Source organism: Hippopotamus amphibius, chromosome 4 (genome assembly GCF_030028045.1).
Source record: "Hippopotamus amphibius kiboko isolate mHipAmp2 chromosome 4, mHipAmp2.hap2, whole genome shotgun sequence".
Classification (NCBI taxonomy): domain Eukaryota; kingdom Metazoa; phylum Chordata; class Mammalia; order Artiodactyla; family Hippopotamidae; genus Hippopotamus; species Hippopotamus amphibius.
This window is the reverse complement of record NC_080189.1, coordinates 186,827,688-186,895,161: the sequence shown is the minus strand read 5'-3', so window position 1 is coordinate 186,895,161 and position 67,474 is coordinate 186,827,688. Positions and strand designations below refer to the sequence as shown.

Genomic DNA, 67,474 nt, shown 5'->3' with positions numbered 1-67,474 from the left:
GCACCAGGGACCAGTTTCGTGGAAGACAATTTTTCCATGGATGGGGCGAGGGGTAGATGGTTCAGGCAGTAATGTGAGTGATGGGGAGTGATGGGGAGTGATGGGGAGGATGGGGAGCGATGGGGAGTGATGGGGTGTGATGGGGAGGATGGGGAGCGATGGGGAGTGATGGGGAGTGATGGGGGGAGATGGGGAGTGATGGGGAGCGATGGGGAGTGATGGGGAGGATGGGGAGTGATGGGGAGGATGGGGAGTGATGGGGAGCAATGGGGGGAGATGGGGAGTGATGGGGTGTGGCAGATGAAGCTTCACTTGCTCACCTGCCCACTGCTCGCTCCTGCTGTGCAGCCAGGTTCCTAACAGGCCATGGGCCAGTACTCCCTGGGAATTGGGGACCCCTGCTGTACACAGATTACCTAATTTAATCCTCATGGCCATGCTATGGGTCAGGTGTTGCTATTCACATTTCACAGGTGAGGATGGAGGTGCAAAAACATTAGCACATTGTGACATTCAAATAGGTATTGACTACAAAAAATGTTAACAATCTGAAACTAAAATTCCATGTGGGATCAACAGGGGAGGCTTGGGGGAGATGTGAGGCATGGAGAGAAGTAAAATTATGCTCTGGGCCTTGTCTTGCTCCAAGGGTCTCTAGACCAAGACCACTGTCAGGAAAATGTAAGCTTAAATCTATATGCAATCATGAGAATATTGGAAATACGATGTAAATTTTTCAAAGCCAGTTGAGGAAAAAATGGAATAAGAGAAACCTTTTCTCTAAAATAAGGTGAGACAGGGAAAAACAAACAAATAAAATAGAAAATATAAAGTAAGATTTTATTTTATGACAAATCACAATAAATGTCAGTGGGTTAAACGAACGTGTTAAAAAATAGAGACTCTCAGATGGAGTAGAAACAACAAAAAAGGCTGAAAAAAACTATAAAAAATGCCAACAAAAGGTAAGTAATTCTAGCAGTATTTACATCATACAAAATAAAATTCAGGGCAAAATATTTAAGAGGGACAAATGAGGGTATTTCTAATTGGCAAATAGAAAAACTCATAAAGAATACATGAGAGCTGTAACCTGCGTGTAATGAAGCACATACAGAGCAGAAAGGGATTTATAAACCCAAAGTCCTGGTGGGAGGTCCTGCCCCTCGGGCTGTGTGTCCTCCCCCTGCCTCCCTGCTGCCCGACCCCCACCCCCAGGCCAGAGGTGGTGGTGGTGTCTCATGGGGGTGTTCCTTCCGGAGTCTTCCATTTACAATCCTCCTGTTTTGAGGAGCTCTCAGGTGTGCCTTGACCCTCTATGTATTTCTTGACTCCCCCACCCGGGCCCCACCCAGCTCTCCTGGATCCTTCTGAGCCCAGTCGGATCAGCCTCTTCCTCTGGCCCAGCATGGCCTATTGTTCGAGTACCTACAGTACCTACGCCTTATTTAGGTAGAAGCCTGTCCCCTATCTTCTGGGTCTGGGGCCCCTGGCAGGGGACCAGTGCTTGGCTCAGGGCCAGTAATGGAGCAGGTGCCCGGGAACGGTCCATGGAGGGGGATGGAGGGACCCTGTGTCGATGTTGCCCTGAGAACAGCTCTGGGTAGTGGCCCTGCCCCCCCCCCCCCACACCTGGCCCCGGGGTTGGGAGAGATTATCTCAATTGGCAGATGAAGAAACAAAGGCTCAGGGTGGTAAGGTTTCCAGCCAGTTGGCTGCAGGCCTGGGATGAGGCCGGAATGAGGCTGGGCTTTCCTCCTGCCCTCCATTCTCAGGACCAGATGCAGTGGACGGGCTCTGCCCTGAGGACACTGGTGGGAGCTACTGGCTGGCCGGTTGTCAGGCCCTGAAAGCAGCCACTGCAATTAACTCCACGGTGACTGCCTTGAACTTCCATAGTATTCCTTTAGACCCCAGCAGCATGAGATACCTGTGGGCCAAAGCAGGACAGGTGGACGTAGACAGGCAGCCAGTGGTCTCTGGGCTCCCTAAGAGGACAGCGGGCTGGCTTCAGCCTCCCCCTCCGGCACCCAACTCACTCATGTATCAAACACACAGCCAGACTTTTTATGTACAAGATGCACGACACTGTACACATTATTTTGCAATTTGCTTTTGAAATGTAACTCTGTGATGGCTAAGCCCTGACTCCTTCTGTCTCATGGTATGTAGTTTCGCATCCCAAGAAGGCACTGGAATGTATTCAGCCTCTCCCTGGTTTGTAAACATTCTGCTTGTTTCCGTGTTTGGCCGGCTCGGAGCGTTGTAATACACATTCATGGCCATATGTCCTTGCAAGAGGAAAAGCCCGAGGGGGGGGCAGTGAGAGGACGGCTCAGGAGGTGGCTTCTCAGCTTTGCCCCCGGGAGACCCAGCAGTTCCCCCTCCCCAGCCAGACCCCCGCCCCCTGGCTTGGACAAGCTAGGATCCCTGCCCTCCAACAAGACGACTTTTGTTTTGATTTGCATCTCCTTACTACTGGAGAGCGCGGGCATCTTTTTATATCCACGCTTACGTTTGCGTTTCTGTGAACCCTCCATTTAGCCTTCATCTCTTCAACTTGCGGGAGCTCTTTGTACAGGTGGGGAATTAAACCATCTGTTTACATGGGCTGCACGTGTTTTCTGTTGCAGCTGGAAAGACAGCTGTGCAAGTTATAGGTCCTGGCATTTGTCTTTTGATTCAATATTAATATATTTTTAATACACTGATACAATATTTTTATATTAAATATGTAATATACTAATGTAATATTTTAAAAAATAAGAATATATTTTATTTGGCCATAGAGGAGTTAACATTTGTATAGGGTTGAATCTTTCTGTCTTCTCTTTTTTTGTTTCTGGACTTCCTGTCTTGCTTGGAAGTGTCACCCTCACCTGAAATTATGCAAATAGAGTCTTATATCTTTTTGTCTTAGATGTTTTTTTGTTTGCTTTGCATTCTGGTCCTTTAAAATACACTGCGTTTATTTTCGTATCCGTGTGAGGTAAGGATTGAGTGCACTTTCCTTCCTATGCCTGGTTGGCTGTGCCACAATTACTGTGAGGGGACCACCCCCCACCCCCCCGAAAATGGACAGGTAGACGGGGCACGTTTCCTCCACCGGGTTCCCATGTACTTGAATTGGTTTCTGGTCCCTGTTGTCTGTTACCCCGGTTATATCCTACCAGCCCCTGTCTGCCTATAGGTTAGCAGAGCGTCATGAAACCTTAACATCCTGCAGAAAGTTCTGGCAATCACTGCCTATTCATTCTTTTTTTTTAAAAATAAATTTATTCATTTATTTATTATTTTATTGGCTGTGTTGGGTCTTTTTTTGCTGTGTGCGGGCTTTCTTTATAGTTGCGGTGAGCGGGGGCTACTCTTCGTTGCGGTGCGCGGGCTCCTCATTGCCGTGGCTTCTCTTGTTGTGGAGCACGGGCTCTAGGCACGTGGGCTTCAGTAGTTGTAGCACGTGGACTCAATAGCTGTGGCTCACGGGCTCTAAAGTGCAGGCTCAATAGTTGTGGCACACGGGCTTAGTTGTTCCGCGGCATGTGGGATCTTCCTGGAGCAGGGCTCGAACCCGTGCCCCTGCATCGGCAGGCGGATTCTCAACCACTGTGCCACCTAGGAAGACCCACTGCCTATTCATTCTTTATGACTACACTTCAACGTAAAAAATAGGAGTTGGGTTGAAGTGACGATACCTCTGCAGGTTTCTCTGGGAAGGATCAGCCTTCAGTGGCGGAAAGATGGCTCATCCGGAAGCTGGGTGCTTCCCCCCATGCCTCCAGCCTCAGTTTCTGTCCTTCAGCGGCACGGACGGCCCTTCGTCTAGACCGTGAGCCCCTTCCGTCCAGTCTTCTCTAGGTCAGGGATTTCTCAGCTGGTGTCAGCGGGTCGCTGGCTCCTGGGATGCTGGGATGAGCCGCACCGAGGTCCTGCGGGACCTCCGTGCCTGCGCCCTCACCTGCCGGTGGCCAGCAGCTGCCTCCCCCTTGGCCAGTTTGAGGGCAGCCGAAGATGGGGGCCACCTCCTCTGAGATTTCAGCGCCTCCTGGGATGGAGCCCATGTCCAGCGACTGGCCCGTTAGGAGGTCTGAAGGTCCAGCCCCGGCTCCAAGTTGGGACACCTCTGGAGGGCCACCGCTGTGGGGTTGGCTGGTTCCCTGTTGCCTCTGTGTCACTGAGCAGCTTCTCCAGGCCCAGTCCCGCTGCTCCTGGCCACTCACAGGCGTTTCCCCAAGAGGCCCTTCCCCTACCCCCCACACCCTGCTGACCATCACGGGAAGTAACTCCCCTGGACGGAGGTGACCTCCTCACCAGGGCAGGGAGACGGCGGCGCTCACGGCAGCGGGCAGAGTCCGAGCTTCTGAAGCAGCTCACCAGAGAACCAGGACACCGCGGGGCAGACCTGCCCAGGTCGAGAACCCCGTCTCCTCAAGTCAAGTCCTGGGCCTGGTCCCCCACTGTTTCTGCCCTCCGGTCACGGGCTTTCACACCTGGCCTTCAACTGGAGCTCAGTCACCCTCGGCCGTCCAGCCTTTCTCCGGCGCCAGCACCTGACCCTGCGGTGCTGCCATGACCTCGTTGCCGCCACCTGTCAAGCCCCAGGCCCTCGGCCCTCAGGGTCAGCCGAGCCCACACGGAGACTGTGCTTGGCCCCTTGGCCCCGTTTCCTCCAGTCCTAAGCTTTTCCACGGCTGGTCACGGAGCCCTTCCCAAACCCCCGTGCGCTGGCCTCCGCCTCAGAGTCTGCCTCCCAGGGGGCCTCCTGGGACAATGCCCTCAGGAACCCTGCTCGCCCGGTTCTCACGACCCCCCGGGCCCGCGGAGGTGGCCACCCCCCACCCTGCTAACGGCAGGTATACCCCCTGCGGATCAGTGTCCCAGCCTGAAGCAAAGCCCCGCAGACCCGGCAGCTTCAACATCAGACGTTTATTCTCTCTCAGTCTCGCAGTTCTGGAGGCTGGGAGCCCGAGGTCAAGGTGCCGGCAGGGCTGGTCCTTCTCAGGCTGTGTGGGAGAATTCACTCAGGGCCTCTCTCCTAGTCCTGGGGTGGCCACCGCCGCTGGCCTTTTTGGCTCGTAGAAGCATCACCTTGACCTCTGCCTCTGTCTTCACACAGTCTCTCCCTGTGCGTGCGTCTGTCTCCAAATTTCCCTTTTAATAAGGACACCATCCTAGTGGATTAGGGCCCACCTGGTGACTTCATTTTAACTTCATCACCTCTGTAAAGTTCCCTTCTCCAGAAAAGGTCGCATTCTGAGGCCCTGGGGCGGTTAGGACCCCGACGTATCTTTTGAGGGGCTCGACCTCCAGCACCTTGCTTGACGATGCAGTGGTCTCTGCCTTGCAGGAGAAGCCATGGCCCCTCGGGAGGTATCTGCCACCCCCCCACCCCAGCCCAGGCTGCCCGTGGGACAATGACACGTGAAGTCACAGTGCTAGCTGCTGCTGGGGGAAGTGAGCCCACCCCAGACGACCTGCAGGATCTAAGAACATGCCTCTGCGAGAGGCGGGGAGTGTACGCAGGGCCACGCCAGGGGCGCTGGGGGAGGCCGGGGGAGCAGAGCGTGAAGCTGGATAAGAAGGAGCTTGTAGAAAAAGGGGGGCGCTCCTGGAAAACAGGATTTAACTCTGGGACGTGTGCTAACTTGTTCCTAGGATGGCGTGAGAGGTCAGATAGTGCCGCGAAGGTGTCTGTGCCGAGTCCCTGCCCCCCATGAGTGGGCGCCCTTCCGTGGAAGGAGCTCTCTGGGTGACTAAGGTGAAGGACCTGGAGATGGTGACACGATCCCGGGTTATCCAGGTGGCCCTGTGCCATCGCTGAGAACCTTTCCTGGCCGCAGAGCACCGGAGAGGTGGCAGGACTCAATTACCTTTGCTGGATTTGAGGATTGAGGTGGGAGACCGTGGACCAAGGACTGAGGGAAACTTCCAGAAGCCTGAAAAGGCAAGGAAAGGGCTTGAGTGGATATGCTCCACGAGGCCGGAATGACCACCAGAGGCCCGTGTTCTAGGGGGCCGCTGCACCGGTGCCTCTGCTTACCAGCGCAGCAAGGCCAGGCTGGGAAGGAGCCCCAGCGTCACTGAGAAGCTCAGGGGCGCCACTCTGTAGGCCCAGATGGCAGTGGCAGCTGCTGTCACAGGACAGCCTCTCTGATGGCAGTGGGGCGGACAGGGTCCCCAGGTAAGACAGACCAGGGGGCGGCACCTGCTTGTCGGAGGCAAGGTGGGCTCAGGTACATAACCAGCAGCAAAGTCACAGTGGGAGCAGGACATCCTGACGGCAGAGAGCAAGGGGAATGGTGGTCCCCTCGGGGTCCCCTCTACACTCCAGACCATTGTAAAGAGTGACTAGGGGACGGTCCTGAAGGCAGCCCCTCCCACAGGAGATGCCACGACCCCTTGCCTGGTTTCCAGACCTGAGCTGGGTTTCAGCGCCAGCAGCCCCAGGTGGAGGACAGGCTGCGGGCAGAAGGGAGGACCAGCCACATCGAGACTCGTGTTTGAGGTGCTGCCCCGTCCCTCTTGGGGAGGTCTCAGCCAGTTATTCAGGCAACTTAAGTGGAGGGGAGGAGGTACCCCCATATTTCGAGGCACAGGGTCCGAGCTGAGATTAATATGCAGGGTGTGGGGGACAGAGCAGTCCTGGCCTTCCTGCTAGAGCAGAGGCCTGCTAACAAGTGGGGTTTGGGCTCACAATGGGATCTCCAATAGGTAAAAGGTTGGAAATGTATAAATGTAGTTGAAAGAATCCACTCTTTTGTTCCTTGGAGGGAAAGGCAAGTCAGAGCCTCTGGAAATAACCCCCTACCCGCCGTGGACCAACCTCAGATTCTGGGAGGAACGGCAGAGATGAGAACCACCCTTGAAGACCTAAAGGATGTGGGGTGGGCGTCCCCATCATTCCCATGGAATTCAACCCACCCCCCATAAGCCGGCAGGTTCTGGAGGATGACAGCGGACTTCCACAGACACAGCCACGTAGAAATCTGAACCACAGCCCCATCTGGATGCGGCGTCTCTGCCAGAGCAGTGTAACGTGCCCCCCGGTACCAGGCATCCGGCCACTGATCTGGTGAATACGTCCCTTTCCATCCCCACCGGAGACAGTTTGCATTCACGTGGGAGGAACAGCAGCGTTCATTATGGTCTTGCCCCAGGGCTGCATTAACTCTCCGGTCTCCTATCATCACGGTAGCCGAAGGGCCTGAACCATCTGGACAAACTTCACACTCTCACGAGATCCACTGTGTCAGTGATCACGTCATCTGTTGGAAGGAGCAGGCAGTGGCTAGTGTGGTGGAGGCCTGGGGCAGACACCTGAGCTCTGCAGGACCTGGGGCCCACTGCCTCAGTACCTTTCCAGGGGTTCCGTGGTCTACAGCATGCTGGAGCATCCTTTGTGAAGCAAAGAACAGACCATTGCATCCGGCACATGCCACCACTGAGAAGGAGGAAAGACAGCGCTCGGAGGCCTCTTTGGGTCTGGAGCTCACATATTCCACCTGTGGGGGCCCTGCTCTGACTCATATACTGAGTCCCACGGAAGGTTGGCAGCTTTGATTGGGTCCTGGAGCAGGAAAGACCCTGTAGAAATTCTGAGCTGGGATACAAACAGTGCTGTGCTGGGGCTGTGCCTGTGGTATGAGAGGTATTTATGGGGGAAAGGATGCTCTGTGGAGTTGATCAGCTCCAGTAGCATCGTCAATGTAGACCCCAAGGTTCTGGAGCAAGGGCCTGTCGTACACGCGGGAGAGTTGAATACCATTCATGCAACAGCTCCTGGCTTGCCACTGGCCCTGGGGAGACAGAGGGCCTAACCAGGGGGCATCAGTTGCCCACACAGCCAGGACTGACCAGCATGAGCTGGATTCTCTCTGACTCAGTATATCACAAGCGGAAGTCCACCAGAACATGGAAACTGGTGTATTTCAATCAGTCACGGTGAAAGTCACAGGTGGGCTGCACGGGCGGGATTCTGTTGGCATTTACCTGGGAACTCACAGAGGAAGGTTTGTGGGACAAACTCTAGCTCTACCTCTGAGTCTGGCCCTGCAGGAGAGGTGAGGGGAAACCTTCAGGTGAGAAGAGCTTAGAGAAGCTCGGGATCTGTACGAAGCGCGTGGGTCTGGGCTGCTCAGGGTGCGGACTGTGGTGGATGCTGCGGGCAGGGGCTCACACCTGCTTCAGGACAGACAGACCTGCCAACAGACCACAGCCATGACTCTCTCTAGAAATCGCCCTCTGCCACGGGAAGCTGCCTCACCCAAGACAACGCGTCCCCGCCGGGGTCGCATCCCTCGACTTGTCTCCATGGCTCCGCTTGGGAGATGTCCACCCGGGCTCAGAACCTGGCGTGGGATTTGCTGAGGCCTCCGTCGCAGCGGCATCACAGGCAGATGGCCCCCTCCGCCCAGTTCAGCTGCCTTGCTTCTTCACCTGTGTTGCTGCATGTCAATTTCGGTCTCAGCGTCTGTTTCCCAGGAAACCTGGCCTAAGATACTAGTTTAGAGAATGACTATTGAGTTTTGTGTGTTTGTCTTGTGTCCAATCATCCTACAAAATTCCCTTGTAAGTTCTAGTATTTTTTTAATAGAGTATCTTGAGCGTTCTGGGTATACAATCATATTATCAACCAATAAATGTAATTTTGCCTCTTTGTTTCCATAGATATACTGCTTAGTTTATTCTCTTGACTTGTTTCATGAGGCAGAATTACCAAACACATTGTCATAATAGTTGTGAGAATGAGAATTTTCATCTTGTGTCTGATTTGAATGGGTGCAGATTTTTGATGTTGCTTTAAGGTAGTTTTTAAAAATCATATTCAGGTACCTTTCTTCTTGTTCTACATTGACTTAAAAGAATGGATATTCAGTTGCGTGAATGATGTTCAGGTCTCCCTTGACGAAAAATTTTGCAGTTTGCTTCTTTATCTGTTGATGTAATAAATTATTGATAAATTTCCTAAAGCTAAGCTGTTCTGTTTTTAATATATTCTGCTTGTTCATATTTTCTTATTTTCTTAACATAGTGGGTTGTATTCAGTATGCCAATATTTTCTTTGAAAACTTTTATGTCAATATTTGTAAATGAAGTTCCTTGTTACTTACTTTCCTTGGCTATTCTAACAGGGTTTTAGCGTTAGTGTAATGCTGACTTTTACAACATGAATTTGGGCATTTTCCCTATTTTCTATAGATTGAAATTATTTTAATAACAAGGGAATTCCATGACTTTCGAAGGTTAAATAGAACTCATCTCTAAAGCTGCTGGGGTCTTGGGAATTCCTTTGTGGTCCAGGAGTTAGGACTCCTCCCTTTCACTGCCAAGGGCCCGGGGTTCAATCCCTGGTTAGGGAACTAAGATCCCGTAACCTGCGTGGTGCAGCCAAAAAAATGCTGAAGCCTTGTGCCTTTTAAAATGGTAGATATTTAATAATCTTTCCAATTTATTCTGTAGTTCTCCCTTTGGGTGACTTACCTCTCAATTGTCATGGTCTCCTTTGTTTCGGCCAAACCCTTAACGTGTAAGACCCCCCAGATGTGTTCAAATCAGTCAGTCCACTGGATAACGAATGGATGGATGGGATCTCAACACTTGTCCAAGTTGGGTGGGTGGACTGAATTTCCTGAGCGGGCTCCCTTTGGTTGAATTGGGGAACTAACAGTAGTGGAAACCTAGTGTGTATTCTCCAAGGGAAGGGCTGCTGTCCCAGACCCATGGCTGGTCTTCAGCGTGTGCTTTAAAGTGACTGCAAAGGGAATGGACAATTCACAGAAGACAAACTACAAATGGCACCAGCGTAAGAAAAGATGCTCAACCTCGTGTCAACAAGGGAGATCTGAGTTTACACATCAGTGAGATCGTTTTCCCATGCAAGATGGATAGAATTTTAAAACAACGGATTTCCTCAATTTTAGGTAGGGCGTCTGAAATATGGATGTGAAGGTCAATTGGTACAACATTTTAAGAGACTAGTTTGGCGATTTCTGCCAACCCTTAAACTGTGCATACCCCATGACCCAGCAATGCCTCTTCTAAGAATTTCTCTTCTAGGAAATACGTGTACCAGGGCATAAGCATATGGGTACAAGGAAGCTCACTCCACAGTATTTGAAACAGCAGAAATGGAAGACATTAATCAGCCCCCCAAAGAGGGACAGTTATGCAAATTGTGGGATCATTATGATTATGGGCTGTTACACAGTTATTAAGAAGAATGAAGTAGATCTCTACGTGTGGGCAGGGAGTAACGTCCGTGACATATTGCTGAATGGAAGAATCGACCCGCAGAATGGTGGACGTAGGCAGAGGCACGTGTGTAAATGGTGGGTGTGTGTGCTTCTGTGCTTCGCAAAATGTCTAGAAGAGTAGAAGCCAGACTGCGGAGAGTGGTCACCCTGGTAGTGTGGCAGGGCGGGGGAGGGGAGGACAAGAAGGAGACACCGTCTTTTTATTTTATACATATCTATATGGCTTGACTTTTAAAATGAGCATATGTTACTTTGGCAATAAAACAAAGAGATTTTTTTAGTGCTTGCCACAAAAATGCTGACGTAATTTTAAACCGCTAGGCAGTTTCTTTTAGAAGGAGGCATCCTCACTCTGGGAATTGGATTAAACGTGACTTCACCTTAAAGGGAATGAGAAAAGGCATTAACTCTATTAATTAATGCACAAGCAGACCCCATCTCGGGAAGGCTGTCTTAATGAGGTGTCTGGGGCATCCATTATTTATCTTACAAATACCAGCTCAGGGCTCTGCTTGTGTCAGGCAGAGTGAGAGATGTCCCTTCTGAGGGTGCTGTGCTGGAGGAGGCCGCTCGCAGACCCACTCCCGCCTCCCGGCGCTCACCTCTCCGTGGATGGCCCCACTTCCTCCCCTCTGTCCCATTTCCCCTACACTTGGTGCACTCCAGGACCCCCGAGGAAGAGGCATTCCGTAGTGCGGGGTGGGAGTGAGGTTTGCAGCCCGGGCTGAACACCTCTCTCCTAGCCTCCTTTCCTTAACGCCAGCGGGGGAACTGGGGACCCGGGAACCGTCCTATGTGAGGCCCACACGAGTAGCCCCTGGAGCCAGAGCTGGGTCTCCATAAGCCAGCATAGCAATCCTGCCGTTCCCTCTCCTGGTTTCCGTCCCGCTTCTGCATCGGTGCCCCTGTTCTCCCGCGTGGCCCGCACACCCACGCGTGGTCCCGCTCCGCCCCTCTCCGGCGCCCCGGTAGCTGTCCGTGGTGCTGACCGCAGGCGCGGCCCGCGCTCGGCCGCTGCGCACGCGTCCCGGGCGGGGCGCGCAGGACCCGCGGCGCCGCCACTGCGCAGCCTCCCGCGCGGCTCCCGCCCGGCCTGCGTGCGGCGTGGGGAGGCTCCCGCGGCCCCGGCGCCCGACCCGCGCGCTCGCCCCTCGCCCCGCGGCCTCCCCAGGCCGCTCCCCCGGCCCGCCTGGCCCCGCCATGGCACTCAACAATTTCCTCTTCGCGCAGTGCGCCTGCTACTTCCTGGCCTTTCTGTTCAGCTTCGTGGTGGTGGTGCCGCTGTCCGAGAACGGCCACGACTTCCGCGGCCGCTGCCTGCTCTTCACCGAGGGCATGTGGCTGAGCGCCAACCTGACGGTGCAGGAGCGCGAGCGCTTCACCGTGCAGGAGTGGGGCCCGCCGGCCGCCTGCCGCTTCAGCCTGCTCGCCAGCCTCCTCTCGCTGCTGCTGGCCGCGGCGCACGCCTGGCGCACGCTCTTCTTCCTCTGCAAGGGACACGAGGGGTAAGTGGGGGCTTCGCGGCTGCCCTGCACCGACAGACGCGGCCCTCACCCCTGGCACGGCGCCGCCCCCGTGCCCACAGCGCCCCAGGCTCTCCGCCCCCAGGGAGGAGCGTGAGTCCCTCCGTCTTCCCGCGGTCTCAAAAATATCAACCGTCGGCCCTCACCACTTCCACGGAGACTGCCCTTTGTCTGCACGCAGATCGCAGGGACCATGGGCGCTCTCCATACAAGGCCAGCGCTTCCCTCTCCAAGTGCGCGTCGCCATCCACGCCCCCGGGTGCCAATGTTGCATCGTCATCTCGCCGCGGACTTGGGCCTCCCTCGCCGGCTGGGCCGGGCTCACACCCGTCAGCACCGCGGACAGCTCCGGGCGGACGGGGAGGGGCCCGGCAGACAGGGGGCCGACCGGGCTGACGGGATCCTCTTCTGGTCCCCATCATCCTGGGAGGGGTGACGGAGGAGGAACGCCGGGGGGAAGCCCCTCGAGGCCCCCCCTTGGCGGGGGGCTGTGGGAGAGGGAGCAGCAGATGTGGGAGGCCCCGCTCGCCTCCATTTTCCTCCTCACTTTTTCCTGTCCTGGCTCTATTTTGTGAGAGAGTGGGAGGTGGTTCCCTGGGGTGGGGTCCTCAGCCAGTGACACCCCCTGGGCCTCCACCCTGGTGGGACCCGCTGTGGCCCCACCCACGCCCAGGCTGTGGGTCCCTGTGCCCTGGAGCGCCCAGAATCCTTCAGAGGTCCCGGGAGGCCGCTCCTGCCCGTTGCCTGCCCTCACACCCACGTGGGAAGTCCAGGCCTTCTCCCAAACTCTGCCCACACCCTCACTCCCATCCGTCATCTGTTGGCAGTTTTTAGTGCTTTTTCACTTATTCTGGGGAGCTGGGGGATAAACCTGGGCTCTGAGGGTGTGCGTAGGCAGGGACTCCTGAGAGCTCTCAGCTTGGCTTTGGCATGGAGAGAGGGGCTGGAGAGGGGAGGAGGGCTGCAGCCTGAAGAGGAAAGGGATAGCTGAGGCTGGGGGGTGGGGGGTGTGACCAGGACACCTGGGGGAGGGGTGACATCCCAGCAACTCACGTGTATGAGTTTCCCAGGGCTGCTGTAAGAAAGCACCACAAACTGGGGGCTTAAAACAATTTATTCTCTCACAGTTCTGGAGGCCAGGAGCTCAAAATTAAGGTGTCGGCAGGGTGGGTTCCCTCTGCGGGGAGAACCCTTCCCAGGCCTCTTCCTAGATCCTGGTGGCCGCTGCAAACCTTGATGTTGCTTCGTTTGGGCCTTCATCACTCCAGTCTCTGCCTCCCTCTCCTCGTGGCCTCTTCTCTCTTTCCTTCTTCTTAGAAGGACACTAGTCATTGGATTTAGAGCTCCCCCCTAAATCCAGGATGACCTCATCCTGAGATCTTTAGCCTGATGACACCCACAAAGACCCTATTTCCAAATAAGGTCACATTCACAGGTACTGGGGGTGCGGATGTGGGCGTATGTTGTCAGGGGATGCAGCTCAACCCAGTGCACTGAGGTTCTGGATCTGGGGTCTGCAGAAACCATGTGTCAGCCTGGGGAGCCCTCCGGGTGCCGTGTGTGGGGTGGGAGCTCTGCTCAGGGGGAGCCCAGGCCAGTCCCGGGGCGGGGGGTGCCTGCTCTGCTCCTCCTTCCCTCCACCCGCTCGATGGCCGGTGTCCCGAGGAGATGCCCACCATCTGCACCTGCGGTGCCAAGCCTGGGTGTCACCCCGTCAGAGTCTGCAGCGCAGGTCAGGGCTGGAGAAGCACCTCTGATTATGAGACAGGGTCTGAGGAAGGGGACGGGTGGTCTGCAGGTGGGGTAGGTTGAGGTCCCCTCAGTTTGGGAAGCTGAGGGCAGTGGGCACAGGCCAGGTGGGGACCACGACTTGGCCATCAGCTCATGCCCATGGTTCCAGCGTGTTGCTGCAAGACAAGTGGCCTCAAGGCGTCCAGGGTCTACCTGTTGAGGACACGTGAGCGGCTCTCTAAGTGGGGCTCAGCCCCTGTGGTGCTGAGTGATGCGGGATTTCAGAGGAGCCAGGAGAGGCTGGGAGCAGAGCAGGGGGACCTAAGAGCCCAGAGCCTGCGAGAAAGGAATCCTGATCACGCAGTGCTGCCCTTTTCACACAAGTTGGGCAGCAAATGGGATAGCTTCTGTCCTCTGTCAGCTCATAGAAGGTGTCCCTCAGCTCTGGGAAACCATCCCCATCCCCGTTTTAAAGATAGAAAACTCAGGCTTGGGAGTGTACGTGCCTCCTTGTGCTCTTTCATTGTGCCTGTCTCCCGAGGACGGAGGGAGTCTGTGTTCCACCGAGGTGGCCTGGTTGGAGGAACGTTTCAGGTCCTCTGTCCCTTTGCATCCATTGTAGGGGTTCATCTGTCCTACCACCAATGGCCTTGACCATGGCAGTCAAGGCTGGGGCAGCCTTCCCTTCTCCAGAAACATCTGTTGCAGAATGTCCTTCTTAGCCCAAGGCCACGTGGTTGTGCAGCTGCTGGCCCTCACCAAGTCCACCACACGGTCCTGTTGGCAGTTAGCCAGCTGTGATGACCTCTGTCACAAGTGTCATCCTTTCTTCTTAGTTCTGGCTGTAGGACCAGGTCAAAACTCTCGTGGATGTCCACGCCATGGCTACGCACCCGAGGGAACCCTGGGCTGGCTGAACCCGAGGCGGGCACGCGCCTTGTTCACCTCTGTGTGCTCAGGGCTGAGCACGGGGCATGGTGCCCAGGAGTCACCGAATTAGTGACTGCTGAGTGAGTGACAGAGAGATCCCTGCATCCTGAGGTTTCTGCTTCACAGCCATTCATGGGCCCTGATGCCTTTGCAGACTCACCATCTGGCCGAGGGGTCAGCTCTCCGGGCTTGCTGTGTCAGCCAGGTCCGGACCTGCGGGAAGGCTGGGTCTGCCTCGGACAGCCACGGGCAGGACGGTCAGCTGGGGGCAGCCAATTCCAGCGCAGTTGTTGGTCAGGCTGCTGAGACCAGGCGAGCAGGTCCTGGGTGGGTAGGGGCACTCAGGACTGCCCGGGGGCCGGGAGGGGCAGGAGAGAGAGAGCAGTGTGCTGGACGAAGGCTCTCAGGGGTGTTGATGGCCCCTGGGCGTCCAGCCCATGGAGGACACCACTGCCCTCATTAGACGCGGGTTTTTAGAAGGTCCTGCCTGCTTAGGGTTTCGTGTGTACCCTAATTCTCTTGAGTCCAACTTCAGAGACTACTTAGGACCCACCAAGACCCAGGGTGGAACCCTACCCTTTGACCTCTGGCTGGGTCTCGAGCGCGTGGTCAGACTCTGTGTGTGGGGGGCCAGCTCCCTCCTTGTGCAGCATGTGTCTCTATGCAAAGTGGGGGCCCCCGATGGCTTGTGCCGGGGTGTGAAGGGTAAGGGGTCAGGCAGCTTTTTGCAAAGGGGGCGTCATCCTGGCTGCTGACTGGACGGAGGAGTGAGTGGGGCAGTGGCACCTGTGGCTTCCTGGGGCATTGCCGGTTCAGGCCCCCCGGCTGAGCTGAGGGTGAGTCTCGAGCGGGGGCGGGGTGGGGTGCCGGGGCAGCTTTGCTGGTCCAGGTGGCCGCGGTTTGTGATTGACGGCTGGGGAGCACTGGGCTCAAACAACCCATCTGCCTGCCCACACGTGTCCCTCAGCCTGCAAATCGCTCCCAGGGCTTCCCAGGATAGCTGTCACCATGGAGACGGCACATCCAGGCAGGGCACCCTGAGAGGTGGCGGGAGAAAGATGGAGTTAACCCTGTGAGTGCCGGGCTCCCGTTCCTGACCACTGCCCCCGCCTGTCCTTGGGGAGGGAGGGCGTGGGAGTGGTGTTGTGAACTCTGGGCGGCCGGGGCCGAGTGAGGCTCTGCACACGCCTGCATCTGTAAAGCCGGGGCGGGTGGCAAGGAAACTGATGAGAAACTGATGGGAAGAGTGGATGGAGGCTGCTGGCTGGCCTGACCCCAGCACAGGCCTGTCCCCATCTCGTGGGTTGGAGACCCAGAAACTGTGCCCATTTGATAGGGTTGCAGCTGGAGTGTCTGGGGTTTCTGGCTCTTAGAGACTGGGCTGTAATCGCCCTCAGAGGTGGGGAGGGGCAGCTTTCTGACGGGTCGGCTGTGTCAGGTCCGCGGTGCCAGCGATTCCCCGAGGGCCTTACGTCCACAGAGAGTGAGGAGCCCGCCTGGGCCTCTAGAATTCAGCACAGAACGTGGGGGATGTGGCCCTTCCCCCACGAGAGGGAACAGGATTTGACGCTGGCTGGTCAGCCCGCTGACCTGCTCTCTGCATCCTGGCCACCTCTCCCCCCAGGAGGCCCACCGGGGACAGGGTTCTTGGGGGGACGGCAGAGGGCTGTCAGCAGGTGGAGGGCACCTAGGGCACTGGCCAGCCCAGTGAGCTGGACTTTTGTGCTGAGAGCAGCCTGCTTCTTTGCTCTGCGTGTGGAAGCTCGTCCCTGGCCCCCCTGGGACTACCACGTTCTCCTTGGCTGGAGCCAAGTGTCCATCCAAGATGGAGATGCCGGGGGCATAGGCTCTGCCTAACCTCTGCTTTCCTCGGAGCACCAGCTCCTGGGAAGGGGGGCTCCAGTGCACTGGGCCTTCCCCAAGCCCCGAGCCCTGCCCAGCCCCACTCTGCCCCACAGAGGGCAGAGCTGGCCATGAGCCCATCTCCAAATCTGGTTCCCAAGGGTGACTCAGCAGCTTCTCCAACACTGCTTCCTGCACCCTGTCTCCTGTGGCAACACAGGCCTCAGCCCCAGGGCTTCAGGTGGGCCCCCGGCTTGGGGCCCAGAGGGCAGTGAGCCTGACCTGGCCGGGACCATGGGCTGAGGTCTGTCCTGGGGGATGTGAGTGCGTGAGTGGCCCCGCAGCTCCTCGCCCGTCACCCACGTACGCTCCCTCAGTTCCCACCATAACCCGATGCGGGGGCTCTTATTACCCAGGTTACGGAGGAGAAATCGAGGCCCCCAGAGTGACTTGCAGAGTGAAGGTCACACAGCTGGCAAAGGGCAGGCCGGGCGTGACATCAGCTCTGCCCGGGGACAGCTTCGGGGGGGGATGGGATATAACACACCCCTCTTTACAGCCCCTGACCCCTAATTCGGGCTCCAGGGCCAGATGCATCTCGAAGTTCAGCATTGTGTCCGTCAGGGTCCCGGTGGAGACAGATGGCCACCCAAGTGAGGAGAACCTGAGGGCTGAGGTGTGGGCCAGGTGTGGCGCCCTGTCACCACCCCCGGCTGAGGGGCTGGGCGGGGTCACATGGGTGAGGCCTCCCGGAGGGATGACCTTTGGTGGAGGGACATCTGCCAGCCCGGGGCTGCCCCCAGGAGGGACCTGGGCATGAACACCCCCACGTCCCTCCCACCGTCCTGTCTCCGCCAGGACCCCATTGGCTGAATGCAGCCAGGAGTCCGGGAGAGGGTGGCCCCCTCAGGTCGGCCCCCCGGGTGGAGCATGGAGGGGATGTGACCCGAAGATCTGAAGAGCAGCCGCCCACGATGGTCTGGTTCGGGCAGGGATGCGATGCCATCCCCACAGGGAGAGACCCCTCAGGGTGTGGGCAGCTCCAGACTCAAGCAAGGAAACACACAGCCTTGACCCCGAGCTGGGCAAGGACCACGGACGCCCGGTGAGCCCAGGCGAGGCTGTGCTGCCTGGACGGGTCTTTGGAGAATTGGGGATGGGGGCTGTGGTGTGCGTGGAGCTGCCCACACACGGCCTGGGTCCTGGGCACGGAATCCCACGCGTACGTGTGAGTGTGCGTGCAAACACGGGGCCAGACCGCCCTCCCTGCCCCTCCGGGTGTGCTTGCTGGGGTTTTAGGAACGGCCTCACCCCTCCTCTGAGGCTCTCACGGGGGTGGCTCGAGCCCTCCCGGCCTTCGTGGGTGGGTGGTTCTGCTGTCTGCTCAGCAGTGCGGCCACGGGTTGGGCCCGTTGACGACAGCCCTGTGGGATCTTTCCCGGAGACGCAGGTGGTCCGGACTGTGACAAAGTGGCCTGGTCACTTGTGCTGCGAGTCGGGCACTGGTGACCGCGGTTCACCATCTGCCTGTCAGCCGAGGCAGCTCCGGAGCCGGGGCCCCGGCACCCACACTGCTTTGTCCTCAGGGCCCAGCACAGGGCGGGTGGAGGCCCGGAGAGTGTCCGGCGAGTGGACAAAAGAGAGAAACCACAGATGCAGGAGCGGTGCGGCCATGGCCGCTCGGCCTCGGCCGAGAGTCACGCGTCCGGTGACGGTGGCTTTGGTGCTGTCTCGGCCGAGGCCCAGCTGACCCCTCGTTTAGCGGATGTCCCGTGAAGCCAGATCTGGTCCGTCGTTTCCCAGACTCGATGTGCTGAAAGCACCGATGTTCGCATCAGACCTGCGGCAGCTTAGACCTGGGCCCGGGCTGCGTCCCACCCGAGGGAGTTCCCTCTGGGGCCCCCCGGGGACACTCCGGTCCCCCCTGCCCCCGCAGCCTCGGCTCAGCCACCTGCTCTCCTGCAGGCGTTTGAATCTCCAGGGGGTGGTTCGGAGATGGAGGGTGGTGGGTGCTTGCCGGCGGACAGGAGAGCCTCGTGGGTGGGTGTTCCCACCATGGCCCCCCGCCCCCGCTGCGCCATCGGAGGGCAAACATCAGCGCACTCTGCACGCGCCTCCGTGGGGGCCGTGCTCCCGTGGACCCTGGAGAGGCCCTGGGCCCGTGGGGCAGTGCGGCCTGGCCCTGAGTGGGCTCGTCCCTCCCAGCCCTGCCTCCTGGGTCCCCAGGTGCCGGCTCTGGTCACCCCTTGGCCTTTCAGGGTTCAGTGGAGAATTCAGAGCAGGGTCACGTGGCCCCTACGCAGCTGCGGACCAGCTGCGTTGGTGACTGTGGGGGCACATGGCCTCGGTGGACGCCGTGGGGGGGATCCACCCTGAAAGGCTGTCTGAGCTTTGCAGCGCGGGTGCTGGTTCTGATGCTTCGGAACCAGGTGGCCTCGGGTTTGAATGGTGGCCGTGACTCCCATGTAAGAAGGTCCCCACGCCCCGGCATCCGGAGGATGGGCTGGCGTGGGGCTGTGGGGTGAGGGACACTGCCGGAAGGGAAGTGACCCCTGGCAGCCCTGCTTGGCCCCAGCCCCTCATCTGGGGCCCAGACCCCCGCTGGGAACCCGAGGGTCGGGGCTGCCCTCCCACGGCCGTCCGGCCCCGCAGGGGCGCCGTGGGGGCCGGGGTGGCGCTGTGACCGCCCCTCCCGCCCTCGCTGCAGCTCCTTCCTCTACGCCTTCCTGAACCTGCTGGTCAGCGCCTTCGTGGTCTTCCTGGTCTTCATCGCCAGTACCATCGTCAGCGTGGGCTTCACCATGTGGTGCGACGCCGTCACCGAGAAGGGCACCGTGCCCCACAGGTGCGCCCTGGGCCCCGCCCGCCGCGCCTGGGACGGCGTCTTCCTGCATGAACCCCACCCCGAGCCCGAAGCTCTGCTCAACCCACCTGCGCGCCCACCTGTGCACACCTGGCCACCCTTCCCTGGGGCCCGAACACCCTTCCCCGCTCAGGGAGCCCGCAACAGCTTCACCCAAGAGCAGGGCCCCCACGAACCCTGGGGGTGTGTTGGGGGCTGGGGGGACGGAGGCCCAGGAGGTCAGAGATTCTAGCTTCCCCGTCATTGCCAGGATGTGGCTGGATGGTGGGGCCCCACGGGGTGGGCTCCAGGTCCCGGAAGGCCCTGGGGAGCCTGCCCTGAGCTGCCGTTGGAGGCAGAGGCCCGGGCCGGGCATGGCAATAAGGAGGGTTTGGGAGATGGGGATGGAGGGGATGGGGATGCTGAGGGCAGGAGTGGAAGTTTCTGGTCGGAGGGGGTCCGGGACAGGGGCCTTCCGGCCGGGACGGATGCTCTGGGCCCTGAGCGAGGGGCCATCTCTGGCTTGGGGGCGGCCCAGGGTGGGGCATGGTCACTGACTGACCCCCGGCCTAAGACTGCCCGCCGCCCAGCCCTGAGGAACAGTGTCCAGTGCCCCAGGCCAGTCCCCTGGCAAGGCAGGGACCCTTGGGTCACCTCTTCCAGAGGCTCCAGATTCTTTCTTTAAGAAAACTCAGACCTGGAATCTTAACATGTAAAATGGACAAAAGCGCTGAAGTGGGCGGCGGGTGTGGGGGGCACCTACCTGCTCATCCTGCACCCTCACCCCGGGGGTCCCGGGGGCGCCTCTGCGGCAGCGCGGGGCACACAGCAGAGGAAAGGTCGAGCGCCCTGGGTGGGTGGGTCCTTTGGGGTCCACAGCAGGGCAGCCCCCGTGTGTGGGGGGGGGCCTGCCCATGCTGAGCTGTGTGGGCTCTCCCTGCGGGGCCCCCAGCCACCTGACTCCTCACCCTCCACCCCCCGAGCCTCAGCGCGTGGGCAGGCCCCTGGGGACGGCCTCGGGCTTCTCCACAGAGACACCCAGCGTTTCTTTACCCTCACAGACTCCATTTCCAGCCCTTCAGCGTCATCCTCCAGCCCCTTGCAGGCTGTCCCTGGGCCACTGGGCCTCCCTCTCTCTGGGCCTCACGCTCCCGTGAATGTGTCCTGACGTCTCCGGCGGCTACAGGCCCCTGCGCCCAGGCCTCATTCACTCCCGGCTTCTGAGTCCCGGCCCCGCCCAGTCCGGCCTGTCGCAGACGGGGAGTCTGTGGAGGTCCCTAGCGCTCTGCGCTTTGTCCTGCCGGTCCCCGCTGGTCCCCGTGCGCCCCGCCCCGGGAGACGAAGGCCGAGCAGGTCAGGGGGGCGGGGCTGCCCCTGGGATGCCCTAGGGCCCCCGCGAGGCCGCTGTGCGGCTCAGTCCGGGGCCCCGGGGACTGGAAGCAGCAGCCCCGCCCCCCTGCTTCTGAAGCCCCTAGCTCTGCGGTGCTGTGGGGCCGTGGGGGCCAGGGCCGGAGGCTTCGGCCCAGCGATGGCCAGCGCGGGTGGCCTCCAGGTCCAGGGCCAGGTGGGGGCCGGGCCGGCAGGCTCCCTGCTCCACAGATGGGGCGTGGAGGCTCCCCGTCTGCCCCGCCGTGGGGACAGCCCCTGCTCTCTGGGGCTGATGCTTTGCTGCTCCCCGCGCTTGGTCCCCCAGCAGTCACCGTCCACCCCTGTGTCTTGCCGTTCTAGCTGCGAGGAGCTCCAGGACATCGACTTGGAGCTGAACGTGGACAACTCTGCCTTCTATGATCAGTTTGCGATGGCCCAGGTAGGCGGGGCTGCCAGGTGGGCGGGGCTGCCCAGGTAGAAGGGAGGCGTGCATTGTCGGGAAGGGGGCGTCTCCCTGCCGAAGATCCACTGAGCGTAGAGCCCACCCCCAGCTCCAGCCAGCAGAGGAAACAGACTAGTGGTTAAGGATGCTGCCAGACAGAGCACAGAAAGCTGAGTGAGCGCTATGCTGGGGGAGAAGTCGGGAAGGCTGCCTGGAGGAGGGCTGGATCTTGGAGACGCAGAGGATGTTTGTGGGGGGCGGGGAGGGGTGGGGTGTGGGGAGTCCTAGAAGGAGGGAACAGCGTGAGCTAACTGCAGAAGCCAGGAGGCCCGGGGAGTGAGGGGGTGGCTCTGTGCCGGGCGGTGCCCAGGAGGAGCTGGGCGTCATCCCGGGTCTGCAGTGCCGGCGCTGGGAGGCTGGATTCTGGTCAGGTAGATGCTCGAGGGCTCACAGTGAGCCCTGCCGGGGGAGGCCGAGGCCGTGTATGAGGAAGGGTGTCCCAGGAGGGCGTCTGCCCCTGCATTTGGAGGAGCCCCCAGCAACTGTCGGGGAGACCCTCCTCCTCCAGCCCCGCCCTTGTATCAGCGTTGTCCCCTCCCCTCCAGGAGAGCACGGGCCAACTCTGGGGACCCCGCACGCTGGACACAGGCGTGTCAGAAAACATGGTCAGAGAGGACCTGTCCCTCAAAATCTGCATCCGACCCTGACCGTGACCCTGACGGCAGGGATGAGGGGGCGCCCGGGCGGGGGGGGGGGGAGTCCTTTTGGCAGCAGCCAGGGCAGTGGACCCACGTTGGCCAGCGGCCACCCTGAGGACCCTTTCCATGGCGAGAAGCCCTCTGGGGGGCTGGACGTTGTGTGGGTCCAGCTGAGATGGGCTGAGATGGGCTGGGCCTGCCAGAGACACCTTCACGCGATTTTAGTGGGACGTGCACCAGCCCGAACTTACGCCGATTAGATTCAGGAAGGTACGGGCTGAGCCTGAGGACAAAGGCCCCCAACGGAGTCCGTTTAATCGCGGCTCGAGCCTGGTTCTGATTAAGTTGTTTCCCGTTCAGCTGTTTGGAAACAGCAGATAAAGGTCAATTTGTTCGAGCGATTGGAAGCGGCTCCCTCACGGATGAGATGCGCTCTCCTTGGAGCGGAGCGGCCCCAGCTCCTCCCGGGCCCGCCTGGGTGGAGGGTGGGCAGAGTTCCCAAAGCACGTCCACGGCTCGGGGCCCGGGAGGGCCGCCAGACGCTGGGGGTGACGTGCCCGTCGTGTCCGTCCCCACGGCACCCCGCTCCTTCCCCAGCGGGTCTGCCCTTTCCCGGGGGGCGGGTGGGGGTGCGCTCGGCTCTGGCCGGTGGGTCTGGCCGGCCCCCTGACCCCGCCCCCCTCCCCCCGCAGTTCGGCCTCTGGGCCTCGTGGCTGGCCTGGCTGGCCGTCGCCATCCTGGCCTTCCTGAGAGTCTACCGCAACTACCGCCAGGAGGACCTGCTGGACAGCCTGGTCCACGAGAAGGAGCTGCTGCTGGCCAGGCCAGCGCCCCGCGCCGCCTTCCAGGACGCGAAGAGTGCTGTCATCTAGGCCCGCCCCGGCCGCCCCGTCCAGGGGCGCACGGCCTGTCCCGGGGCCACAGCCGGGGCTCTGCCCAGCCCCCCATGCCTTGCATGCCTCGCCGGCACCCTGCGCTGAGCGACCGCCTCCCCGGGCGCCCCGTTCCCGCCCCGAGTGGGCGCGGCAGCTGAGGGGGGTGGGAGGGCCTCCCCCAGGCTCCACGCGGGGGTGACGCGCCCGTCCTGCTGTCGAGCCTGGAGGGACGCCCTCCGGCCAGCGCTCCGGCTGTGGTCATGCGCCTCCCGCCCGGGCCTCGGCCAGACGCCACTTGCGTGATTTGCCGCCAGGCTCCGTGGCAGTGGCCCTGTCCCCAGCGTGACCCCGCCGGCCCGCGACGGCCACACGCCGTTCTCGTCCCTCGCTCCCGAGCCGCGTGTGGGACAAGAATCCCGCCCGTGAGCGGGGGGCCGCGCGTGGGGAGGAGCCGCCCTCTGGCCCCGGGCGGGCCCCCCAGGGCTGAGTGCCCCTCTGCTGCCGCCCGGGGCCCCCGGGGCCGGCCGCGCCTCCGCGGAAAGCGCAGGGAGGCGGGGCCGGCCTAGAGGCGGGTGCAGGCTGCTGGGAGGTCCCAGGCACTTGCCGGGGGGAGCCCGGCGCGGCCTGGCCTGGGGAGGCCCCCGGGGACCCCGCGCGCGCTGGGCCTGTGCGTAGGGGGCGGGCACACGGACTCTGGGTGTGGGGGCGCCATTCCACGGGTGGGGGCCCCGGTGCCTCTGCGGGTGTCTGTGTGCGCGTGAGGCATGTGAAGGCGTGGACGTGTGCGTGAGGTGGGTGCAGGGTGCACGTGTGGTCGGCGCGTGCGTGCGCGCGCGTGAGGGTGCACGGGGGCCCGCGTGGCGAGGTGCGTGTGTGTGGGCTGGGTGTGCGCCAGCGTGTGTGCGGGGGTGGGACCCGCGCGGGCCGCCGTCTGCAGCCCCGTCCGCGGGCGCCCCGGGGTCCCCTGCTCCCCGGCGGGGGGGCTGCTTTCCCTCCTCAGGAGGCTCTGAGGGCACAGCCCCGCCCCCGAGGCAGCGGGCGGAGGCGCTGGGAGGGGACCCCGGACCCCGGCGCTTGGTGACGCGCCACCAGGAGGCTGCTGGGCTGCGGACCCCCTCGTCTCGGGCCCCCCGGCTCCCGCGCACCGTCCTGAGTGTCCTGTCTGGGACGGGGGCGCTCAGGGTGTAGGCACGCCCTCCCCTCCCGCGGGCTCAGTAAACAGGGTCCTGGGCCGGCCCGCGTGCTGGTTTGCTCCCCAGCCACCAGGGAAAGGTGAGCCCCCGGCTCCCCAGCTCCTGCCTCTCACCACCAGTGGATGATGGTTCAGTTCCCCACAGGGGCGGCACGGGGCCTCCAGAGGCCACGGATCTGGGCCACGGATCTGATCAGGGGCGGCGGGCGGCCCGGGCCTGGAAGCGAGGCCATCGGTCACCTGTCCTGACGCTGCTCGGCTGGCACCTGTCAGGAGGGGGAGCTTGGTGCCAGGGTGACTGGGGCTCCTGGCATCTCAGATGCTCTGGCCCCGGGCCTGGCCGAGGGTTCTGGGCAGAGCCGCCGGGTCCTTGAGTAGGTGTTCGGACAGAACCTGAGGCCCCCGAGGGGATCCGCCCGCGCTGGTCCCCTAGCCGTGGGGAGCCTGTCTGGCCCCAGAGATCTCCTGGTCTATTCCCAGCGGAAGGTGGGGTGGCTCCGCCTTGTCCCCCGTCAGGCAGCCGCCATCGGGGCCCCGCAGGGAAGAGCATGGTTGGGACGTGGGCTTCTGGAGCCCGAGGGTCCGCTGTGGGTTTGGGTCTCCCCTGGGCCCTCGTGGATGGCCTGGAGCTGGTCTGGGCAGCCCCTTGGTCAGGCTCGCAGAGACCTGCCTCCACCTACAGGGCTACCTGCAGAGCAGGCTGTCATTGACACAGGCTGGCTGCATCCGGCACCCCCAGACACCCCCACCCTGGGGGTTTCCAGGAAAGGCACAGCTGGCCCCTGGGAGGGGGCACTGGGATAGGAGCTGCGCCCTTCCCGTGGGCAGGGAGGTCCCTCGGGGCTTGACAGGAGGGGCGGCTGTGCCCCGGAGCTCCTGAGGTGGGCCCACCTGCTGGTTTCCACGATGCCTTGCTTTTCCCGCTGCTGTTTGATAATGGACATCCTGTTTTAACTCTATTTCTGGCTTAGCTGAACGTAAAGATTCTTACACGTAAATGTATCCATCTATTTCTCAAGTCAAAATATACACAAAAATACCCGAGCCTGTAAAAGAAAAAGCCCGTCTTTCTCCATCTTCGGTTTGCCTTGCTTCCGACGCGTTCTCTGCTTTCGTGGTAAGGCTGAAAACACTGCATTCTGCCTTTGCTCCTGGAGTTTCCAGAACTTACTGGGAGCTAGAGGTGCTCCCCCTCCCCCACCGTGGCTGTATCCTCGCGTCCGCACATGTTCTCATGGGTTCCATGCTCGCTGCTTCCCGTCCAGACGTCATGGTGTGAGGGTGGATTTCGAATTCTGGAATTCTGGGGGTGGTCGGGTACACCTCGAGCAACATTTTTCCAAAAGCAGTGGGGGTCGTGGTCTCTCAGACCCTCCAGAGCTGAGCATGTCTTCGCGGTGATTGACCAGCCCTTAGCTGAGAGCAGCCGGCCACGAGGAGGGGCTGCCACACCCCAGCTCCCTTCTGGGCGGCTCCTGACCCCTCGCTGTACCTGCCCCACGGGCTGGACACGTGACCTAACCTGCTTGTCCTCTTCAGGGGGCGAGGGGTGGGCCTGTGTGTGGGGGCTGGTAACCATGATGCTGGAGGGTCCCCAGAGGCCAGGGCCCACCTGGAGCCCCAACATGGTCCCCACGGGGCCACTGCTCCTGGAGGCGGGCCCCTCTCTGCTGGGCTCCGCACTCGGGGGTCCCTGCGTTCTGACGCCTGAAGGGGCCCTGGAGACCCCTGCCCGGGGCCCTGAGGCCAGAGGGGACAGCGTGCCCAGCGCCCCCCCCCGTGTCAGCCATCGGAGGGAACCCCACAGCACATCTGTCCCCATGTCCCTCCTCTGCGTAAGCGTCCCCGGACTGAAAGAGGGGGCCGTGTGTTTTCACAGAAAATCAGTGTCTCCCCACTTAAGCCGTGGGGACAGTTGCTTAGAGAACTCCCACGGGAGGGGCCGCGTGGACACTCATCTGCGGTTGTGGCGGCGCGGCTTGTCCCCCTGCGGCTTCTCCCGCTGTCTGACCCCAGCCTCCCCACTTTGTTCAGGCCCCCCGCCCCGTGCAGCGCCTGAGGGGACCCTGGGGTCTGTCACCACGTGGTCCCCTTGGCCCGGCAACGGGGGTGAAGGCTTTGCGTCTGCACCGTCACGGACCTCCCAGGCTGCACAGGTGCTGCGCGGGGCCGGCGGGGACCTGGGCCCAGACGCGTGTGTCCTGCGGGCGGTGGCGTCCTCTCAGCCCTCCCTCGGCCCCTCTCCGTGCCAGACCCCCGGGGTTAAGGACGAGACAAGAGCCGGGCAGGACACGAGCCCCAGGCAAGGGGGGCTCCCCAGGCCGCGGCGCGGCGCGGGTGTCAGACCCTGGGGGGGCTCCGGGGTCCCGCCCTGCACGTGACAGCAGGGGGGCTTCCCACCCCCCACCGCCCCGGGCCAGCAGCCACGCCCACCCCTTCCGGCGGGGTTTCGGGGTCTGGGCTTCAGACCCCAAGCAGCAAAAGCCCAGTTTGACCTCCTCCTAGGGGTCCCGCAGATATAGGGGGGGTGTCCCTGTCCCCAACGGGCTACACACAGCCACGTCCAGACCAGGCCCAGGGTCACCGAGCGCTCTCGCTGGGGTGAGGGAGGGGTCCAAAGGGTCGCCTGGGGGCTGGAACCTGTGGGCCCCCAAGCTTTAGTGGTGGAAGTCTTTCTCCGATAAAACCTCACAGGGGACCCCAACATGTGAAACAAGAGGGGCTGCCTGATTGGAGTGAGGCGGCCACCTGCGGCGTCCCGAGGCCGCAGCACCCCCGGTCTGGTCCCCAGCCACGGGGCCCCCCCCCGCCCCGGTCGCCCTGCCTGCGGCCGCTCCTCTGAGTGTCCGGGCGTCGGGCTGTGCGGAGGCCCCCGGGCCCGACCTGGGGCGCTCCCCTGGGTGCCCGGCCCTGCCGGCCGGGGGTGGTGAGGGTGGGCCATCAGAGCCGCAGGAGGCAGCGCCCGCAGGCCAGGGCCGCGAGCCGCAGGCGCAGCAGGAGGACCAGGAGCCGGGCCCGGAGGGCCTCCAGGGCCAGCGCCACGGGCTCGGCCTGGCTGCAGCACAGGCCCAGCACCAGCGCCAGCAGGACGCACGCCGTCAGCCGCAGGAGCAGGGAGTCGCGGCGGGGCCTGGGCTGGCCCGCGGCTGGGGGCCGAGGGGGGCCCCGTGAGCCTGGCCCGCCGGCCTGACCCCCGGCCCCCCGTGAGAGCCCCGTGGGGGTCCTCTTCCCTGCGGGGCGGGCGGGGAGACTGTGGGGCAGGCAAGGCTCACCCGGCGGCTGGGGCCGCCGTGCTGCCGGGCGGGTGGGGCCCCGGGGTGACGCCCAAGGTCCCCGTGGGGCGAGGGTCTCCCTGACCCTGTCTGGGCCCGTGGCCTCCTTGCAACAGGAGCCTTCCTCGGGAAGGAGCGAGGGGGGCGGGTGGTACCCCGGGGTTTTCTGCTGCCCACCTGTGAACATCAGGGACCCCAGGGGAGGGGGAGGCCCTGCAGGGGTGGGGGGCCCTGTTGGAGCAGCAGGGGTGGGTCTGAGGGTGGCCTGGGGCTGGGGCTGCGGTGGGCAAGCCTGTGGGGGTGGGGTCCCCTGGGGGATGTGGGGTGAGGGCCCTGAACTTACCCTTGGCGGTGGCGGTGGGCTCCCTGCAGGCGATGTCTGGGGGAGAGTGAGAATGGGCTCTGGTGTAAGGGGTACCCCACTTGGAAGGCACGCTGCCTCCACCAGCCAGGAGCTCCCAGGGCCTCTCATGTCACCACCCACCCCAGGCACCCTGAGATTGACCGGGTCAGCTAGAGCTGCTGGAGACCCAGGCCCCCTCAGGTCCCGAGCCGGCCAGGCTGTCCACATCCCCCAGCCGGCCAGTCTGCCAAGTGCCATCCACAGTTCTGCCTTAGCTTCGCTGCTGCTCTCAGGCGGAGTGGGAGGCCCGCAGGGTGGGGGCCCTGTGGGAGTGTGGGGTGTGATGTTCCGACAGCAGCCTGGGGGGAGGAGACGGCAGGCGTCCCGGGGCAGGGGCGGGTGGGACCCCCCACCTCCTGTCCATTCTGCTCAGCTCACTGGGGGACCCGAGACCAACCCTGACTCTCTGGGCCCGGAGAGTCTCTGCCTCTGGGGCTGCTGGGAAACTCCGGAAGGGGGGCGCTGAGCTGTGCTCTGGGGGGCGGGGGCTGGACTGGGGGAGCAAGACAGGTAAGAAGCAGGGGGTGAGGACCCCTGCGGGAGGCCTGACCGGACAGTTACAACGGGCCTTCGAGGCAGACACGGACACGTGGCGGGGGAGTGAGTTTTATCCACAGCTCGGCAGGACTCAGGGACCACCTTCCCTGAGGGGCTGTGGAGGCAGAAGAGCCCTCGTGATCCCCCCAGGTCCTCACCTTTGTGTGGTCCCCTCTGCTTAGTGTCAGGGGGTCTGACTTGCCTCTACCAACGAACAGGGCAAAGGGGCAGGGGTTCTGCAGCTGCACTGGAAATCCCTCCAGTGCACTGAGTCAAAGGGAGGTTGTCTTGGGTGGGCCTGACCTGATCAGGTGAGATCTTTATAAAAGAGGATCTGGAGGTCAGAGGGAGACTCTGCTGCTCGCCTTGAAGGTACGTGAATTCTGCAAATAACCCCCTGAGCTTGGACTAGGGTCCTGAGCCCCAGGCAAGGCCCAGCCCTGGCTGACACCGTGACGGCTGCCTTGTGCGGCCCTGAGCAGGGGGCCAGCTTTGTCGCACCCAGACCCCTGACCCACGGGACTGCTGAGACAATCAGCGGGGGTGGTTTGCAGCGGCAGAGTTTGTGGTGCTTTGTTACACGGCACAGCTAGCTGATACAGGGGCTGTTTCCCACAGGAAGGGCTGGAGCAGGAGGGGGGTGCCCTGGGCCGGAGGGGGCACGGGTGAGGAGGGGCCTCTGGGGGCAGCATCGGGGCCCTGGGGGGGGGCGGGGAGAATTGGGGAAGTGGGTCGTGAAGGCCGAGGGGGTGGGAGGGGCTGTGAGAAGCTTCGGGGCGTTGGCAGGAAGAGGGCGTGGGCTCTGGGAACGGCTGCCCGCGGGCCTCTCCACGGGAAGACAGCAGTGCCCCTGGGCGGCTCTGGTTATCGTTTTCCTGCCAGTTGCTGTTCCCTTGACCCTGCAGACCAACCCCACAGGCCCGGGCTTTATCGGGGTCGCGCCTGTGAGGCAGGGCAGTGACGGTGGTCCCTGCAGACGGCCCTCGGGTTGGTCCCGGGACACGTCGCCCCCGCCCCGCCTGGCCCGGGACCCGCTCGCCTCCCCTCTTACAGTGGACGGCCACCTCCAGGGGCTCGCGGAATCGCACGTGCCTCATGGTCCTCCGCGGCTCGGCCCCACGGCCGCGGCGCTCCTGCCGGCTTCGTCTCAGGATGGAGGGGGGGCCCTTCCTCTCGCCCTCCTGGGGGGCGGGAAGCAGACGCAGGTAGGCAGAGGCGAGCCCCTCCCGCCCGGCCCCCCGGAGGCTGGAGACAGGCACCGCCGCCTCCTCTGGGTTCATGCAGAAGGACCCACGGAGGGCACCAGACAGGGGTGTGGACCCCGCCTGTGGACCTGCCCTGGCCCCCACCCTCCCCCCTGTGCTGCCAGGGACTTGCTGCTGTGCAGCTCCCAAGCCGTCCTCAGCCCCCACCCCCTCTGCCTGCCTTTCGCAGCCCCTGGGACTTTCTGGTCTGACCCATCCTCCCAGCCCCTTGCACGCTGTACCCCCACCCTCGGCCCCGGTCGGACGCTGTGTACCCTCGGTCATTCTGTGCCCCACCCTGGGGGCCTCCAACCCTTTCTGCCAGACCCCCCAGCCTCCCGACCCGGTGATTTCCCTCCCGGGGTTCCTGGGGCTGAGGACAGCAAGGGGAAAGGGCAGGGACCACACGTCCCTCTTCTGCCCTCCCTCCCCGCCTCCAGCGGAGGCCCTCTGAGACCAGCGCCCACCCAGTGCCTTGCCGCACCCTCGCCGCCCTGGGCATCGGTGAGCCCAGAGCTGCCTCCTCATTCTTTCTGGTCTGATGTCGTGTCTCTGGCTGGGAGTTGGGGCTCAAGGCGTGCGCTGCAGTCTTCATTTACTGGAACATGTCCCTAAGATAAGCAAGGAACAGTCATAGGAATAAAATAAAAGGAGGAGAAATTCTTCCCAGGAAGCCGGGTGGCTTCCTGCCTCCCATCAGCCTGGCCCACAAGCAGACACGGCTCTGCTGCGCGGTGCTCCCAGCGCAGAGGAGCCCTGCTTACTCGAAACCGCCACCGTCAGCAGCTTCCGCTGCTCCCATCTTCCTACTTATCAGCCGTAATGGCTGCGTGATACTCCACAGGGCTGATTCTGTCATTTACAGCCACCCTGTGCCGTTACCGGGGGTGTGGAGGGCTTTGCATCTTGTTACTGTCACCTGCAGTCTTTTGAGGCTGTGGACAAGACTGCAGGGAACATCACTGCTTGCCTGCTTCCCGTGGCGGGGTGGTGGAGGGACGCTCCAGGCGTGAACGACGGGGTCCAGGGCTGGGCTTCGTCAGGGCTTCATGGGGGCTGGGAAAGGCTTCTCTGGGGGGTTGTGGGGGCTGGGGCTGGTAGGCCCACCCATCAGCCCTGCCAGACTCTCTCTGTCTCTCCCTCCCTCTCTCTCCCTGGATTTTAGATGGCTCACGTACTAGGTGTAATGTGGTACCTGCCCCGTCTCATCTGTGAACCTCTGACTGCAGCGTTTCCCATCTCTCCTCAATAATTGCAGCCCCTCTGGGGTGAATTTTCTTTCACATCCTTTGAAGGGTCCTTGACTTTTGAGACCTGCCCCAGTCCTGCTCTGGTGAAGCCAGGCAGGCTTTGAGTCTCGTCCTCGGAGGGCCCTAGGGGGTGATGGACCCACCCCCCTGCTTGTACCTGTGGAGCAGTGTGGACGCCAGGCGGTGTTGCCAGGTCCTCTCTGCCCCCCACCCCCCGTAAGGAGAGGGGGAGGGGTGGCAGGGGAGCCATCTCACCTCCCATCCCCAGCCCCAGGCTCTGCCAGGGGTCCCCGGTCCGGAGTCCTGGGTGGACACGCCTGCCCGCTTGCTAGGGGGGCAGATGTTTGCACTTTACGAGGCGGTTCTGGCCTCCATCCATCCTCCAAGGACCCCCCACCCCTAAGGGCTGAAATGGGTCTGAGTAAGAGGCCCGCCCCAGAAGGGAGCTGCTGAGTGGGGGAGGGCTCCCTCCACCTGGGAGATAACAGGCTGGCCGTTCAGTTATTTCAAAAAGGAGCGATTTTCTCCTATCTCAGCATCAGGCTATTTATTGCAAATAGGGTCATGTGGGAGCCGGCCAGCCGGGCAGGAGGGGCAGGGAGGGAGGCCTTATCTGAAGGACCGGCTCTCACGGGGGACCTGGGGGCTCAGCGTCACTCCCGCAGCCCAGCTGTTGAGCCTCTACGCGCCCAGGGCCCTCCCCCCAGGCCGGGGGTGGTGGGACGACGTGTGAGTGTGTGCACAGCGGTGTGAGCACTTGCGTGTTTGTGAGTGTGCATGTGTGGGTATCCACAGATGTGCGTGTGTGCGTGTGTGCATGTGTGCGCGTGCGCAGGTGCCTCTGCATACGCTGTGTGAGGGCGCGTGTACAGCTGCGCGTGACTGTGTTCCTCTGCGGGAGTGGGAGTGCACGCACGTGTGGGGAACGTGTGTGGGGGGGTGCGCATGAGTGTCAGTGTATGTGCCCTCCTGCTTCACACACACATGTGGAGTGTGCGTGCGTGAGTGTGTGTGCACGTGCCTGTAGGCATGTGTGTGCCTGTAACTAGGTGTGCAGTGCAGTGTGGGGTGTGTGCAGCGCAGTGTGGGGTGTGTGCAGCGCAGTGTGGGGTGTGTGTGCAGTGCAGTGTGGGGTGTGTGTGCAGCGCAGTGTGAGGTGTGTGCAGCGCAGTGTGAGGTGTATCCCTGGCAGCTCCATGCTTCCAGGGCAGGCAGCCTCACTCAACTCCATCCTGTGCCTCCTGTGACCTTGTGTGACCTTGGCAAATCTCCTAACCTCCTGGTGCCTCAGTTTGCTCAGCTGAGGGTGGGACTTCTCAGACCACTAGTGAGGCAGCTCAGGGCTCAGAGGCGACCTGGGGACCTGCCTGAGCTCACGGCCATCAGCCGTGGTCATGACTCAGGGAGAGGGTGGGACTGCCCGGGTGGAGCCCGCGTGCGCGGTGAGAGCCTCCTGCGAGATGTCCCCTCTCCCGCGCCTCTCGGGAGCCCTGGGCCCTCTCAGCCCGTGCCTTTGCCTGGACCTTTCTCTGCTCCCAGGGGGTCCCCTGGCGCCACTGTCCCCGCCCCGCCCCCCAGAGGAAGTGGGGCCTCTGTTGATCCCCAAGACTGGCCTGAGTCCTGGGCTCTGCCCTGCTTTGGCTCAGCAGCCTTGGTCAAGCAGAGGGACTGCTCTGGGCCTCAGTTTCCCGGCCAGAAACACAGAGGGGTGTGTGGCTCTAGTCCACTCAGCGGGTAAAGGCTGTTCTGGGCACCACCTCCTGCCTGTCCCCCAGGCCTCCTCCAGTGCCCAGCAGCGCCCCCTCCACCCTGGGGCTGGACCGTGAGGACAGGGCCCCCGTGGGAGCGGGGAGGCCTTGGGACCTCTGGCAGGGACAGTGTGTAACACGAGTGCCCTTGCTCTGAGGCCGCCTCATGACAGATGGGCGATAAAGGGTGGAAAATAGCTCTGAGCCTTGGTCTGCAGAGTGTCAGCCGCGCTCCGCCCGCCTCCTGCCTGGGAGGGCATGCCCCCTGAGGGTGGGGCTTCTCAGACCCCGGCCTAGACAGGGGGGCGGGCACTGTCCTTCCCTGGGGCGGAGACCGGCCCTGGGCCGCCCCCAGACCTGCTGCTCCAGTCCTATGGGCCCGGGGGTGGGGGCTGCAAGCTTCTTCACACTTTCCAGGAGAAGGGGGTCTGGCCAGGGATACACACCTACCCCGACCGTCTGTGGGGCTTGGCCACGTGCCCTCCCTCCCCCCACCTCGGCTTGACACCCATGGGAGACGGTGACAGCATCCACAGAGGTCTGTCCAGCTCGGCTTTCCACCCCTGTGCCCCTACTCCGCCTGCTCCCCCAGCCTCCTGGGGGTGCGGGGCGGGCGGGGCCGGCTTTCATCGGGTTCAGTGCCTCGGACAGTGCTGAGCCCTGGGGCCTGGCCACCTGTCCTGCCGTGCACACCCGCCCCGCCGCTCGTGGCACCCCCACCGGGCTTCTGCCTCCTGCGGGCCAGGCTGGCCACGTCCCCGTGTCCTTCCCCCCACTCCCTTGCCCTCGGCCTGCTGGCGCATCTCTGTCCTCATCGAGGGCCCTCTGAGACGCCCTGGCACAGTGCCCTCCCTGCACGGGAAGGGCCCTTCCTTGGCTCTGACCCCACGCCTGGCACCTGGCCTAGTACCCACACCTGCCCCATCACCCCTCGAACCCTCCCCGTGCCTGTCTGTGTGCGGGGACCCCAGGGCTCAGGGGACGGACGAGCTCGCCGAGTCCCGCAGCCCTCAGGAGCCCCGAGCCTGAGCCCGCAGCGCCGCCGCCCAGCCCCTCCCGCTGTCCTGTGGCTGCCGACACCTCCTCTGCGGCACCTGGCTGGCAGAGGCGGGAGGACCACGCCAGGACCTCGCCTGGGGGCTGAGCTCATGCCCACCCCTCCAACTCACACACCATATACACGCACACACACCACACATCACACACCACACACAGCGCACACACGCACACACACACACATAACTACACTCACACACGTCGTCACACACACTTACATACACATCAGACACACTCCCTCATGGACACACCCACACACATCCACGTACACTCACACACACTTACACACACCCCACACTCACACCCCACATGTACACACACCACACACATCACATACAAACATACACACGCTCACAAACATAGACACGCTCACACACGTATGCACACAACATATACCACACACACGTAAACACACACGCCCACACACGCACACATGCACACGCACTGCCTGCCCCACCTGGGCTCCTGCAGCTGCCGCGCCCCTGGGTGAGCTCGTCCACCTGTCGGCCCGCCATCCGCTGGCGATAAGAGCCTCCAGCAGAGCAGGAACCGGAGCTGCGGCAGCTCACAGGCCAGCTGAGACGTTTCCATTACACCAACGGGGTGGTGGCCTCAGTGGCCCGCTAGACCGTCCTGCCCAGAGCAGCTGTGCCGAATTAAGCGGCCTGAGGCCCCCACGAGCTGCGCCTTTTCTCAGCTGGAAAAGGAGGCAGGAGGCCCAGGACACCCCCATGCCGGCCTCCCCTCGGAAGGGCGGGGAGCAGAGAGAGGGCCGGCTGGCCTGCGGCAGCTCCCGGCTCTCCCAGCCTGGCAGCTGCCCAGATCACACCGTTTCTGACTTAAGCCAGCGGAGGACTCCGGAGAGGCCCTGCGGGGCTGGCCTTGCCTCCTGGGTCTGCCCAGAGCGGGGAGCCAGGGAGCGGGGGCTGGCCCGGTGGCCCCGAGGCCCCTTCCACGCTGAGACACGGGACCCACACGCCTCTAGGGTGCGTTTAGGACGTGGGCTGGCAGCCCGGTCAGGCGACGGCTGTGTAGCTGCCGCGTGCAGGGGGACAGCGGACCTCGGCTGTGGGAGCCCCAGGGGATGGGGCACACGGACCGCGACCCGGACCCTGGCCACGCTCACGCCGAGCTCGGGCCCCCACGTTCTGCCCCCGTCCAGACTGCTGTCAAGATGGAAAGCCTGCCTTCCTGGGGCACCTGCGCGTGGTAGGCATCAGACAAGCGGTGCGTCCTGAGCCGCTGTCCGCACGGCGGGCCACGGGGGCATCCCTCTGACGGAGGTGGCTCAGAAAGGAGCCCGTCTCTGGGGGTTCCCAGTAGCCGTGGCCTGGGCTCAAGTGACCCCAGTGACACGTCTGTTCCCTCTGGCCCGGCCCGCAGCAGGGCCCCCGAGGGGCTCCGGGGAAGGCTTGCTGGTGTCCATGTCCGACCCGGCCAGCCACTCCACAGCCCCTGCCAAATGCCTGGAGCCCAGGAACCTTGGCTCCCGGCTGGGCAGAGCGTGGAGGGATCTACAGTCCAGCTTTCCTGCACACGGCCTCAGGCAGGAGCGGGCGTGAAGGGCCGGGGGGGGCCCTCAGTTCAGGCCTGGCTGCTGGGGAGGGGCTCAGAGTGCCAGGGGCCTGGGAAGTCACCGGTGCGCCCATCACCCCCGCTGTACAGAGCGAACACGAGGGACCGGTGCTTCTGACGTCACCGACCGCCTGGTTTGCCTGGGACTGTGCCCAGATGAGCCCTGAGAGCCCACGGCCCAGGTGAATGGGACGGGCAGCCCCCAGCCCCTGGCCAGGGCCACAGCGCACGCCCGGCCTGGCCTCTGTCTGCTGCCCGCCCGCCCGCCCGCCCGCCCGCCTGCCCGCGGCAGGGTCTCCGCCTGTACCCACTTCTGAGAATCTCTCCCCTCTGGCAGCCTCGTCCCCAAAGGGGAGCGGGCCTCACCTGCTGCCTTCGGAGGCTCTCACCTGGCTCCCTCCGGACTCTGTGAGGGATGGTGCTGGCCAGGCTCTGTGGTGTCTCCCGGTGGGCTCTGCCCCTGCACGCCCTGGAGAGGTGGGTGCTGGGCCGCACAGGTGAACGGGGCCACCCCTGGCCAGCCGCCCGCTGCTCTGGTCTGGAGCTGCTGCCTGCCTGCCTGCGGGGCCAATCTGTGGCCGGCCTGTGTCCCCGCCCCAGGCCCCTTTGCCGGGTTGCAGAGCTTGGCCAAAAGGCAAAGGCTGAGCTATAATTACCTCTCCTCTTTGGCAGAAATAGCAGCAACCCCGAGGACAGGCCGCTGGCCCCAGAGTGGGAGAGGAGGTGGCTGTTTCCCAGGCCCTGAGAACACAGGCCAGGCCAGGCCTGCAGACAAGATGGGAGGTCAGTGCCCCCTCCCTGCCCCACAGGCCCGCATATGTCCTCCCAGGCCAGTTGTAAAGACCTGCAGCTGCTGGAAAGCCCGAGGGCTGGCACCAGAGGTAGTGTTGGGCGGTGGGGGTGGGGGGGCAGTGTGGGGGCTGGGCAGGGTGCGGGGAGCAGGAGGGTGCGGTGACCACAGAGTCCAGCCCCTGACTGACCCTGGCCCAGAGTGAAGCCCCAAAACGGAGAGGGGCCGGCCCTGACCCCCGCTCCTGCACCCTCATGCGTCCTGCCCTGGGGCTCCAGGAGGAAAAGGCAAACCACAGACCCCAGGCTGCCGATTCAGGTCACGATGGCTGAGCCCCGACGTTGCTCCAGCAGGCGGGGCAGAGCTCACAGGCGAGGGGTAGCACTTCCCGGGGTCTGTCCTGGGCCAGGCGCTGGGGGCATTCGGTTCCCTATGGTGTCCTGTTACCTGGCGGGGGCTGAGCCGTCCCAGGCTTGTAGATGAGGAAAGTGCAGCTCAGAGAGGGGAGGCAACTTGCCCAAAGCCACACAGCCTGGCCCAGCCTCGGGGCCCCTTTGTCCCCCCACCTGTGCTGGCACCTGTGCTGGCACGGGGCGGGGGTGGGCAGGTCCCTGATGGATTTGTACAGTTTCCACCAATCAAGGGGGCTGCCCGAAGGGTGTGGAGAGACCCCTGACGCCTGTGTCTCCCTGCTGGGTGTGGAGGAGGTAAAGCTGCAGGACCCCCCCAGCCCTGTGCCTGGAGTGTGCCGGGGCTGGGAGGGGGTGTGACAGAGGGTGACTGCCTCGCAAGGTCCCAGCGTCCCCTGAGGGCTGCACGTGGCCACGGCGGCCTGCACCCCACTGCTCGTGCACATTCTGTGCAGAAGCTGGCAGGGGCCCTGGGGCTGGCGCTGCCCCACCGCTGTGCCCGTGCTCGGGCCGGGCAGCACGCTCTCCTGGTAGCAGGCCAGATGGCAGACGCTTTAGGCTCCGTGGCCCGCTCAACGTTGCCCTCACAGGGCGAAAGCAGCCGAGGACAGAAACGGAGGGGCTGGGCTGTGTTCCAGTAAAGCCCTATCCACTTTTACTTACAAAACCTGGAGGTGGGCAGAGCAGCGGGGGAAGGGGTTTCGGAGCCTCTTCTGGAGGAGGGCTCGGGGGGTCCTGGAGGCACATAAGACCCCCTCCCACTGAGCCCTGGCTTCCTGTCCACAGGGGGCTGGGCCCTGTCCCAGGGCAGGAGGTGGCTGCACCGCACGGGCTGGGGCTCCGGGGCAGACGCCACGTCCCCTCTTGTTGACCAGAGGGTGGGCTGTGTGCCTGAGGGTGCCCTGTCTCGCTGCCCGTGTGGCAGTTTGCTTGGGGTAATGTATTGGCGTGAAGGCTCAGTGGCACTAGCTCGGCTTGGGCGGAGGCTGTGGTCCAGCCGCACGATTTCCTGGGCTCGTACGATCCAGCTCGCACGGCCTGTGCCTCCACCCACGGAGTCTCAGGCCCCCTGGGCTCTGCAGGGGCAGAGAAACCGGCCTGGGGGTCCTCAGACACCTCGGTCCCGTCCCTGTGCCTCAGGGGAGGCGGGCAGGCTCCTGGGGGTCTGGGCTGAGCACTGTGAGGAGTTAGGTCCCAGCTCTGTCGCTGTCCGGCCAGGCGACCCCGCACGACTCCCTCCTGCAGGCTGGAAACAACGAGAGCCTCCTGCAGGCCTCCCTCCCACTCCCCCACTTCCCTGCTCCCCCCTCCCTCTCCCACCCCCCTCCCTCCTGCAGGTCTGCATTGCACAGCTGCCCTGTGCCAGGCCCTGTGGCCCCGCATGCGCACACAGCCATGGTTCAGCGGGAGGTGGAAGACACCCCAGTGGCTCTGTGGTCCTGAGGGCCATGAAACCCAAGAAGAGAGAGGGCTGGGGGGAGGGCTGTATGTGTCCGGGTTCTGCGGAGAGGCGGACCAGCAGGATGTGTGGGGGGCAGAGTCCCTCTAGGTTTCGGCTCGCATGGTTGCGGAGGCCGAGAGGTCCCACGATCTGCAGGCGACAAGCTGGGGACCAGGAGAGCCGGCGGTGGCTCCTGTCCTGGTCCGAAGGCAGGAGACCGCTGTCCGAGATGGAGACTGTCTGGCAGGGAGAGCAGATCCCCCGTCACCCTCTTCTGCTCTGTTGAGCCTCCAGGACCGGACGAGGGCCGCCCGCAAGGGGGGGGCACCTGCTTGACTCAGACCACGCGTTCAGATGTTACTCTTGCCCAGAGAAGAATGTCCCACCAGACACCTGGGCACCCGTGGCCCAGCCGAGCTGACACACGAGATGAGCCTCCCCAGGGCTGACTGCCGTGCAGAGGTCAGAGCTCGGGGGCATCATGGCGACCCTCCAGGCTGCCTTCACCCCACGCGCCCCCAGCGCTGGTGCTGACAGCCAGGCCCGCCTCCTGGGACCGAGGTCGTGCCTGAACGCAGAAAGCCTGCAGGTCAGGCGGGAACAGGGGAGGGAGAGCCTGCGGGGCGGAGGGGGCCCCCTGACACCTGCAACAGAACTTCAGGGACGGCGTGAGCCTCTGGGACCAGGCACCCGGACGGCATCCTTGCCCGCCGGGGCCGGCCCGGACCCCGGGGACCCGCTGGCTGGGGTGGGGGCGCTTCCTCCCGACAGTCCTCTGGCCGTGGGTGGTCAGCTGCTTCGTGCCTTCTGGAAGAAACTGGGGGGCTTGGTCGAGGGTCCCCAGACAGCTGGGGAGCCACAGGGAGTGGGGCAGGGAGGCCACTGCATGGGCCTTGGCATCCGCGGGACGGGGCAGAGGACGGATGTGACCTGAGGGGTTTAATCGGGCCCCCTGGCTTCCTGCCCCTCAGGGAAGGGCTGGGGGTGGTGGGAGGCGTGGGTGTGGGACTCTCTGAGGGGTCGGGTGTGGGTGTGTGAGGGTCAAGGGTCCACAAGGCCACTGGCCTGGGGAAGACGGTGTAGGTGTTGCCAGTGGCCACTGTCCCAAAGGACTGCAAACAGAGTGACTTCAATGCACCCTCCGCAGTGCCGGTGGCCAGAAGTGGGAAGTGGGCTAAGATGAGGGTGTGGGCAGGGCTGGCTCGGAGGCCCCAGGGGCAATCGTTTCCTCGGCTTTTCCCGCCTCTGGAGTCCCCACGTCCCCCGGCCCGTGACCCCTGGCTCCGCCTTCAGAGCCAGCGCTGCCTTCAGAGCCAGCGCCCTCTGGTCCAGTCACCTCACCTCACATCACTCCAGCCTCCTCCCCGCCTTCCACCCATAAGGACCCTGGGCCTACATTGCCCCGTCCCCTTACTCCGGGGTCATCTCCCCATTTTACAGTCATGCAACTTTAATTCTGTCTGCAGCCGAGCGCCCCTTGGCTGTGTGACCAAACACAGTCACAGATTCCGGGGGTCCGTAGTGGACATCTTTTGGTCATTATTCTGCCCACCGCAGAATTTGGGGGTGCAGGTTTTGGGGGTGCTGTGGGGGTTAAAGACGAGAGCCAGTTAATCTGAGATGCGTGGGGCTTCCTAGGTGCGGGGACGGGATGTCCGTGTCCGGTTCAAGGGGGCCCCCGGTGGGAGATGTGAGTTTGGGGTCCTCCTCTCGGTAGCTTGCGAAATGGTTCCCAAAGACCGGTCCACATCACAGTCTGGAACCAGGGAACGTTAGCGTCCTTGGTGCTGTCACGTGTGTCCCCGGAAGGGGGAGATCTGACGCAGAAGAGGAGGCAGCGACGTGACCTCAGATGCGAAGGCTGCGGGGGGGGGGGGGGGGGCGCCGCAAGCTACAGAACGCGGGCGGCCGCGGGGCGGAGGGAGGCGGCAGGGACTCTCCCCCGACCTCCCGGGGCGGCGCGGTGCTGCTGATCCCTCGACTTGGGACCCCGCAGAGCCCGAGAGGACGAGTTCCTGTCGTTGTTCTCTTGCCTGAGCCATCAGGTTGGTGGCTCCCCGTGACGGCAGCCACAGCAAACGGGCCAGCCGTCTCGGAGACAACACAGAAAGCCGTGGGGCTGGAGGAGGGACCCGGCGGTGCCCAGGGACACAGGTGCGTCGCGGGCTCTGAGCGCACGCCCCGGACCCTGCCGAGGGGCGAGGTCGGGCGGGCGTGGTGGGGAGAGGCCAGGCGGGGAGGTGGAGCAGCGGGCCTGTGGGGTCGTAGGGCCCAGGGAGGGGGGCAGGGAGGAAGGGGGTGCTCTCAGGGCCGCCGCCAGGCCAGGAGGGAGGAGGAGAGGACATTCACCGCTGGGCCTGGCTGGGAGGAGGCCACAGGTGGGCTTGGTGGGCTGCTGAGAGCGAAGCCTGAGGGGGGGGGGCTCCGGAGAGAGGGAGGGAGGGGCGGGGGGGCAGGAGAGCGCAGCTTTTGGACGGGAGGGGCCGATGCACTGTCTGGGTGGATCTAGGACGGGAGCCTGGGGTGGGGTCCACAGGCGCAGGCCCCCTCCACGGGGGAAGGAAGGGCTGGGGAGGGTTTCTACCAGGGAGGGACGGCCTGGAGTGGGATAGTGAGTCCTCCGTCACTGGAGGCAAGCAAAGGATGATTGCTGCCTTCGGGGCCTCTCCGGGGCCTCACAATTCCAGGATGATGTGTGGGGTGGGGGAGTGCAGAGGGAGGGGGCGCTTGAACGCTGAGCGGGTTGGGGTCTGGCCCCTGTGTGCACTGGGAGAGATGCTTCTCTTCTGGTCTGGATACAGGTTAAGGGTCCCGCCCGAGGTCACAGCCCTGGACGTGCCCCATCAATGCCCTTCACTGGGGAGCCCATAGCTTGTCATTCCCAGCCTGAGGCACGCACCCTCTGGCCGTGAGGGCCCTGTCTGTTCATCCTGCCACCTAGCCAGGGCCCCAGGTCACGAGACAGGGCGCCCGGGCGGTGTTCCCCCAGAGCCTGGTGGGGCCCTGGGCCACCGTGCGGCTGGGCCGGTCCTGTCAGAGGCGCCGGACGAGGGCCCGCGGTCTCCAGCAGCCGCGGTAATGGGAGCCTCTGGGCCCCGCTGTGCACCAGCAGAGGTGGCCCTTCTCCCTTCTCCTACATTATTCATGACCTCCAGGAGGCCGTAAAAGTCCTCGGCTCTCTACAGGAGCCATAATTACAGTGATAAATTTTATTTATAAAGCTGGTCCCTCCCGAGAGCCAGCCGCCTGGGGGGCCGTACATAAGCCGTAACCGAGACAGGGGCCGCGGAAAGCTGCCTGTCACAGCTGTTTTTCCGGCGGGGTCTGGGGGGCTGGAGCGGCAGTGGGGGGGGCGCAGGGGTGGGGGCGCTCTGCCTGCTGGCCGGGCCCGCTGCGGGGGGTCTGCTTGGGCTTTAATGGGGAGATCAGGTGACCCTGGCTTGGGCTCCCTGGTCAGAGCCGTCCATGGTGGCCCAGCTTTGTGGGTGTCACTACCATTCTTGGTCTCGGGGACCTGGCTCTGGCTGGCCCCAGGGCTGAGTCTGCATACCCGTCACACACACCGCAGGTTCACACACCAGGATTGTGCATCTGCACGCACGCATGTGCACGCACACACACACACACCTGTGGGCACGTGTTCTGTCCACAGCAGTGAGGTGTGTTCACTAGGCCAGGACGTGTGCGAGACCCTCGGGTGGCTCAGCGCCTCTCAGACCCCTCATGGATGGAGCCCTGTGGGTGGGCCCTAGTGCTGGCCCAACCAGGACACGGGCCTCAGGGGGACGTGCGCGTACAAGGCCCCGAGGGGGCAGCTCACAGAGTCGGCTTTGGGCTGGCACCTATGCCATGTGGCCTCTGGACCTACAGTGCCAACATTAGAAAGAGCCTGGCACTGGAGCCCAAAGGCGGAGCCCCCGCTTCTCCCCCTCCCTAACTGCCTGACCTTGGGCCAGTGCCTGCCCATCCAAGAGCCACTGACCCCTCGCCTGTGGGAGTCTTTTCCTGGGGTTGCCGCAGGCTCTGGAGGAATCTGAGCGCCACATTCTGATAACAGCAGGCGGGCACATGGCGCTGGTCCACGTCGGTGCGGGCCCAGCAGCCCAGGGTCCAGGTGCTCACAGGTCTGCGTGGCCCAGGTGTGCTGCCCACCCTAGGCTCTGCCTGAAGCCTTTGGGACCAGGACAGGGGGTGCCGGTCCTTCGGAGCCTGTACCATTTGCAGAGAGGAGCCTCCTGGAGGTGGTTGGCCCGAAAAGGCAGGAGAGTCAGCCTGCAGGTCTGTAGAGAAACCACGTGCTGGGAAGGAGACAGAACCAGACTTTTGGAGAGCTGGTGGATAAAGGGTCTGAGCTGGCATTGATATCAGGGGCCCAAGGCACCGTCAAGATCCGGGTGAGGGCTCACGGAGGCCAGGGGACAAATAGGGCAGCTGAAGCCCAGCTCACCGCGGGTCCAGGGGTCTGCAGAGCCGCTTTGCCGCCTTCGCCTGGCCCCTGCTGCGCGCATGGGCACGCGCCCTCGGCAGCTGCGGAGCCCTCTCAGGGGCTCCCTGACCTGTGGGGTGAGAGCCACGACGATACCAAGACCAAACCCAACCAACCAGCCGAAGAAACAAGCGGAAGCTTCCAAACCAGCTGCCCGGCCCAAGAGAGTCATTCCACACGTCCCGAGTGCCTGACGGGAATGGGAACCATTCCCGAAGTCTCCAAGGTTACGGGGCTGGTGGTGCCCCCACGTCCCCCTCAGCTCACCCGTGTGGCCCCTGTGAAGACCAAGTAAATGATGGTAGGAGATGATGGGTCACCCAAACCCGACCGCGTGTCAGCCCAAGCGGAAGCTGCTCTGCCCCAGGTGGTCCCTGGACAGGCGTCGGTCCCCCACCTCCGCAGAGGCTGCGCCGCCGGTTTGGGTGAGTCTTCCCGCTCCCCATCCGTAAGGAGGAGCCAGACGCGCTGGCTTTTCCCTGAGCAGGACGGCAGTTCATGCAGCCTTGCTTCCGGGCTTGGCCGACTTTCCTGCCCTCCTGTTTCCATCCAGTCTGCCGGGACCCCCTCCCCCTCCCCGGTCTGCAGAAAGTTATGCAGCTCCACCTTACCCGACGAGATGTGCTGACCAAACCTGTGGGGCGAGAGGGTCCACACCAACATCACTCCTTCAACTCACACCGAGGGCCTGGGGCGGGGGTGGGGGTGGAGGAAAACTCCAGCTCTGGTCCCAGGCGCTGACTGCCTTGTCCGTGTGATGCGAAAACCAGCGGCTGACGTGGGGGTGGGGAGGGGTGAATGACAGGGCTGGGGAGCCTTCCAGTGCCTGGGCTGTGCCTGCTCCCCCGGTGTCCCCTGTGTGGGCAGAGGTGGCCAGAGGCTCCTGAGGATGGACATGTCCAGGGCGTGTTGGTCTGGGTCTGGGTGGGGCAGGGGGAGCCTGGGGACCAGGGTCAGGAGACGGCGTAGCATGGATTGGTGGGCTGGGCACACAGCGTGGGGGTCTGAGCTGAGATGGGCTGGCGGGCGGGCGGACACAGAAGATGGGGAGAGGGGCTTCGGGGCTGGGCCTGTCTCCCAGCCTCACCCCCACCCCATCCTCACTCCTGACGGCTCTGAGTGGAGGGGGCTCAGGGGCGCCCCCGGGTGCTGGGCTGTGGGGCCTCGGGAGCTGCCCCTCTTCCTGCCCTCCTTCCCTGCCCCAGTGCCAGGCCCCGACCTTGCTCGGAGCCTGCAGGGCCAGCCGGACGGGGAGGCACAGGCTGAGCCCTCGGGGAGGTGCCCCCTACCCCGGGGCAGCCAGACTGGCGCCTGTTGCCCATGTCCCGTGCCTGGGGGTCACAGGCTTGATCATGACGGGCTCAGAGCACTGGCCCACGGAGGCCCCTGGAGCCGGAATGGAGACGCTGCGTGGGCCCGAATCCCGCCTTTCCTGTCGGGTCCTATTTCCCTTTCTCATTGGACATGCCAGAGGCTCACCATTTGCATTCTGAGAACAACTTCTGCGGCTTCTTGGGTTTTTCTGCGTTTACGTGGTGAAACCAACCACAACGTTTCCGTGGGAAAGTAATTTAAAAAGTGGCCCATGGAAAATCACGGTCAGGAGCTGGGCTCCAGCGGGGGCCGTGGTGAGGCGCTCACGGGAGGGACGTGTGGGACCCAGCACGGGCGCTGCAGGGGCTGCGGCAGCTTCTGCCAGGAGGAGGGCGGGAAGCCAGGACCACAAGCCTCCCCGGGGCTCCCAGAGAGTATGGCGGGGACACAGGTAGATGCCGAGGACCCGCTGGGGAGATGCAGGGTCAGATCAGGGAGCAGCTGGTAGAATCACACCAGGAGAAAGGCACTGACGGGTGTCCAAGTACCTAAGGTCTGGAGGAGAGTGTGAGGTCCTTGTGAGATGGAACTGATGGGATGGGGTCATGCCCGTGACCGTCTCAAGGCAAAGGTAATTCTTTAATGTGCGGCAAAAGTGCACCTGCCGAGGGGTGTCCATCCATTTCGCACACTCGCTCTTGCCCTCACTCACCCCAGGAGCCCGAGTGGCCTCTGAGTGGCCGTGTGTGGTCCGGCCTGTAAGGCGGCTGCTGTCTTGCTGTCTGTGCGTCCCCTGCCCGACCCGGCCCTGCCTCACCCTCACCTCACATCCGTGATCCCCTCCCCGCCGGAAGGGGAGCGTTTAATCAGTGACCACCTGCTAAGGATGGTTCTAGCCCTCGGACCAGGCCGGCTCCAGCATGCTCGGTCACCCACAGGAAACAGTGGCCCTCTCGACGGTTGCTGACCCACAGAGCTTTGAGGGGAGCAGTCCAGCAGACCCCCCCACAGCCCAGGAGCCCTTCTGACTTCATGCCTCCCTTAATGGATAGCCTCCCCCTCCGCCCCCACAGTGCGAGCGAAGACTGCTGCCTGTCCTGCCTGCAGTCCGCTGTGCCCACTGGCAGGTTGCTCCAGGACCTTCGCCTCCGGCGTGTAAGGTTTCCTGCCCCCAGAATCACTGGGGTCTCTGTCCTGACTCTGAGCTCTTTCTTCAGTCTCATGGCTGGGCAGTTGCAGGGTTACAGGACTTCAGGGCACAGCCCAACAGACCGATGACCGTGGGAGTGGAGGACACGGCCTCCCGAGGGCAGCGAGCATCCCCGGCTCCTTCAGGGACGCCCCCACGGTGACCCACTCACTGGGTCTCCCGTCACCCGAGCTCCCCATGGCCGCGGAGTTTCCTCACCCCCAAGTGGGGTGTCAGAGGCTGAGGTGCAGCCACGTGCTGGGTATCACCGTGTTGTTGGGTTACTGAGCGCTGCCCGGCTCAGCCTAGAGTGTCCACGCGTGCTCGGGCAACGCGAGCATCGCTTCAGGAAGGGCTAGGCTGTGCCGACGGAACCGGGGAGGGGGTGCCGGCTCACTGCAGAACAGCCGTCCACCCTCTGGGTCCCTGCAACAACAAACGGGGCGGCCGAGGGTGCCTGACGCCGCCTCCAGGGAGCCTGCTCACACCGCAACGTTGACCGACTCAGCCAGAGCACAGGGACGTGTCCAGCCTCCCGGGTGAGGCCTGCAGGAGTGCACCACGGCCGTGCTCATCCCCGGCACACGGGTGTCCACGTGCCCACCTGGGGTGCCCACAGCACCTGGGGTGTCTTCTGGCTGTTTCTCCCCCTCCGGCGCTTCGGCCCCTGTTCTTTCAGCCCGACTCCTGCCCATGACCCCCCAACTCCATGTACAAGGTCACCCCACCGGGTAGGAGGCGTGTGTGAGTGTGCGCCTGTGTCTGGCAGGAGTGTGGGGGGGCAGGGGTGCACGTGTGCGTACAGCTGGGCAGAGCAGAAGGGGGTGTGTTTGAGCCACGGCAGCCTCACCTAGTCCCACAGGCGGCAAGACAAGCTTTGGTTTCCAATTTACAAAGAAGTTTGTTTCTGGGCGCCCTGGACAGAGGCCATGTGCAGTTGTCCAGGTTGTGCATGCAACAAGGAACCAACTTACATTTACTGGAGGAGGGGCGGAGGTGCCATGGGGGCCCGTGCCGGCCCTGCCCATCCTCCTGGGAATGGAGGACATGAGAGATTCGGGAAGTTAAAGGTCACACGTGAGCTCTCAGAGGTCTGTGTTCTCCCTGCGCGGCTCACATGTGGCCCTCCTGCCTCACCCACCCGGCGCCCTCTGCGGCCCTCCCTCGTGGGGCCCACTGCTCTCCTCACACAGCCCTGTCCCTGCTACTCACGCGGCCCTGCCCTCGGCTGCCCACAGGTGTCCGAGGAGACCCAGCACGTGCTTGGGGACCGCGCAGGATGGTGCAGAGGTGGGCCCTGTGTCTCTGGGGGACAGATACACATGTGGCCCCTGGGCCTGTGCTATTAAGACTCGGCTCTGTCTCCACGGCCCCGTGGCCTAGATGTCACCCTCCCATCTCTGTTCTGGGCCCATAGTCAGCACCTCTGCCCTCCCCCGTGGGCCTGCCCCGTGCGAGGCCCCTGTCATCACCCCTCTGTGTTCCTGTTCCTCCTAAGACGCCTCGTACAGGCGCCGCTGGCCCCGTGGGTCCGGAGGACAGTGGCAGGAAGCGCCCCAGGCGGCGGGGCTGGCCCCTGCTGCCCCTTGCCGCCCACTGGGTCCTTGGTCTTTCCCGTGCTCGCTGGTCACCCTTGAGGGTCCTGCTCACACATGCACACGTGTGCACAGGTGCCGGCTCAGGTGTGGCTGGAACAGGACCTCCCGGATGGAGGCGTCCTCAGTCCCCTGTGGGAAGGAGGCCGGGGAGCCGGCCTGGGAACACGGCCGCTGACACGTGGCTGGCAGGAGTCAGGCAGCCCAGCCGAGCCCCGAGCTCTGCCCCCCGGGCCCTACAGGGTTCCTGCTCTGTATGTGGGGGGCGCGGGGGGCTTGCCTGTGCGCCGTCTGAGCCGCAGACACGCCGTGGGGCAGACCGAGGAGCTGAGGGAGGCTAGCTAAGGGCCGGCCTTTCCGTTACTGTGGAATGTTCCATAAAACCACGCTAAAGGGGCCCCGAGCACCCAGACCACACAGTGTGGGCTGTAAACTGCGCGAGCCCCACAGGGAGACCGCGCGGCAGACGTGCAGGGAGTTTGCGGGGGAGTCTGTTGCACACCACCGGGTGGAATAAAGGAGTCGTTGTGGTAAAATACATTCTCGGAGTATTAGAATTAGAGGTGAATTGATTCTGTGGTGCAACAGTCTTATTTTCCTTTTTGGGGCTCATTTGGAGCCCGTGTGCCGCCTTCCCCACAGAACGCTGTCTCAGGTGCCGCCGTGCTCCAGCCGCACCAGGTGCGGGGTGGGGTGGGGCGACCCCCAGGCCTGCAGGCACCTTCCTGCTGGAGGTGTTGGGGGGCCGAGAACTGGAGGGCGTGCGGGAGCCGTCGGCGGCGTCACGCGGCCTCCCCTGTGCGTCGGCCTGTCTGCTTGTCCACTCAGCTCTGGTGCCCGTGCCGACCCTGCGCCAGGCCCTGGACACATGGCGAGTGGAGGCGGGGTCCTGGTAGCTGAGGGGGGCGCTGGGAGGCAATAGGGCACCTCCCCGCCAGAGGGGGTCCGGGGGGCGGCGGGAGGGTGGGCCGGGGCTGTGGCCAGGTCGGGGGTCCTGGGAGGCACCGTTGGGGGTTGGTGCTGTTTCTGAAGTCGACAGAGGCCACACGTGGGGGCGGCCGCCGCTGGGGGCGTGGGAGGTCGGACAAGCCCTGGGATAGAGGGCAGCCTGTGGTGGGAGGCGCCGTGGGCAGGAGCAGCTGGGCAAGAGGGGCTGGAGGGTCTCAGGCGTGGGGGTGAGGACCTGGGAGAGGAGGCGGGAAGCCCTCTTAGTTCCCGCTGCTGGACTGCTCCCCGTGACCTCCCGAGTGGACCACGGAGGCTGTGCTCACGGCCACTATGGAGGCCTGCCTTGGTGCCTCCCCCGGCGGTGGCCCAGCTCCCAGCTCCCGAGGAAGCGTGTACCCCACTCCAGAAGCGGGAAAACCCAGACTGAAGGCAGAGGAGTGTCCTGTGGCCACACGCAGCCCTGGTGATTTGGCTGGGAAGCTCGGGGAAGAAGGATTCTGATCCCGGAGGTCTGGGCTCTGCATTTCCAGGACATCTGTGGTGACGCCACAGCTGCTGGACCGGACAGTGGGATGCAAGTGTCTCCAAGACAGCTGGCCTAGGCGCTGACCCCAGGGCTGCCGGGTGCGGCCTGCATGGCCGCAGCAGCCCCTCCCTCACACCCACCAGCCGCGGCCCTGGGTGGGGGCTCGTTGGGTCCCGTCTCCACCTGGTGAGTGAAGCTTGGTGAGCCCCAGCCGACCCTCCTCCTGCAGGCGAGGAAGTCACGTGGGGGGCGGGTAAAGTCCCCGGGACGCAGCGAGGCAGGGCCTCCCCTCACAGGACCCAAGCGCAGGTTAGGGGCCCGGGGCTGAAGCGGGGGCCAGGGGGCTCAAGAAGCCCCCTCCCTGATGCTCCAAGGTGTCAGCACTGGCGCTTCTCGGGCGTATCTGGGCGCGATCTGCACGCGGCCGGCTGAGTCATGGCTCCATTTCCGCGCCGGCGGCGCCGGCCCCGTATCAAAGCCCCGGGCATCACCATCTGGGCAGTGTCCCGGGAGGACGCCGGGATTCAGCCGCTGGCGTGAAGGATTCCTCAGGTCGTATCTGCGAGCCCGCTCCCCTCATCCGAGGGGGTGTTCCTCAGCCCCCATCCTGCAGTGCCGACATCCCGGGGTGGCGGGTGGCTCTAGAAGTGGGACTATTTGAACTCCAGGCAACGTGGGGAGAATGCTGGCAAGAGAACCAGGAAGGTGGAGTGAGCGCTGTGTGCCCTGCCCTGGACTTGGGGGCACTGGCCTCCCCCCACTCCCCCCACGTTCCCTCCTCAGACCCCAGAGGCCCCTCCCTGCCCGGCAGCCTGCGGGGGGGGGGCCCATGTCCCCCAGGGTGCCCTGGCTGTCCCCAGAGCATCGCACCTTGGGGCCTTTCCCACCTCCCCACCCCACCCCCGGCTCAGCCCCCCACCCCCCAGCTTCCGCTCGAAGGTGCGTTGGTGGGACCCCTGGGGGCGTCTGGCCCTGCCACGTCCCCGGCATCCCTGCAGTCCCCTCTTTGGAGCGTGCATCTGGACGAGCCGTGCTTGGCAGGGGCCACAGGCGGCAAGGCCTCTGCCTGTTGCTGTGCCCCACCCCCCGCCTGCCCCACAGCCCTGGCTCCGAGGAGGGTCCGCTGAAGGGCTGTGCGAATAAATGCCTTTGTGTGGGAGCCGTCTGCCTGCAGTCGGAGCTGAAGAGAAGGCGCCGCAGGGGGAGGCCCTCACCGCACAACTGGTGCACTGCTTCTCCCTGAGGACAGTCGCGGGCCTCCTGCAGCCCCGGCCCCCGTGCCTGCCAGCAGCAGGTTTTCCAGCACGCACAGGAGCAGTCACACAGGCCCCCCGTAAGGAAGGGTTTCGGGTCACCCCGGGTCATCCTCCGCCCCTCTGACTTGGAACCCCAGCCCCTCCCTGAAACCCACCTGCGGCCCGTCCTGAACAGCGGGCCAGCCTCTCTCGGATCCAAGGCGACGGGCGGGGTCCCAGAGATGGCCATTTGGACGGATCTCCTTCTGCCGAGGTCGGGGCTTCACAGGTGACCCAGAGCGAGCCAGGTGGGCGTCCTCTCCGCGGGGAGTCCCCGGAGCCGCAGGCCTCCTGGCCGGTGCCCACCTGTGCACACCTGCTTTCACACCCCTCCCCCACCTGCTGTGAGGCCTGGGCCAAGCCCCCCGTCACGGTCACGCGGATGCCCTGGGGGTGGTGGCCCTGGGCCGGGGCCCGGAGCGGGAGGGTTGCGACGTCTGTGCTGTGGGAAAGCCAGCGGGGCTGATGCGGCCCAGGGCCCCGCCTGCCGGGCCTCCCCTCACCTGCGGGATGGGGAGCGAAGAGCTCCTTTGCTGTCCCCCGGGGGAGGCGTGCATGACGCGTCTGCCAGCTGTGGCCGACCCTGAGGGGCGGCCTGCTGGGCCTTTGTGCCTGTCCCTGCCCTCGGGGCTGGCCTCCCACCCACTGGGGAAGCTGGCGAGGGCACCCGCAGAGCCTGCAGCCTCCGTGGGGAAGGGCAGAGCGTCAGACGTCCCCTCAGGGATAGATGTGGCCTGCGTTTCCCAGGCCCCCGGCCCGGAGGGGCACACAGGGGCCAGGCCCCGTGGCGCCCTGCATCACGTGGTGACAGACCCTCCTGTCTCCCCGAGGCGACCGGCACCTCCTGGGGACAGGCTTCTGCTGACCTGTGGGGCGAGAGGTGGCTGGGCGGCCCCCACCAGAGGAGCCCCCAGTCCTGGGGACCTGGATGCTCTGGATGTGACTAGGAAGCTACGGTGGCTCTGGGTGCTGCCCGCACCCGGGGACCGCCCCGCCCCGCTCTTGCAGCTTCAGCGGTGGGGACCTGGGGCCCCGGGGACACGCAAACACTCCGGTCACACTCAGGTGAGTGGCCACGCTGGACCAACCCAGAGAGCCTGACCCGCCCAGGGCCCCAGACGGGAAACCTGAGGCCCGAGACGGGGTGATGCGTAGGGCCCACGGGGTGATGAGCTGGGTCCCGGTCTCGAGCTCTGCACCCTCGATGTGGCCCTGGCCCGAGCGGTCGCGCAGTGTCCTGGGTGGGCTTTCTGGGCGGGGCCTGCAGGAGGACCTGGTAGCCAGATACTGGGACCCCAGACGCCTGGTCCCAGGAACAAGTCTGCCTGGCTTTGCCCTGTGCTGGCCGGGCAGGCGCAGTTGTAAGCTATCCAGGTGGAGCTGAAGGGGACAGTGGTGCAGGGGCCGCTTGGGCTGCTTGGGTCGCTTGGGCCTGGGCACTGCCGTGCTCACTGATGACACGGTCCCCAACAGCTCAGGTGCCTGCCCTCGCTGCCCCAGGGGCTGTGCGGAAAATACTGGGTATTAATAAATAACTTTGAAGTCACAAAACACCATCTTTATCACTTTGATGGGCAACAAAAGCAATGAGGCTGAGGGGCCGGCCGCCAGGTGTGAAACGGCTCATAAACGACCCTCCCGACCGTGCGGCGCCGGGCGCGAGACTCCGAGGTTTAAGACCCACGCTGATTAGAATTTTTTATAAGTTTTTTTTACACGAGTAATAACAGCTCTTTGGAGACAATAAAACGGCCCGGGAAGGATTTTAAAGATCCTCAGGAGTGGGAATTTGATTAGCAATCAGGACGGGTCCCCTCTCCGCCTGGGGCAGCTCTAATTTCATGCATTTATGTCCTTTTCAGTGCCTTTCCCTAGGGAGATGCAGTGCCTTCTGCTGAGGAAACTCCTTTTCAAGACCAAGGGCATCCCTCCCCAGCCAGCACCAGGGCTGGGGGTGCCCGGACACCGGGCTGTGCTTGGGGAGTCTGGCCAGGGAGGGCCTAGGACAGCCACCTGGCTGGCAGGCGAGTCGGGGAGGTGCAGGCTGGCGGGTGGCTGTGGGCGTGGGCTGACGGGCCACCAGGTGGCGGTGGAGGACTGGCCGGGAGGCCAGGCGCGTCCCAGCCGGGCCCCAGGGTCAGCAGGACCGGGCCCTTCCACGCCACCCTAAGGCCCAGCCGAGTAGCTATCGGGGACCCAAAGAGGGCGGTGCATTTCCCAAAGGCAGGACCCGCCAAGGGTGCAGTTTCCAGCGGGGTGAGGACACCCCACGCTCACAGGCCCCGACAGTGTGCCTGGGGTCTCAAGACACCCTGCGGAGTCACAGCCTGGTTGGGGGGCACCCGTTTCTCAGGACCACCCCGCTTCTCAGCTGGCCCTGCTCTGTGGACCCCAGGGGGCCTCTGCTCACATCTGAGCGGTCTGACCTGGCTGTGCGTGGAGGGAATGGGGTGCACGCAGGGGCCCCACGGGCCAGGGCAGGGGGCGCCCAGCCTGCAGTGGCCTGGTCATGGGCTCTCAGGGGTCACACCCACGCCCATCTTGCTTTGCTGCGTGGGGAGCCAGGCTGCCTCCTGGGAGAGGACCTCCTTATGGTCATGCCCTGGGCGTCATGGTGGGTGCTGGGTCATGGGGTCACGGGCCACCCTGGGATCCCTGCCCAGCCCTCCCGAGAGTGTTGGCAGCGGGTGGGACGCGTTGGGTTCTCCTGTCTCCCCGGCTGGGGTGGGGGCCGCCTGAGCGGGGAGAACAGGAAGGTGGGGAGTGTCCCGGGGGTCTGCTCTGAGAATAGGCTCTGGGGTTGGGGGTGCGGGCTGGCGGCAGGCAGAGCTCTGGGAGTCTGTGCTGAGGGAGCGGGTGAGCCTCGGAGCCGGGGGGTCACACGGCCTGCTGCTGGGCCTGGGGGGTGGGCTTGGAAAATGTCCCAAGGGGGGTGTTTAATTCGCTCCTGCTCCTCCAGGCTGTGCTTGTTGGACGGATGCCCTGCGACTGGTGTGGCACGAGGACATGCCCCTGGACACAGCTTCTCTGCGGCCCCTTCTTTGCTCAGGGCCTGATCCTGCCATCAGCACTTGCTTCCCTCGGGGAAAGCCCTCTCGTGATGAGCGAGCAGCCCCGGCGAACCTCCGCACCTTTGGTCCAGACCCCGTCGGCGGGGCTCGGTGCTGGCGGGCTGCAAGCCAGCGGTGTCTGGGCTGTGTGGTGGGCATCAGTGGGCCAGGGACTCTGTCGGGGGGAGAGCTGCCCGGCCGGCCTCGCTCGGGCAGCCCACCTCCCTCCATAAACTATCCCAGGTGACGGCCGCCGCGCCCCCGGACCTGTCCCACCTCATTGTGTCCACGCTGCACCCGTGCTCCTGCCCGACCAGGCTCGTGGCGCGTGAGTGCGGGGAGTTCTGAAAAATTACCTGCCATCGGCGCTTATTTAAATCCCGGGGTGATTTATGAGTGTGGACAGTTTTAAGGCCACCGCCGAGCAGGTCGTTAGCCAGACTGCTGAACTGACAGTTTCCAAAGTGAGCGCAAAGGCACGGCCAGGCCGCCCGCGCCGGCCCCGCGCCTCCCCCGTGCCTCCCCAGGGCACCATTCCCGTGTCTTCGGCAGCCCTTACAGAGAAAGCCCATGGTGTCCTGTCCCGCAGGCCGCTCTGGGGAGGGATGGGGGCCGGTGCGTGGCCTGCACAGGGTGGGCTGCGGGAGCCCCAGGAGGGGCTGGGAGCGCGGTGTGCAGCTGGGAGCGCCCCCAAGGTCCCTCTCAGGCTGGAGGGCGGAGGCCGGGGGAGGGGAGGGGGCTGGGGTGAAGAGGTGACCCAGGGAAGCTGGGAGTGGAATGTTCTCCACCTGCCTTTGGGTGCGGCCCAACACGGGGTCGGGGCGCAAGGCTGCCAGTCCTGTGTCAGGCCCCCCGCACCCAGGACTGTCCATCGCTAGGCAGCTCCTGAGCCCTGGGAAGGAGGTGGGGGAGGTGGGCCGGAGACCACAGCCTGTCAGAGGGAGCAGCACCCGCTCCCGCTGGTGCCAGGCGGGGACGCACCCGGGAACCACCCCCTGCCCACCCCCACCCCCACATTCCTGCTTCTCAGCAAGGCTGGACATTTTTGGGACACGGACATGGAATCTCCTGTGTTTTAACCTACTGGTACCCGGTTAAGACATGGCAGACCCCACCACGGGCCACACCACGTACCCTCCACGCAAGCTCGAGGGCTGGGCCACGGCACGGGGAGGGGAGAGCGGGGAGGGGTGGGTCCAGCCACAGCGAGGACAGGCCGTGGGGCCCCTGGGAAGGGGCGACCGCCTCTGCTGGGGCGGAGGAGGGGCCGCCCTGCGTCCCTGCACCTGCGTGAACCAGCTGGCTTGCCCCCCAGCTCGTCCTCATCCCAGCCCCGAGGGAGCCCTGGTCCAGCCTGGCCGCCAGCTCGAGGGGATGCCCTGAACGAGCCGCCTTCCCTCTCTCGGCCGCGGCTCCTCCGTGAGGAGTGGACCAGGGGTGAGGTCTGCGCCCGGGCCCCACGGGTGAGCCACGAGGGGGTGCCGCTGCCAAGGCTTCCGGGGCCTCTGTGTGGCCGTGTGCACGAGCGAGTGTGCACACGTGTGTGCAAGTGTGTGTGCCTGTGTACATGGTGTGCCCGCACGTGTAGGCACGTGCATGCCAGTGTCGGAGATGTGTGCACACACGTGCAGGCGTGTACACACGTGTGCGTGTGCGCTGGCGAGCAGGGCCCCTGGCACGTGTCCCCACGTCCAGCAGGGAGGCAGGAGGCCCAGCGGTGGACAGCAGCCGCCCTGTCCTTTTCGGTCCCCTTAATGTGGGCTTAATTGGGTAGAACGTTTGTGAGAGACATTTGGAGATGACGTCTAGCCCTGTCTAAACCCTGGGTGGGGGGGAGGCAGGGCGGGGGCTGGAGGGACTGGGCTGGGGGCAGCCCGGGCCCAGGAGCAGGTGGCCTGGGGCCCTGGTGCCTGGTGGGTCCTTTCTGACCCAGGTCTCTGCCTCCCCTTCCATCAAGGGTGGGCTGGACTGGTGGCAGTTGAGGGCGTCTCCAGCTCTGAGATCCTCGAGTCGGGGGCGCTGGACCGGAGACCCCCCCCCCCCGCAGAGGAGGGCGCTCCTTCCGAGACCCTTCCTGCTGCCTGAGCCCCGTCTGGGCTGTGCCTGCGTGACACCTGGTCACTTGGTGTCACCCGCTGGCCTGGCAGTGCACAGGCCGAGTGTGTCCTCCGGAGTGGACGCCTGGGCTCCGGGGCTGAGGCATGAGAACCCCGTGCGGAGCCCAGTGAGGCTGATGCGTGGTCGGTGCGAGGGAAGGGAGGGGTCGGTGACTGCTGGGTGCTCAGGAGAGAAAGGGGCAGCCGGGGTGGCTGAGGGTGGGCCCCAGCGAAGGGCGGGCGTGGGCTGCCGCCGGCAGCACCAACCCCCCAGGCTGTGGAGTCTGGGCAGGAGGAGGGCGGTGCTGCCCTCGGTGTGCACAACATCCTCCCAGGATGCAGATGAGGGGTGCTGGGCGGGGTGTGCCCCCTGCATGGGCGGTGGTGCCCAGGGCGACCCGGGGACACGCAGGGACCCTGGGAGAGAGGCGGGATGCGCCGGGTCCGCGGTCAGCCGGGCGGGGGGGCCCCTGCTGGGTGCTGAGGGGGGGACGTGCCCAGGGGTCCCAAGGCCCGAGGGACCTGAGTGCCCGGGCAGCGGGGGGTACAACGGCGGCCCCCCCCCCCAGCGTGAGGCTGCGGGGTCACAAGTGCAAGCCCGCAGCGAGTGAATATTTAACAGGCCTAGAAAAGCACATGCATAATTAACCAGGCAGGCGCGGCGGAGCCCGAATAATTTGTCTTCTTAAAGGGGGTTTGGTAATTTGTTAAGCTGTTTTGAAATCTGCAGTCTAGCTGCGGGAGCCGTTCTGAGTTCTAAATTAATTTGTGTGATTTAGAAAGTGGGAGCTCCACGCCCACCTCTCTGTTCTGGGGGGGCCCTGGCGTGCGGGGGCCTCCGCCAGCGCTGGCTCCGAGGTCGTTCTGTGATTCTTGATTGATCAAAATCGATGAATTGATCGACCCATTCATTCATGGAGGCCCCGCTCCAGCTGGGTTCCGATGTGCCCAACCCAGAGCGCCAACCCCCGGCTCCCGGGTGAGGTAGGGATGTGATCTAGCTGGGTTTGGAGGCTCCGCTGAGTCCGTGTCCTCAGAGGCCGGTCCGAATACGGGCTCAGCACCCTCCGGGGCTGGTGGCAGGTGAGCCTGTCTGGGAGGCCTGGAGGCGCTGGGCCTCCGGCCCCGTCCTCAGCTGGGCTCTGAGGTTGGCTGACCACCTGCAGTTTAAGGACCAGATTCCCCAGGGCGAGTAGGGGCTTAGGGGTCCTTTGGGTGACCATCGAGGAGCCTTACCGTTTCCAGCCCTGGCTCCCGGGACCACTGTGAATCCCAGAGGACGTGCCTGGCCCCACAGGGTGTGGCCACCCTGCTGGCAATGAGGCCCGTCTTTGGAGGTCTTGTCACTGTCCCATCAGCTGGCGGCTGCAGGATGGGGGGGATCGGGCTCGGCCTGTGCGTTCCTGCACCTCGTTGGCTGGACGGAAGGTCCTCGGTCAGCAGCAGAGCTGTGTGGACGGCCAGGTGGTGGGTAGAGACGGTCGTTGGGCAGAAGCCTCGGGGCAGGGGAAGGCCGGTCCTTGTCTGTGTTCTAGTCCCGTCAGGGCTGCAGGTTGGACGGGGCAGGACGGGCACCTCAGGGCTCTGGGGAGAGAGCACGGCACTTGCCACGGGAGCCCAGCGTGTGTGCAGGGTGTCACCTCGGCCCTCTTGTCCCCCAAACCCCCAACGTCCCTAAAGCTCCGTCCTCCTTCAGCTCTTCCTCCCGAGGCCAGTTCCCACCTTCCAGCTGCCCTGTGGGCTCCCAGCTGCCGCAGCTGTTGGCTCCCTTTCCACCAATGGCGCAGTTTTCAAGCTCTGAGCGGGTCTGAAGCAGCCTGGTGGGTCCTGGAGGTGGGGCTGGAGGTGTGAGGAAGGCCTCCCCAGGCCTGAGCTTGGGTCAGAGCCCCCCGGCAGAGGCAGGCCCAGGACCACACCACCAGCCAGGGTTGTGTTGAATTTAGGGCACAGCTGTGGTTTCAGGGGAGACGGTAGGTGTTCAATAAATGTTGCTCCCCAGGAACGGAGCAGAGGCGGTGGCGGGTCTCATTTGGTGACGTCTGTCCCTGGGCCTCGAGGGGCGTCCACCGTTTCCAAGAGCTCACCCTGCCCTGGCTGAGGAAACCGAGCCTCCGGCCTGCGAGGCCCCCCCCCGGCCTCTGTCTCAAGCAGGGCCTCGCGTCCCTCTGATTGGGGACAGAAACCCCCACCTGGCGCCCTCCCCCCACCCGAGCCCTGGCAAGCCCGGGGGCCTCTCCCCCACCCCGAGGGGGCCGCTTCGCTGAGGCCACCACACTTCTGCCTCGTCTTCGTCCCAGCGGTGAGGCCTCAGCAGCTCTCTCCACGGCTGGGCGAGTCCTGAAATTCTCTTTGCATTAAAAATAAATGCCCCATTTTATCTGCCTGAAATGGCTCTGCTCTGATTGTCTTTTCCACGCCGCTGTATATGGAGACCTATAAAATCATAATACAACGATTAATCCCCTGTATCTGCTTGTACCTAATTTTTATTAAAAATATCCTGTGCTCCAGCTGCCTTGTAAATTAGAGTGAGGTTGAGAAGCCTCCAGCTGGGTGAGCGGGGAAGGAGAGCGTCTTGAGGTGGAGACAGGTTGGCACGGGGGGCCAGGCGGGGGTCTCCTGCCCGGCCGTCTCCTGCCGCTACGGCCTCCCTGGCCCAGGATGGACTCAGGGGGATCTTAAGTGGGTTAGGGTCTCTGCACGTCTTGGCCCCCTACTCACCTGCCTGCCCACCGGTGCCTGCAAGGGGGCCAGCGGCTCTGCAGAGACGTTTCCCCTTTGAGGAGAGAGCTGGGCAGCGGGGAACCCAGCCCTCACGGCACGTGGGTCGGGCCTGCGGCTCCCACCCCTGCAGACACAGGCTGAGCACAGCCCAGGCGTGGCCCACCGTCCTGGAGGCCGGGGCTTCTTCTGCACCAGGGAATGAGTGTCCAGCCCACAGGGGGCCCTGTGTTGAGGATGGGGGCTGGGGGCTGTGCCAAGGGAGGCCGCTCTTGCCGGGCAGCGGGCCCGTTCCCAACAGCGCCCAGGGTGGCAGGGACTGTCTGCACGTCTGTGATGAGCACCTTGCACAAACGCACCCGAAGCAGAGCAGGCCGGGCAGCAGCCTCTCGTGCGCCCCCGCCTCACAGGGCTCGCCCCTCCAGGCTTGTCTCTTACTTCCCGCACCCCTGTCCGCGCGCCTGCAAATCCCAGGTGCATCTTTAAGGGTCTCTCAGAAATACAGACTTGTGAAAGAATAACCACAATGTCTGAGTCACGGACTTCCCTGGTTGCACAGTGGTTAAGAATCCGCCTGCCAATGCAGGGCACATGGGTTCGCTCTCTGGTCCAGGAAGATCCCACATGCCAAGGAGCAGCTAAGCCTGTGCACCACAGCTACTGAAACCCGTGTTCCCAGAGCCCGTGCTCCGCAACAAGGAGCCACCACCCTGAGAAGCCCACGCACCACAATAAAGAGTTGCTCCTGCTCGTCACAACTAGAGGAAGCCCACACACAACAACAGAGACCCAATGCAGCCAAAAATTAAAAAAAAATAAATAATAAAAAAAATAAATTTCTAAAACAAACAAAGAAAAAACCCGAACAGTATCTGAGCCATTCCCTGCTGCCCCCAAACCTCAGGGATGTGTTAGTCTACGGCTGCGTAACAAATTACCCCCCACTGAACAGCTGAGACCAACACTCACTCACCACCTCTCGGTGTGTATGAGTCAGGAATCCAGGTGTGGCTCAGCCAGGTGCCTCTGGCTCAGGTCTCACAGGTGAAGGCGAGGGACCCACCTGGGCTCCCTCACCGGCTGTTGATAGGAAGCCTCAGTTCCTTGTCACCTGGGCCGCTCCATGGGGCTGCCTCATGACACAGCAGCTGGCTCGCCCCAGGGAGGTGGGGGTGGGGGAGACAGTGGAGAGGCCACAGGACTGAAGCCAGTCTTTTCATAACCTACTCTTAGAAGCGACACCCCATCTCTTCTCTTTGAGTCATTGAAAGCATGAGAATTAGTCCAGCCCAACCCGAGGGGAGCGACCACAGGGGGCTGTAATGACCAGGAGTCCCTTGCAGCTGGGGGAGCCTCTCTTGTCTCCCTAAGGCCTGGCCAGGTGCTCACTCTCCCGTCAGCGGTGAAGCCCAGCTCCATCCCTGGAACAGGGCTGGTCTCGGTGGGTCTCCCCAGGTGAACAGACGTGGGGGACGTGACCCTGTGTGACTTGCCAGGCTCGGCTGCAAAGGTGTGGCAATTTCCCCTGACTCTCTGGGGCGGCCCCTGGGACCTCGGCCTCCAGCTGCGAGCAAGCGCGATGCAGCTGCACGAGCGACCCCTTACACGCCCCGCCAGGGCCGCCTTGCCCGTGCCTGGGGTGTCTCCCCACGCCCGGCGCCATCGGATCCCATTTGGAGTCCAGGCTCCACACTGGTGCCCCCAGCGACGGGTCCCTACGGCCCCCGTTTGGGGCTGAGGGCAGGGAGAGCAGAGACGCTTGGGGTCCCTCTAAACTGCAGCTTCTTGGGGCCCCTCCACTGTGAAGTCCCTGGGGTCCCATACCCCCTGTGGAGCCCAGCTGGGCAGTGAGTGGAGAGGCCCTCGCTTCTCCAAGACACGCAGCGACATAAAAGCAGATTCCCCGTGGAAACGCAGCGTTTAACCGACATTTCACGTTTATGAACAGTTTTATTACAAAGTAGATTTCCCACCGTAGTTCCATCAGCTGACCCCTCGAAGGCTCCGCTCGGCACCTGGGAGGCCCTGCTCTTCCGCGTGGGGCCTGCTACTTGGAGAGGATGTAGGGGGCCTGCCCGTGGCCAGACGCTTCCCCACTGCCCTGTCTAGGGTCTCAAGGGCCTAGTAACACCTGCCAGGACCTCACAGGGAAGCTGCAGCGGGCCCCTCCTCTGGGGTGGCCTGGCCTGGACACCCTTGGGGGCTCTGCTCTCCCCAGCGTCCTTGAGAGCCATTTAGGCCCACCCCCAGTGGCGTGTGCCCCCCGCTGTGGCTTCAAAGAACCGGTTGGGGGCAGAGCCCCTGATGTGAGTGGGGAAGGGGCTGGGGTCTCAGGTACATTGGAGGAAAGCAGGGGTGTCTGGCAGCCTTCCTGGCTCTGAATAGCTCACCTGCAGACTTGACTGGGAGGTTCCGCCTGGCACGGGGAGAAGCATCTCCCACCAGGTAGACCAACATTTCTGATCCCCAGAAGGGCTTCCTTGGGACCCTGTGGGACTCCCTGCTGGACAGGGAGGGTATGATGATTTCTCCTGAGAACAGGAGGGACCATGGGATGGGCTTTCATTCTCACCGTGAAGGGATGGCTGTAATTTTGGCCCTGATCCTGACTGGGGGGAAATTAGCTGTGGCCTGGAGAGAAGCCCCCTACTCTCCTGACACTGCCCCCCACACTCCACCATGGCCTCAGGAGGCAGCCTCCTGGGGTTAAAGGCTGAGGGCCCCAGGGCCTTGACATCTACAAGAAAGGATGGGCAACCGAGCCTTGACCAGTCCCCAAAGTAGACAGATTCCAAACTGATGTGGGGTCTTCATGGCGATGTAAGGACTTTCTCTGTTCAGCCATCCTTAATGTGGCTTTTGTCTTCCTGTGAGCCTCATGGTCACAACATCGCTGCTCCACCCCCAGCATCACATCTGTGTTCCAGGCAGGAAGAGAGGGCAGGACAGAAGACAAAAGAGAGTGAAAAAGGAAGGAAAACCTGGTGACTGAGTCTTTTCCCTTTTGTGTTACTTTCTGGGAGGCCCACCCAGTATTTCTGCTTATATCACATTGGTCCCAACTGTGCTGCCTGGCCCTCTCCAGCTACAAGCAGAACCAAGAAACATTCATGCATTGGTGCCTTGGATGGGAAAGGGGCTTCGGGTCATGACTTCAGAAGGCCGAGTGAATAAAGGGAAGGTGGTCTGTAGTGTTTATCCGTTGGGTCAGGAGGACATCCTGTATATCACCTTTATCTTTAAGGTGAGGAAAGTCCTGGTCTTGCTTTTAATTCACTCCTTTTAACAGAAAAGATGCCCCCACCCCACCCTGTGACCGTCGGCCCCCACCCACCAGCCTCTGTGTAATTAACGCCGAGCCTGAGATACTGGGGAGTCTGGCTGATTAGTTTTTTTATTAAAATAATGACGCCTTCCAGGCAATCAGAGGGAATTGCATGAAACTCAGCAGTTTTCACTGCTTATTTATGGTAACATGGAGCAGTGGACAGTCTCATTACCGTCTGTAAATACCTAGGGTCGTGTCCTTGATGGTGAAATACTGCCTTCCTGGACGGCGGGGCGTGGCTCTCCTACTCCTCGGGGACTATAAACCCTCTGGAAGTAATTACCACAGACTTTAAGAGGGGATTTGACAACCTCATTTGGTGCCTTGGAGGCTGTCAGGGGCCTGCAATCCTGGAGGACGTGCAGGGCACGGGCGGGGCTGACCAGAGACGGGGCAGGGCAGGGGGTCCGAGACTGGTGGTGGACCCCTCGCCTCGGGGCTCTCGGGGGGCAAGCAGTGGGCGTGGACCCCAGGCAACGTCGGCAGAAGCCTGTCCCGACCAGGGAGCAGGCCTCTGGGAGCCAGCCCGCTGGTGAGGACCCTGGTGCTGGGGGGCCCACGTTGCCCACGACTCAGCCTGGGGTGGAGCCTCTGGGGTGGAGGGACGCTGGGGCCCCTTCATCGTCGCCACAATTCTCGCCTCCCACTGGGGCTCGTGGTGCAATCAGGATAAGACACCAGCTTCCCTTCCAGCGTGAGCTCGGGGTCAGGACTGGTGTGTGTGGGAGATGCTAAGTCAGGGTTGTCCAGGGAAACAGGCCAATAGGGGGTGTCTTTCTAGAAAGAGGCTTATTGGGAGGAGTGGGCTCAGGTGATCTGGAGGCTGAGAGACCCCCCCCACCTGCCGTCTGTGGGCTGGGGACCAGGAGCCGGTGGTGTGGATGGAGGACCTGAGATCTGGAGGTTTACATCCCAGTCTGGGTCCGGAGTCCGGAGGACAGGAGGCCCGAGGGCAGGAGACCGCAGCCCCAGCCCCACAGTCAGACAGGGGTGGCGCCGTCCCCCTCTGCCTTGGGCCCCCGCTCAGGCCTCCAGGCCTGGCCAAGGCCACCATCAGATTCAAAAGCTGAGGCCAGCCAGAGACACCTTACACACCCAGAATAGTGTCGTACCAGGTGCCCCGACCTCCCCAGGCCAGTCAAGGTTGCACTTGAGATTGGCCACTACAGAGACCCTGACGGACGATAAGATGTTTGGAAAGTCCATGGTGGGGGAGGGGCTGGAGACAGAATGACTGTCCGTCCATGATGAGAAAGAGCCAGTGTAACCAGCCTGCCCTGGGCAGCCGCCAGTGTCCTCTGGGTGTTCGTGGCTCCAGTGGGCGCCCGAGACCACACAGAGCCCTCGGGTACACTGGGCCCCCGGCTGGTGGTCCCTCCCCCAGCTGGCTTGGGAGCCGTGGATGAAGCCACGGGCGTACTATTGCACACCTGAGGGAGACACACTACACCCACTTGGTGGTGGAGCAGCGTGGACACGGCCCAGCCCGTGGCACTGTGGTCCAGACAGCATCTGATCACACCGGGCAGCCTGGCCACCTGGGCATACAGCGTTCCACTATCCGGTGTCCACAGCTCACCTGGCCCACGCCAGGAGCTTCTTTCAAGGTGAGGATGGTTACGTGCTGCACGGGGTCCTCTGCTGGGACCCTCCCACTGGGGCTTCTGCAGGCAACACGCGGGAATTCCTAGCTTTGGGAACTGGGCCACCCTCTAGTCATCAGGAATCGGCTGTAGGGTTTGCTCTTGCTTCGTCCCCACCTGGAGCTGAGGGTCCTCCACCGGGGAGCCCTTTCCTCCACGCCCACAAAGGCGCACGAGCTCCGTGCCTCCTTCTTGGCGTTTGTAGGCAAAGGGGGGATGTCCTGCCAAAGGCACATGAGCCTGGTGCTATTTTCTTCACGTTCAGGGGTAAAGGGTAATACCTGCCACGTCCCAGGTCACCAGACCCTCACGTCCTGCCCTCCTGCAGGCAAGGCGTCCACGTTCTGCTCCACTCTCTGGGTTACCATGAAACCATCACGACCTCCGTGGGCCAGAACATGGCTCAGAGGGGCTGTTGTGCAGCTGTGAGGGGGTGGTAGGGATGCACCGACGTTCTGGTTCTCTGGAAAAGGGGAAAAGCTTCCCCAAATCTGCCTGCACACGGGCGCCAGGTGTTTGTAAGGACCGGGTCTGGAGCAACAGCTGTCTCTGGGTTCGGCTGGGTGACACTGATGAAGTCCACGCCAGTCCCCAGGCTATGCCAGCCGTGCTTGGGTGTGAAGTGCTTCTCCAAGTCTTGGGGATGACGCTGTCTCTCCAGTTCCTCTGGGAACGTGGGAGACGTTGGGGTTGGGCAGCAGGGAGAGCTCCGGGTTCCCACCGTGCTCCTGAGCCCAGGCAGCGGCTGGCATGGAAATCCATAGATGCTTTTCCCCCATGCCCTCAGGAAGCCACGGAGATGTGGGCGCGCGGGGGACGTCCCTGGACCCACCCAGGGGGGCATGGGTCAAAGCTCCGTTTACCCCAGTCCCCGATTTGAGGACCACAGTGACACAAGTTTCCCTCCAAATTCTCTTCCTGGGTGTCTGTCCTGACTCTCACCAGAGGCCTTCTGAGGCGCTGCGTCCCAAAGCTGACGCTGTGACCTGGGGGAGCCCTGAGGGTGGTTCCAGCCTCCGTTCCTGCGTCTTCTAGCGTTCAGACGGCTTCCCACGCGTTCCCAGCAAGTGCTGGGGCTCAGGCTACACTTTAAACCAGGAACTTAGAGATCTGAGTGTGTGTTCTCTTTCTTCGAAGTCCCAGGTCCAAAAGCAGCCACCTGGCAACCGGAATCATCCCGTCTGCTCAGCGCCCCACCCCAGCTTTTGCTTCCAGCTTCCCCCTAGTCGTCCCAGGGTAGCACCATGCAAAGCCAGCATCACATGCGCTGGGCAGGAACATTCCCTCCTAAATGACGGCGAGGCTTTCTTCGGGGCCGGGTAACCCAGTCCAGCCCACACAGTTTCCATGGAGACTGGTAATCCTCAACCCATGCCTGGTACCCTGTCTGAGTCTTTGGTTTCTTGGTTGTAAGAACAGCGTCCAAGTGCGGATCATTCAGGCAGAAGAGGACCTTGGGCAGCTCGCAGAGTCTCCAGGGAGTCTGCGGCACTGGGCTCAGAAAACGACCAGGAGCCGAGGCGTCTGGGAGACCAGAGGTGGGGTCGGGGCGCCACCAGCACCGACACTGTGACCGTCGCCGTGTGGGCGATCACCTTGTATCCCCACACCTTCTCTCTAATTTGCTTCTCGCCAGCTCACCGCGTAGGGGATGGTCTGGAGTTTAGCTCAGCTGCAGCCTCCAAGCTGCCTGGGAGGCCTTGCACTGACCCCGGGACCCCCTGCAAGCTCTCGAGCACTTGCCCTGGGGAGAAGCCACAGTCACAGTAAGCGTGAGCTCTGGGTATGGCTTCTAACAGCCCTGTATGACTTACAGCCCCTTGGATCAGAGCCCCGTGGGACTCACCAAAACCCGACTCTCTTGGTTTGCATTGACCGATCCAGCCGCAGCCTGGGAGCCCCGAAGTGCTGCATCCAGGAGCCCGATAAACCCGGGTGGGTCCTGCCTGTCTCTGCCCCACCTGCCTTACCCTCCCGTGTGGCCCCTCCAGGCGGGCCTGTGCCTCCTCCAGGGCCCACGCGTGCAGAACCTCTCGATTCAGTTTCTCCAGTGGTCTGTTGTAGAACCGTGGCTCGCCTTCTGGCTCCTGTGCTCCAGTGTACAGGTGTTAATTTGATAAACCTCCCACGTAGGAAGGATGGCATAGCCGGGGTCACGACAGGTGGAAGGAGGGGATCCCCACAGCTGCGTGATGAATCTGAAAGGCCTTGTTGATCCTTTCATGCTGTTGAACCGTCAGTGGCTCCCTATTCCCTGCTGGGTCAAATCTGGTCCCACAGCTCGCTACCCCAGGGCCCCATGGTCCAAGCCCCTTGCACCTCCAAACCCCTCTCCCTCCTGCAGTGGCCCTGCTGAGTGTCCCACGCCCGCCAGGCTGGCTTCTCCCCCACTGTCCCTGCTCGTCCTCCACATGGGCCTTCTCCCCACCACGAGGGCTTCTTCCCTTGGCCCTGGGAGCCGGGGAAGGTGTCTCATGGCCGCTACACCTTCTCGTGCAACCAGGATGCTGCGGCCTGGGAGGGGTGCTCGTAATAGTTACGCAGGGACCCCAGGCGCACTGGGAGTCCCGGGCAGGCTGGGATGGGCGGCCACCCTCCCTCTCGCCCACCTCGTGGCAGGGGGCATCAGCTTGCTGCCTTTCCCGGGAGGAAGGGCAGCGTCCTCTCGGGGTGCTGTGAACACAGAAGGTGGGAGGAGCTTCCGGCTGGTCTGGCTGGTCTCCCAGGCCACTCTCATGGCCTGGATGGTCGGGCGGTGCCCCGGGAGAGGACCGTGGTGGGTGACCCTGCACGTTAGTGCCCCGGCCTCCCCCTCCCCAGGCATGTGGCCCGATAGCTATGTGCTCACTGGAAGCAGGAAGCCCAGCAGAGGACCTGGGCCTCAGGGGCCGGCCAGGACACCAGCGGGCTCTGACCTCTCCCTGTGTCCCCGTGGCATCCGGGTCTCCAGGGCCGCCCCCAAAATCATCACCCACCCCCATCGTGTTCCTGGGGGTGGGGGTTCCGCGCCTGCCTCCCGCTGAGCCCCGGGTCCTTGAGCCCAGCGCCCAGGGCAGCCCAGCCCCTGGCTCAGACTCTCCCCCTCTGTGGACACAGGCCTCACCCGCATTGCCAGGAGACCACCGACAATGCCCAGTAGGGTCTGGGGAGCGGGGTTCCAGACCCTGCTCACTGGGCAACTTTGTCTGCAGCAAACGGAGCTCCTTGCAGGCGGGGAGAATGTGGGTGCTGAGGGGTCACATTGGACATTACCTGCCTGGGGCAGGAGCCCCAAGCTAGATAAAGGACTGCGTTGGCTGGGGAGCGGTGCTACGAGGTGGTGGCGGTGGGGCTGTTTTAACTAGGAACCTTGCCCAGATTAAATACCTGTTTCCCAGGCTTGCAAGAGGCAGGGGTGGCCCTTTTAGTAACAGCTGCCCCATAGGAGGGGACCAGAAACAGCCTCCCCTGCCCCTTGCCTTGAGGAGGTTGTCCCAGAAGCTGGCCCTGAGACAGTCAGGGAGTGAGCCGTCCTTCTGGAGGTGGTCCCAGCAGCACAGGGTGCCAGAGGTGGGGAGGACTTGGTCACGGACACGGGCTGCTGGGCAGGTGGCCTCACTCCCACCAGAGCCCCTAAGCCTAACCCTAACCCAACCCTGGACCTAACCCAACCCTAACCCTATCCCGGGCTGGGTGTTGGCCCCTGACTGTCCTGCGTCACAGCCCCAGGGCTGGTCCTGGGAGCGGCCAGGCACTCCTGCCTGCCCCTTGCAGGGGCCGAGCCTCCTCTGGGCAGGGCTGTGGGCCTTGTGGTGGAAAGCGGTGTGGTCTGCCAGAGTGCACAGCGGGGTCGCCGTGAGCCCTGGTGGACCAGTGGCCTTGACCAGTGGACAGAGGTAATGGCTTGGGGCCTAGGCTTGCACCTGGAGGATCCGTGTGGCCTGGGGACGCTGACCTGGACCAAGAAAGGTCACATTCAAGCGCCCTCGCCGTGGGTCTTTGTTCCAGACGCTACTGAAGGTTGTGAGCACACGCGATGCTCTGTCAGGGACTTTCCAGATCTGTGTTCCCACAGCCCACGCCTCTGGCTTTGCTCTGTGGATTCTGTCACAGACCGAGAACCTGTCGTGAATGTCAGGGCCGCCGGGGGGACATCACAGCCTGCTCTGGCTGACGCTGAAGTCACATCCCCAACTGTTCCTTCATCCCCCGGCTCGGTGACAGCCCGGGGAGGGGTCCCGCTCCAGCTGGGAATCACGGGCCCCGGGGGCTGCTCTGGCACTGAGGTGTGTGCCAGCCCCGCCGTGCAGCCGCCGCGGGATGAGTCAGAATACATTAGCATGCTAACGAGGGGGGAGGCGCAGGAACCATCTGGAACAAGGCACGTTGTCATCGGAAGAGCCAAGCTGCTTCCAAAGCCATACTTCACGTCTCGGATGCGTCCCGCTCCCCCTCCCACCACCTGGGAGCGGGGCTGGGCACCATCCCAGCCCTGAGACATTCCTCCAGTCCAAGGAAGGGCGCCGCACAGAGGTCACCTCTGAGCTTACTGTCTCAGTGTCAAGGGGAGAGTGGTTCCGTGGGGGTGGGGGGCCCTCAGGAGCTAGGCCTGAGGGGGCAGGGTGGCGGGGCCCCCTGCCTCCACCCCGGATACTTCAGAGGGGGGGGTGGTGGCCACAGGTGGGAGGGCAGGGACCTCAGCTCCCAGACTCAGGTGCTCACAGACAGACATTCACATACACACGCCCCCTCTCTGTCTGACGCACACTCCCTCACATGCACCCCTACGACTCAAGCTGGGCGTGTTGCGCATAGACCTGGAGTGACTCCCAGCCAGGTGGAGCTGCGGCTGTGGGACCTGGGGGGCACTGCAGAAATACTCAGGAATCTGCCTTTTTAAATGCCTGGCTCTCAGCTGGTGTCGGCATGCAAGAGAAACCCATTTTGAATCCTGGCTCCACAGTCCCTTTGTGGAGCCGGTCAAGTCCTTCAGCCTCTCTCAGCCTCAGTTTCCCCATTGGATTAAGGGTCACGGCAGCAAACGCGTGCTCCAGAGCTGGGGCTGGACCCAGCGCCACGCTGCGGGACAGCTCACGGGGGCCAGGATCTGGAGGAGGCCGAACATACTCCTGATGGCTTTAATACAGGCATTTGTGGTGAGAAAACATTTGAGTCGCAGAGCATGCTAATTTCCTCTTAGGTCCTGGCCGCGTCAAGTTGCTGCAGGTATGTAGGCACCAGCTCCTGGAAAAATTAAACAAAACATGATTTATATAACTTGGGCTTTGGGGTTAACATTTTCAAGACTTTTGCATTTATATTTCAGTTGTTAATTTATTGTGGTATTTCCTATGGTTTTGCTTTATAGATTTTGATGGTAAGTTATTTACTGCCTAAAGGTTAATCCCTGTTATGCCTTTCCTGTGTCTTGAATTATTCTTCAGACCAAATTACTCTTTTTTAGTTCTTTTAAACTTTATCTGATATTGATTTTACCAACCCTTTTTCTTATTGTTTATGTTTGCCCAATATATTTTTTGCTTTCCTTTCCTTTTTAACATTCAAGCATTTTATTTTAGGTATACTTTGTGTAAAGAGTGCATATTTATATTGTTGTCTTTAAATAGGGTGTTTATTGTCAAAACAGACATGTTTGTTGATACATCTGTTATTTATGCTGTGTTTTCCTTGTTCTTTCCTTGTCTTTGGCTTTGGGAGCTGTTTACTATTTTATTTTTCTCTAGTGTTTTGGAACGCCTAGTTCTTTTTTGTATTCTCTTGGTGGTAAATTCTAAGTGTAAAACGTATTTTTTTTAAACAGCTTTATTGAGATAATTGACACAATAAACTGCACACAAAATGCACAGTTTGAAAAGTTTTGACAT

At 63.0% G+C, this 67,474-nt stretch overlaps 3 protein-coding genes across 3 annotated transcripts; 1 reads left to right on the top strand and 2 right to left on the bottom strand.

Moving 5' to 3' along the window:
• Nucleotides 1-11,450: 11,450 nt before the first annotated feature.
• TMEM179 (transmembrane protein 179) lies at nucleotides 11,451-22,498 on the top strand. The gene is made up of 4 exons (XM_057733985.1): nucleotides 11,451-11,755; nucleotides 18,984-19,121; nucleotides 20,847-20,925; nucleotides 22,319-22,498. The coding sequence occupies exons 1-4, from the start codon at nucleotides 11,451-11,453 to the stop codon at nucleotides 22,496-22,498; spliced, it is 702 nt and encodes a 233-aa protein (XP_057589968.1).
• A 4,135-nt stretch (nucleotides 22,499-26,633) lies between these two features.
• C4H14orf180 (chromosome 4 C14orf180 homolog) lies at nucleotides 26,634-35,278 on the bottom strand. Its single transcript, XM_057733477.1, has 5 exons — nucleotides 35,145-35,278; nucleotides 29,634-29,760; nucleotides 28,957-29,086; nucleotides 27,309-27,344; nucleotides 26,634-26,839 (listed from the first exon to the last, which is right to left on the bottom strand). Exons 2-5 carry the CDS (start codon nucleotides 29,742-29,744, stop codon nucleotides 26,634-26,636), a joined length of 483 nt encoding a protein of 160 aa, XP_057589460.1. The 5' UTR covers nucleotides 29,745-29,760; nucleotides 35,145-35,278.
• Nucleotides 35,279-46,654: 11,376 nt separating this feature from the next.
• On the bottom strand, nucleotides 46,655-51,981 carry LOC130852000 (nascent polypeptide-associated complex subunit alpha, muscle-specific form-like). The gene is made up of 10 exons (XM_057732649.1): nucleotides 51,904-51,981; nucleotides 51,411-51,507; nucleotides 50,786-50,957; nucleotides 49,752-50,033; nucleotides 49,276-49,455; nucleotides 48,889-49,214; nucleotides 47,862-47,971; nucleotides 47,618-47,801; nucleotides 47,244-47,486; nucleotides 46,655-47,142 (listed from the first exon to the last, which is right to left on the bottom strand). Exons 1-10 carry the CDS (start codon nucleotides 51,979-51,981, stop codon nucleotides 46,655-46,657), a joined length of 2,160 nt encoding a protein of 719 aa, XP_057588632.1.
• Nucleotides 51,982-67,474: the final 15,493 nt, after the last annotated feature.

Excerpts from the sequence above, each read along its gene's own strand:
- LOC130852000 (XM_057732649.1), bottom strand. The coding sequence starts at position 51,981 with ATGCCCACCACACAGCCCAGACACCGCTGGCTTGCAGCCCGCCAGCAC. Across the intron at positions 49,456-49,751 it reads CGGGGCGGGGCGGTCCCCGG|GCTGCAGGCTCTGCGGGTGC; the intron begins GTGCGGGCAGCA and ends TTCCCCACGGAG. Across the intron at positions 47,972-48,888 it reads CTGTTCAGGACGGGCCGCAG|ATGGTGATGCCCGGGGCTTT; the intron begins GTGGGTTTCAGG and ends GACACTGCCCAG.
- TMEM179 (XM_057733985.1), top strand. The coding sequence starts at position 11,451 with ATGGCACTCAACAATTTCCTCTTCGCGCAGTGCGCCTGCTACTTCCTG. Across the intron at positions 11,756-18,983 it reads CTCTGCAAGGGACACGAGGG|CTCCTTCCTCTACGCCTTCC; the intron begins GTAAGTGGGGGC and ends CCCTCGCTGCAG. Across the intron at positions 19,122-20,846 it reads AAGGGCACCGTGCCCCACAG|CTGCGAGGAGCTCCAGGACA; the intron begins GTGCGCCCTGGG and ends TTGCCGTTCTAG.
- C4H14orf180 (XM_057733477.1), bottom strand. The coding sequence starts at position 29,744 with ATGAAGACTGCAGCGCACGCCTTGAGCCCCAACTCCCAGCCAGAGACA. Across the intron at positions 27,345-28,956 it reads CCTGGAGGTGGCCGTCCACT|ACATCGCCTGCAGGGAGCCC; the intron begins GTAAGAGGGGAG and ends ACTCTCCCCCAG. Across the intron at positions 26,840-27,308 it reads GCCCACCGCCACCGCCAAGG|CCGCGGGCCAGCCCAGGCCC; the intron begins GTAAGTTCAGGG and ends CTCGGCCCCCAG.